The sequence below is a fragment of the Mus caroli genome, unplaced genomic scaffold, assembly GCF_978045245.1.
Source record: "Mus caroli unplaced genomic scaffold, Mus_caroli_1 scaffold_19, whole genome shotgun sequence".
Lineage (NCBI taxonomy): Eukaryota > Metazoa > Chordata > Mammalia > Rodentia > Muridae > Mus > Mus caroli.
Window position 1 is genome coordinate 44,505,475 of NW_028227274.1, and position 71,788 is coordinate 44,577,262.

Genomic DNA, 71,788 nt, shown 5'->3' on the forward strand with positions numbered 1-71,788 from the left:
GGTGTGTGCTCCGTTTCAGGCAATGAACTGTTTCTGCGACACACTTCGTGTCTCTTTCCATATACTTTGTTGCCTCTCAAATACAGACTCCCGGAAAATTCTCTCCACTTGTGTGGAAAAGCCTTGACTTTCTTCCTCTAAGGCATTGATGGTTTGCAGCGCCAAGGGAGTCCGTTCCCGGGGAAGAGGGCTGTTCAGGGGCCGCATGGGTATGACGGAGTTGTACTTGTGCTGCCTGCTCACAGAATTCATCAGGGAAGTGTAGAACTGGAAGTTACACCAGGTGTCTCTTAGGAAGTTCTCAGTCAGTAACAAGATGGTCCAGGCCGACCCATTGACCGCATCGTCTAGATTCTGCAAATGCAGTCTTCCACAGGGCATCTCAGCGAAAACGATCCCCGGCCTGATACCAAAGTCGTTTTGCAGTAGATCCTGGACTCTGAGCGCCTCGTCGGTGTCATCTTCTGCATGAAGTATCACAAATTTGAGGAACTCTTCTTCAGCTTGCTCCTCGGGCCCCACCCCCTTGGCCTCAGGTCGGTCCTGCTCTCCTGTTGGTGGCTCTGCTCCACTTCTCTGCTCCACAGAACCACACAAGGAGGCATCCTCAGAATTCTTGGAGTCTGACTCATGGCCGTCTTGATCGGCATCCACACTGTCTTTTTTATGCCAAGAAAGGGGGCACTTATCTAGTTTAGACTTCCCAACACCCATGACAGACTGGTAGGGCAGACGAGGGAGCTTTATTTGAGTATCTGCGTTTCTTTTCAATCTGAAAAGGGAAATTTCAAAGCAGAATTTTATTTGTTCAATCAAAGCGTTTAAAAGAAAAAAACTTTTGTTCAAACTGAAACAAAAAAACAAAAAACAACCAACCCCCCCCCCCCAAGAAAAACCCACAAATCCTCAAAAAGACCATAATATAAAGAAATGGCAGCCAACCAAGAAACCAAACTATCAGACTTTTTTTTTTTTTGAGCTTCACAAAGGCTGCCAGAGACAAAAGAAATCTTTTGGTAGCGAACACAAATAGGGTACAAATATCCCAAAGATGAGCGATGGCTGCTCCACTGAGTCAGCACTAAGAGGTCAGAAATGTCAGAAATGGAGAAGAAATTAGGATACGTAAGAGCCTCTTTTTCCAGGCAGTCCCAGGGATGTTAGAGAGCATGCATCCACCCAAGGAAAGGGAACATCTCAGTTTAGATCAGAATCTAAAACCTAAGATCTGCAGCTTTCCCCAGTGACGCCAACCAAGAATGACGTGATTTCCATTCATTCTTTTGTGACCTGGAAATTCTGGAATTAGAAGAATTAGACCAGCTGAAAAAGAAAGTAATGCACATGAATGGACTTTACATAACTTCAGAAGATGCTGGCAACATTGAGTTCAAGGGAGATTCTTCCTTTCAAAAGACAGGAAACAGGATAGATAAATATTGCTTTCCTAAAGTCAGGTATAAACTACAGACTCTACTATTTATGCTCAAAGGTTCTAAATAAACTAGATTCAAAAACTGGATTAAAAAATAAACTAGGCTTTTGAGCCTCTGCTTCCACACATTCTTGGGGCTGACTTTCCCTTTCTTAATTAAATCTTCTCTGTTTATATCACTGTCCAAATGTACACAGTCCCATCCACAATGACCTAAATAATACAGCTACACACATAACTCAGATTCAGAAGTGGTGACACTGTTGATAAAAGCCCTCACTACTGCCCCTGGTTAGCGACAGAATCGATGGCCACGGCTGGTCATTTGTGGTCTTTGTACTTTAAGGTTGGACTTCAAGGTGCTAGTTGTCCAAGAGGTATTCTGAAGTGTCACCCTAAACTGTAGCCCACACACATTGCAAATAATAAAACTAAATGGATTTGCCCATTCGTCACTGTGTAGGGTTCACTGCTGTCTTTTGTGACTGGTGAGGGTCTCATGAGGTCACTGCTCATCATGTGTGTCTGTATGTGTTTAGTTTTGATAACTGTGGAGAAATATGGCAGAAAGGGTGAATAAGAACTGGTGGACATTGTTTTTAAGTAAATCTGCTGAGGAACAAAGGGCAGAATTTAGAAAGACTACTGAGGACAAGAAGTATTTGTGCAGATCTGGAGGGAGAGCGTTCGGGGTAGAGAGCCGCAAGCATACAGGTCCTGAGGCTGTTGGATGCCTGGCATCTGGAGAGCAAGGGGAAGTGGAGTATGGGTGGAGCATGAACTGAACTGTGAGCTGAGCAGGAGAGAGCCAGGCGAATGCAGAGGGGAAGCCTAGTCTGTCCAGTTTCACAGGATCAGCATTTGCACTAGGACAGAAGAAGAGAGTTAAGTGCAGATGCAAGAACGGCAGTTAGTTAGTCTGTCCTAGAAACCCAGCAGAACAAGTGGCTTGACTTGGGATGTGTTTTGAAAACAGAGCTGAAAGGAACTTGTGCTGAGTAGGCTCCAGCAACTCTGTGGTTGGGAGGGAGGTCCACAGCTGGGACACATATTTTGCATTTCCTTCCTACATACTGTATTTAAAATCTAAAGACCATGGGAGGTCATTAAAGGTAAAAATAAAGACTGGAAGAGGAAAAGTGCCCCAAGGGCTGAGCCCCTGAGGCACCCAATCATTATGGAGGTCAGGAACAGAAAGAGCTGCAAAGGAGCCGGGGTCAGAGTGGTGGGGACTTGTGCTGCCCCAGAGCCATGGGAAGAAATAGTTCAAGAGACTGCTTAACAAATGCTTAGGATTGGCCAAGGGGGGTGGGGGGGATAAGCAGTGAGAAATATGGAGAACATAGAGACGTACCATTGAGACGAGTAGACTTGCTGCAGTGGAGGTACACAGAACGCTACCATTTAGTAGAGTTCAAAAATAAGACAGAAGGAAGCAATATAAACACAAACACACACACCCTGTGTGGTGGGGTGGGGTGGGGTGGGTAGTGGTAGATATCTGCAGAAGGTCTCTCTTCTTCACTATTCCCAGTAAGATAGGAATGGAGACCTTTCTGCAAATTGTCTCATCTTATTTTGAAATGTAACAGAAGGGGCTGGAGAGATGGCTCAGCAGTTAAGAGCACTGTCTGCTCTTCTATAGTTCCTGAGTTCAATTCCCAGTCACCACATGGTGGCTCACAAACCATCTGTACTGGGGATCCGATGCCCTCTTCTGGTGTGTCTGAAGACAGTGACAGTGTACCCATATACATGAAATAAATAAATCTTTAAAAAGAAAGAAAGAGAGAGAGAGAGAGAGAAATGTCACAGGAGGTGCAATTGGGGAGAAAGGCCAAGTCTGCATGTCATTATTCCTCTCCAGACCCAAACCTGATGAGCCGCAGGCTCACTCTTTTGCCCAGAGTCTGAGTTCGGAAGGCGAGCAGGCCAGAGCAGCAGAGCCTCTCTCTACAGAAATTTCCCTGGTGGTCCCTCTGGGATGTTCCAGCTGCAAGCCATCGAATCCCACACATGACTAAAGATGGAAACGTCAATAATATGACCATCCCCTTCTTGCTAAACTTAGTCTCTCCATTCAGCTCTTTGTGACAGTTAATTTCATGTGTTGCATCAACAGGCCTTGGTAGCCCAGTGGCTGGGTAAATACCAATCTACAAAGGTGATGAACGTTTACGTCAGTAAACTCTGAGTGAATGGGATTAGCCTTCATAATGTAGATGGGCCACATCCAATCAGCTGGATGTCCTGAGGAAGGATTCTGCCAGCAGAAGGCAACACAGCCTTTAGACTCAAGAATGTCTCAACTCTTTGTTGCTATTATTACTGTCTGTTGTTGTTGTTATCCTGGGCTGGAGATCGAACCTAGTACTTGCCAGCGGGGCGCTTTCCCACTGAGAAATATCCCAAGGCCCAGGGATGCACTCTGAATTCATTTCAGACTGGTTTGGCCCTACTTAAACCTCTCAGTCCTGCAAACCAATTCTTTAAAATGTATCTTCTCCCGAGCCTCCATTCATATCATATTGGTCCTGATGTTCCGGAAGGAACTCTAACACCATCTCCCTTGGAAGGCTGGAGAGGCAGCTTAGCTGATAGAACGCTTACCTTAGAGTTTCCCAACACTAGGTTAAAAGTTAATGCTTATCTTTCAAAAACATTGTGTGACTATCTGAGAAGACATGCCCTCCAATGGTAGGAGTAAAATAATAATAATAATAATAATAATCTGATAAAAGACATAGACACATAAAACTTTCCGTCTGCCTGCATGTTTATCACAGGAGAAGGTTCAACGTTTAAATGAGTACTTTTGAAATGTAATGCATTTAAAATCCTAGTATGTCTGTGACACGTGAGCCAGAGAACCTTTTTTTTTCTTTCATATCTGAACTGCGCCATCTTGTGGTAGAAATACGCACTACAGTTTCTTGTCCAAGTAAGGTTTCACACTTGTTGTTATTTACAGATTTTGCTGGAAAGGTAGTCTGCATCTAGACTTGCTGGGTTTGAAGGACATGAAACCAGGAAGGAAAAGACAGACAATTAGGAACCACTGCCTTCCTGCTTTATGCAGAGCACCAGGGGCTAGGAGCTCACTCAGGAGGGCCGCCTGCAGCAGGGAGTAGCTCCGGGCTGCGAGCACCAGGAAAGCCTAATTCTCAGAGTCCTTACTGTGTCAAGATCGTTTTGCACTAGACATTTATAGGGTACAAATCTGCACATGTGGGGTACGGGTGAACAGTGGTAAGAGAGAAGGGTTGGGCAAATTAAGAGCAGAGAGACTTAAAAGTAATATTCTCTGAGAGTTTATGGCGCATACGGATCCCAGCACTCTACAGGAGGTAGAGGCAGGCTAATCTCTGAGTTTGATGCTAGCCTGGTCTACAGAGTGAGTTCCTGGATAGCCAAGACTACGAAAAGAAACTATCTTTAGAAAAATAAAAACACAAAACAAAAACAAGCAGCAACCAACTAACAAAACAAAAACAAAAACAACCCTATTATGTTCAGAGTCCTGGGGAGATGGCTCAGTAATTATTCTTATTCCTAATGACCAATTATAATATCCTGAACTCATATTGGGTTTGCTGAGGAGTCGGGTTCACTTGGGTGTTCACAATTGCCTATAACCTCAGCTCTAAAGGATCCCATGCCTTTTTCTGTCTTCTATGGCTCCTGCACTCCAGTGCAAACATCCATACACAAAAACTGCAGTCCGAGGTGGACAGGCTGCATCGCAGAGTGTCAGCACAGCATCCCTATGGTACTATTTTTTGAGACATGAAAGGTGCAAAATTGAGAGATTATGGACTCTTGTTCCATGATTCAGAGAGCAGTTGAGGATAGACAGTATGGGGCAGGGTGAGAGTTCCCGCAAGGGAGCCTTGAGAGACCATTGCGTGAAACTGTGAAGACTAACTCAAAGTTTCAGTGGAGACCCTGAGATGCTGGTGATGGCAGAACTGTGGGATGCCTGCCATGGAAATCTGTGGGCACAGAGTGGGGAGGGCCCAAGAGCAAGGCTGTGCTGCCAGTGTCAGGGCTGAAGGAGTGAGGGCTACCCAAGCCTTTTAGAGCCTGGGCAATCAAATCGTGTCAACACCAGCAGCAGCAACTCCCCTATGCCAGACAGCGAGCTGCAGGATTTGGTGTTTGCCCTGATGGCTTTTTGTTTGGATTTTGCCTGACTATGTCTTACTCTGCTTAGAGTCTTCTCTTTTAAAATAAGAATGCTAACTCCGGAAGTGGGGCTGAAAAGAGAGCTCAGAGTTACCACCGAATATTGTTCTTGCTAGTGGGCCTAGGTTCAGTTCCCAGCTCTCAAGATAGGTGGTTCATCATCTCCTGTAATTCCAGCTCCAGGGGCTCTGACATGTTTGTCTTCCAAGAACACCAGTACTCATGAGAGCACACCCATATATACATAATTAAAAATAAACCTCAAGGGACTGGAAAGATGGCTCAGTGGTTAAGAGCACTGACTGCTCTTCCGAAGGTTCTGAGTTCAAATCCCAGCAACCACATGATGGCTTACAACCATCCTTAATGACATCTGACTCCCTCTCCTGGTGTGTCTGAAGACAGCTACAGTCTACTTACATATAAAATAAATAACAAATAAATCTTTTAAAAAAGGCATAAAAAATAAAATAAAAATAAATCTCAAGGGGCTGGAAAGATGGCTCAGTGGTTAAGAGCACGGACTGCTCTTCCAAAGGTCCTGAGTTCAATTCCCAGCAACCACATGGTGGCTCACAACCATCTGTTATGAGATCTGATGCCTTCTTCTGGTGTGTCTGAAGACAGCTACAGTATACTCACTTATATATAGAACAAATAAATCTTTAAAAAAAAAGATAAATCTCAAAAACACATTTATTTTTGTCCTATTATATGTTAGAAATACGTAATTCATTTTTAAAATTTTTTTATCTGAACTTAAAATTAAGAGGATGTTGACTTTTAAAGTGTAGGAATTGTCAATGACTTTAAAGACCTGATGTCGGACTGAATTCATTTTCTAGTAATAGCTATGAACCTATGGAGACATGGAGAGGTTATGGCTTAAAAATGATGTGTTTGGTGTGAAGTTGACAAGAGAGAGGCGAACCTGCGATGGTGAGTGCTAGTTGGCAGCTTTCCTAGGATGAAGAATCACTCAGGAGCCAGGCACTCCAGCGTATCCACCAGGGATCACCTAGTAATCCCGCGCAGGGATTACTTTGATTGGTTAATTGTGATGGGAAGGCCTACTTATTGTGGTTAGCACCATTATGGGATCCTGGACTGTATAAAAAGGAGAAAATGAACTGAGAACCCATCCATCCCTCTCTGCTTCTGGATTGTGATGTAACCAGCTGGGTCAACTTCCAACCGCTTTGACTTTCCAGTGCTGGGGAAGAAGAGATCCAAGGTCTTCTACGGATTGGTAGCCAGCCAAGCTGAACTGGCTAGACTCAAGTCCCTGAGAGAAAGACCCCGCCTCAAAAATCAAGGTGGGTGGCCATCCTAAAGGACAACGCCATAGGTTGACGCCTGACTTCCATGATGCATGTGTATATGTGTGCGTGTTCAACCACACCCATGTGTTCCCACATGTACACTTACACCTGTATATACAGAAACAGTAGCAATGCTTTGGTATTAGGAAAACCATAAATATTCCTGCAGCCTGGGAGAGTTGATTAACAATTATGAGAGTGGAAGAAATATGGCTGAAGGCCTATTATGGAGGTTACTGGGTCTTGCTAGGTAGTCCAGCCTGGTCTCCCTCTGCTTCAGTCTCCTAAGCGCTGGAATTAAAGGCATCTGTTACTGCTCCTACCTTAGGAGACCTTTTCAAAGGTCAGTGAGTTCATCTCCTCTTGAGATGACGGTTAGGAAGAGAACTTACTGTTCTTATTTCCAAAAGTCACCCCCGCCTCCAGACCTGCAACACACACAGCTCTGAACACTGCTCCGTTTGATTTACAAGGAGGCAAGACCTCAAGAAGAAACACCAGTGAGAGAGACCATGGATAGCATTTTCCACAAGAGCTGACCTCTACTCTTCTTACTGACCAACATCCCTGGCCCATAATCACCATCAGTAAGTGCAAGATAGATGGGCAGATGGATTAATGGACATGTTTATCAATTTTCCCTCTTTAATCTGCTCTGCCTCCGATACTCTGCTTCTCTGTTGATGATAGTGATGCACTATCAATTTATCAAGATGAAAACTCTGGAAATCACCCTCACATTCCACCTGACCCTCCCCAGAGCGTCTCCCCATTAATCTTCAATTCTTGCAAATATGTCTCTTAAACTGTTTCAAAATTTTCCTATTTTTTCCATGGTCTTGTCTCTATGTGAGGTAAAGAATAGCATTCCTCGTTACATGATTATAAATCCCATGATCCAGCTGGTCTCATTGACCCCTCATCTCTTCTCTTTTTATGTTATTTTTAGACCAATTTTTCTGCCATGGAAAACTGATGCTATTTTTCAGTTGCTTAAAGATCCCCAGATAGTAACCGGGAACCTCCACTTTATTTGAATGCTATACCAGCCCTTCATGATCTCAGCTCTTTTTTTGTCCATACCGTCTCTCCTATTGCATTAGCGTTCAGAGATACAACACCCAACTATTGTCAACCTCTCATATCGTCTGTTCTAGCTTCATTTCTGTTGCTGTGATCAAGTATCCTGACAAAAGGTGAATTAAAAGGAAAAAGGGTTTATTTTGGCTTACAGTTCCAAGTTACAACCTGTCTGTAGTAGTTCGAGTGAGAATGGCTCAAACAACTTCATATATCTGAATGTTTGGTTCCCAGTTGTTGGAACTGTTTGGTAAGGATTAGACCTTGCTAGAGGATGCATGTCCAATGGGACCGGGCTTGGAGGTTTCAAAAGCCCGGACCAGGACCAGTCTTACTTTCTTAGCACGTGCATCAGGATGTAAGCTCTCCACCATTGCTCCAGTACTCTGCCTGCTGCTACACTTCTTGCTCTGATGGTTGTGGACTAACCTAATGGACTGTAAGTAAGCCCACAAGTTAATGTTTTCTTTTCTAAATTGCCTTGGTTATGGTGTCTCTTCACAGGAATAGAACAGTACCTAAGACACCATCATTCAGGGAAATCAAGGCAGGAAGTCAAGCAGCAAGTCATATCAGATCCACAGTCAAGAGCAAAGAGACATTAATGCAACCTTGCTTACTTGCTTAGCTCTCAGCTAACACTCTCTAGCTTTATAGAACCCAGGGCCAAAAGTCTAGAAATAGTGCCACTCAGGATGGCTGGGTCTCCCTAGATCAAGACAATCCCCTGTAGACATGCTGACATGCTAATGGGTCAACCCAATTTACACAATTTCTTTTTTTTTTTTTTTTTTTTTTGATTTTTTGAGACAGGGTTTCTCTGTGTAGCCCTGGCTGTCCTGGCACTCACTTTGTATACCAGGCTGGCCTCGAACTCAGAAATCCGCCTGCCTCTGCCTCCCGAGTGCTGGGACTAAAGGCGTGCGCCACCACGCCCGGCTTTACACAATTTCTTAAGGTGACAGTTAAATCTAACCAGCACACCATGATGTGTCTTACCTCTGTGTTTTGCCTGGTTAGAATATATATTCTCACTCTCTGCATAGATAGTGTTTTATAGTTCAAGATACTGTTTAGGGGTCATGTTGTCATAAAGTCTACCATTTCCGGGTTGAGTTGAGTAATACTCCCCTGTGTTCCTGTTCACACCTCAGCACTCTTGTTGTCCTTGCTGTCTTGGGAGGTAGCTGCTACTTCATTTTCCCAGACTTCTCCATCACTACAAACAACAGCACCATTTAGACTTGAAGTATCCTTGACACTGCCTCCTCTTTTCCTACGTGTCGCTTTTAAGTCATCACTGAGTCCTGTCAATTCCACCTCCAGATTCCTCTTAAGCTCTTCCACTTTGCCTCTCTACTGCCAAATGCTGACTCTTCAACCTCCACAGTCCCTCCCAAATCATCACGCTTTCTCTACCGTATTTTCATTTTGGATCAACATCTCTCCCTTAGTATGTATGTTTCAGTCTGTCCTAATATCTAGCTTGGTCTCCAACCAGCAGCCAGACTGAACTAAACACATATACTCAATCAGGTTAATCCGACCGGCAACCCTAAAGTGGCCCATTGTACTTAGAATCCAAACTTATTAATATGATGAATAATGTTCTATGTGGCTCCTTCTGCTCCACCATCATCTCACGTCCCTTTCCTGTATCTCTTCAGTACTTCAGCCTGTGGGTCTTCCTGGGCCCCTTTTACTTATATGGATGGCTTAGTTTCTTTCTTAGTTTCAGGGCCTATGAAGACATTTTTTATTGGATGTTTGCAGTATGAACAAAGTGAGTACATTTCCTTATTATAAGAGATCTTGCATACTGGCCATTCAATATTCTATTAGAGATTATGATGATTAATCTTCACTACCAACAAGGTTTGGATTCACGTAGGAAACACACCTCTGGGCGTATCTAGGGTGTTTCAAGAGAGGTGTAACTGAGGAGGGAACAGCCATCCTGAGTGGGTCGGCAGTCCACAGGCTTGGGACTCTGAATGAAAAGAGGAAAAGGAAAATGAAGAAAGTAAGCTGAGCATAGTTCATCTCTCATGGCTTCTTGGCTATCTGTAGGCAAAATGTGACCAGCTACCTTAGGATCTGGACACTGTGACTTCCCAGCCATGATGGACTGAAATCCTCCAAACTGTGAGCCAAAATAAACTCTCTTCCCTTAAGTTATTTTCTGTTGGGTATTTGGTAAAGTAATTAATATAGGAGCAAACAACTGAAATGCCACAGATGGGTCATAGTGGGGCACAGCTATAACCCAAGAATAAGCACGGGCTGCACTGTTCCGTGAAATGGTGATATCTTTGTGTATGTGTGTTGGGGTAGGGGAGAGCTGTGGGGTCTCTCTGTGTAGCCTGGGCTGTTTGTAGACTTGACTGGCCTCCAACTCATAGATCAACCTGCCTCTGCCTCCTGAGTCCTGGGATTAAAGGCATGTACCACCACTGCCTGGCTAAAACTGTGATACCTTTAAAACATCTGTTGCTAAACCAGGCGTGGTGGCACACGCCTTTAATCCCAGCACTTGGGAGGCAGAGGCAGGCGGATTTCTGAGTTTGAGGTCAGCCTGGTCTACAAAGTGAGTTCCAGGACAGCCAAGGCTATACAGAGAAACCCTGTCTCAAAAAAACAAAAACAAAAAAGCCAAAAAAACAAAACAAAAAAACCCCATCTGTTGCTGCTGCTAATGTTAAAATTGTATAGCTATCTTTACCTTGCTTTAAAATTCTTTTTTATTATTATTTTTAGATAAAAATCAAGCATCTTCCTTGTTTGGAGATTTGTTTTTTTTTTTTAAATACAAGTTCTCATTTTGTCTTCTAAATATAGAAAACGAAAGAAAAGAGCTACAAATGACACCACATGTCCATAACTTTATAACTTTGAATTTGGTATCATCATATTTACCAAGAATAGGCCATGATTTGGCAGGGAGTTCAATTCCCAGCAACCACGTGGTGGCTCACAACCATCTGTAATGGGATCTGATGCCCTCTTCTGGTGTGTGCCTGAAGAGAGTGACAGTGTACTCACATACATAAAATAAGTAAGTAAAATTTAAAAACAGGGAGCTGGTGAGATGGTTCAGTGGGTAAGAGCACCGACTGCTCTTCCAAAGGTACTGAGTTCAAATCCCAGCAACCACATGGTGGCTCACAACCACTCATAATGAGATCTGTCTGATACTCTCTTCTGGTGCGTTTGAAGACAGCTACAGTGAACTTATACTAATAAATAAATCTTTGAAAAAAAAATTAAAAACAATCACTGCTCTCTGGAGATCACTGCTCTCTGGAAGAGGGCTACAGAGAAGCCAGGATGGAGACAGAGACTATAATCTATGGTTTAGCTTGAGAGGAAGAAGGCAATCAGGTACAGACCTCAGGTTTTGCTTAAGGCTTAAGTGTGGGGACTTAAAAGAAGTTAAGCGTGGCATAGTGGTGCATATGTTTAACCCCAACACTCAGAAGACAGAGGAAGATGAGTCTCTGTGAGTCTGAGGCCAGCCTGGTCTATAGAGTGAATTCCAGGACAGTCCCAGTTTCAAGCAGCAGCAACAACAACAATAACAACAGCTGCAGCAGCAACAACCCAACTGAAAGAATAAAGGCAATAAGATTCCTAGGGTTGGGAACATGGCTCAGAGGTGGGTCACATACACAAGGCTCCATCCCCAGTGCTAGCAGAAAGTAACAACAGTTCCTGGATTGTGACTTTACATGAATGGCAGCAATTTTTACTGAGCTATGGACAGTTATTAAAAGAGAGAAGAAGAGAGAGGACTGACTGCGTTGTTTGTCATATTAATAGTTCTGTTTGCATAAATTAAAACATCCATCAGATTGCTACATGGACATGTCAAAAGATCTGGATGCATGCTTGCCAACCTAAAAGGAAGCAAAGATAGAGATAACAGTTGAGAAGCTGTTGCCATGGGAACTAATGGTTCTAGGTAGAAATCCTCTTGGGAGAATTTATCTCTAGAAAACGAAGATGATCAAGACCTGGGCTATGGGCTTAATGCTTTTGTGCACTTGGTAAAGATCATCCTTGTGTTATTCAAATGCTAATTTCTCTGCCCTCATATCTTGTTTCAATCTGGACATGGCATTATAAAGTTTATGTCTAGAATCTCCTGTTTCGAGTTTGTGTAATCAGTTCTTAGCATTAATTCTCTGCCTTATCAATAAATAATGATCACCCAATGATTGGGCAGAAGAGATACTAGGATGGAAATTTCCACAGGCAAAGGAAAGAGAGAGGGGAGAGAGACAGAGACAGAGACGGAGAGATTCAGATGGGCTATGAGGAGAGGGTCTGAGAAGTCACCATGGGAAAAAAAAATCTGAAGCCCAAAGATCAATAATAATATCCAAGTATCATGGCTGAGAGGTAGTCAGATTAGCTTCGGTGGTTAATATAAATCAATACTGCCCAAATAATGAGGTGCGGCTTGAAATAAACCCTGTTTTCTCTGTATGGTTACTGGGACTAGCAAAGTAAAGAAATACAGCCACCATAATACTTACATTAAAAATAACTCATTTGACACTGGGCTCTGTGGCACCTTACCATTCGGTGATTGAGACGCCTTAGCTGCCAGCGGGTGGGAGCCCAGGAGAATTCAGTCAGCTGTAAGTCAAATGAAGAAGAAAGATCATAAGCAGGAGCAGATCTAAGTCAAGAGCTACTGACTGGTCAGGAAAGATGAGAACTGAGAACTGTGGACAGACACCAGATTTCATAAGACTGCCCCTGATGACACCCAGAGCAAGCAAGGGGAAAGGGAGGGGGAGAAAAAAAATAGGAGAAGTAGGAACGGAGGCCCAGGGCAAGTCTTTCAAAGAGGTTATTTAATACAAAGGAGCCAAGAAATGGCGACATTTGTCCTGAGGGTATCACTTAAAGGTGGCATTTAACATTATGAAGTTGTTAAATTAATAAAAAAAATCCACCAAATGAGGAGCCAGTGAGACATAATTGAGCTGTATAAACGTGGTTTGTACATCAAGTCTTTGTACATTAAGTCCTCACACAGTAACGCTGACTTTGCCTCAACTCGAACTCATTATTCTACTTGATATTTATATATTGCATATTCTAATTTACAAATTATATAAATTATATGGAAAATATATAAATGTATGTATATGATGTATAAATGGCATAAAATGGAGTTAATTTTAGTTATGTCCATCACATTATAAGGTGTTGGTGTTAGGTGGAGAGTTTTTGTTGTTTGTTTTCTTTTGAAACGGGGTTGGGGTTTTTCTGTGTAGCTCTGGCTGTTCTGGAATTCTGTAGACCAGGCTGGCCTCAAACTCAAAGATCCACCTGCTTCGACCTCCTGAGTGCTGGGATTAAAGGTGCGCACCACCATCGCCCCACAAAAATGTTAGGTGGAAAAGGATTATATTTTTAAAATACTTTTTAAAAGTTTACTACTGCTCTAGAAAACTTGAGTGGTCCTAAGTAATGCAACCAGCTCACAGCTGCCAGCCCAAAGGATTTTCATTCAAATTAAACCCGGGAAAACCAGAAAGAACAGATCAAATTCACAAAACTTCCTGTACTGGCCCCGTGAGTCTGGCTGAAGCTGGCAGAGAGCACTTAAAAGACCCTGGCTATCTGCTCATGGTTGTGGGGTGTCTTTCAAAAATGATGCTCCCAGCACTTTGGAAGCTAAGGGAGGAGGATTGGAGTTTGAGGCCAGACTGAGCTATATAGAGGTGAAAGCTAACCTCGACTCTCCCTCTCCCTCTCCCGCCTTTCCTCCCCACCGCCCCCAACTCTCTCTCTATATCGAGTTTGCTACTCAAAATGAAACCCAGGACTGGCAAACAGGTGCGCGGGTTTCCCCTTTAGAAGGAGGCACTGTTCTGATGGAGAGGCTCCCAGCGTGCCTGGCCCGCACCACGGACAGACCTGGGCTGCGCGCTCGCTACTCCCCAGCCCGCCTGCAACTTGCCTGGGAAGTGGTACTGCTTGACCACGAGGCTCTTCAGTCTTCCTCTCGCACTGAGCAAACCCTTGTTGACAAGTAGCTTGCCACAGAAGTCTGAAAGTTAGGATGTGACTGTCGTAGATCTTGTCCCAAGGCCAGTGTGGCTCTGCACGCCACACCCACTGAACCCGCGGAGTGGAAGTCCAGGACTGGCCATGGAGCCCAGGGGCAGTGGACTTTGCCTTTGGAAGTCGTGCTCTGCGTGCTCTGCGGAGCCCTGGGTCTCTGGCAGACTGGGCCACCAACTACAGGGTGGGGATGCACTGTCCCCAGGAGGAAGCAGATGGCCAAGGGCGGAGGAGGGGAAACGCCGTGGGGGAACTGCCACCCAGGCAAATGCTGGCTGGGCTGCCTGGTTTTTGCTTTCTTCCTCTGAAATTTCTGCTTTTTTCCCTTTACAATATCTCTCAAATTCCAGTCTAAGAGAAACCAGGAAAGGAATTCTGCTTCTGTCTGTTCCTTAAAGTCCAAAAGCCAACTAAACTAACCACCAACAAAAGTCAAGTAAAAGTACAAACCTTCCAGATCCCCAAACTTGATTTTTACTCCAGACTCCAATGCAAGTCATAGCTCAAAAGTCTAGTTGCATCTACTCTCCCTTTTAATTCTGAAATTTTGGTGATTTTGAGACAGGATCTCACTACGCCGTTCATAATGGAACTCACTTTGTAGGATGAATAAAAATAAATAAATGAATGAATAAATAAGAAAGGACATGACTGCTCATGGGTATGGTGAAGGAGAAGGTTTATTGTAGATAAAAGGGAGAGCAAAGCTAGAAGCAGAGACATCTAAGAGAGTGGGCATGACCCTGAGCCATGGGGGGTGGGGGTGGAGGAACCCGGTGTAACAGCCAAAGGCGGCAAACGGTAAAAGAAAGGGCTGGTAACCAAAATGGGTGGGTTATATAGGGAAAAGCCAATAGGGAAGGGCAGCCTAGTGCCTGGGCTGGAGCATTCCAGGTAGTGGGAGGGGTATGCCAGCCATACCCCCGTAACAGGTAGGTACTGAGGAATGCTGGAAGAACCCAGGAGCCAGGTCCGCTTTGATATGTTAACTATGCTCCTCAGTCATGTGCCCCAGGGTTTGCGACTTAGACCAAGCTGACCTCCTTGGCTCTAGATGTGCACCACCTTACCCAGACAATGCTGACAAGTTTCGCTTGCTGCCAAGGAAAGGAACTACAGATGTCAAATGGGGCTTGAAATCTGTGCGGGGTCTCAGGGGCCCACCGCAGAGCTCCAAGGTACTCTCTTGTGCACGCAGCCAACTGCGTGAACCACTGACAGTGGAAGCTTGTAGGTAGCCACTACTCAAACTGCTGCGATGTAATGGTTTATCTTATCTTGAGGCCCCTGGCTGCCTGGAGCTCTTCTAGCCTCTTTCCTCTGTCAGTTCTGCAAATCAGTGCGTGTGTGCGTGCACGGCTGCCTCCCTTTCTCCACTTCTGCCAGAGGAAAATATAAACTACATATGTGCGCTACTTGTATACAATGATTATCCCATCAATCTAACTGTATGAGCTGAGCTTAGTTTGGCTCGGCATTCTGGTTCTCCTGGCCATTTTGGAAACGTTCAAAGAAAGTTCCTGTTTGCCATGTACCAGGAAAAACCTCGTCTCTAAACCCCGAGGTGTGACCTGAAACTGTATTGTGGTGACTTGTACAAAGGCATTGCAAACCTTTGCTTTTGTTCCCAGTGGAAAGTTAGCCTTACTGTAGCCGCATGGCCCCAGCTTCCCCCTAATACAGGAACAAGCATTGCTTGGCTTTTGTCAATCTTTTTGTCATTTTATTATTTCAGAGTAACAGCCAATCTATTTGTGGGGCTGACCATTTATTGAGCTAGGCCATCAGAGTCATTAGGAAAGGGAATTGGCAGCCCCATCCTTTGTCACTGCACAGACAGACCTCCAGGTGTTCCTGTTATGAGGCAAAGGTGCTCAATGCAGGCAGATGCAAGGTTTACTATCAACTACAAAATTTTCCTCTCTACCAACAAATGTGGCTTCATCTGCCACTCCTCCAAAATATTCAAATCAGTGAAGACTAGGGATAACAGATTTAACAAACTTCGACTTCCCCATTCGACACATCAAGTGTCCCAATGTTCTGGAAGTCATTGCTGTCCCAGGTAAACTGACTCCAACTTTCTCACTCTCCCTTTTACATTGCTTCAAATGTTGCCTCCATTGGTCTTCATGACACATGAGTTGTTGTTGCTCAAAGAAATGATAGATTGGTCATACACCCATCCTTTTAAGAAGGAAGAATAAAAGAAAACAAAGTCTGAGAACTAACTTCCTAAACCCTCACACTCTCCATGAAAATAATTGAGGCATGGGTTCAAATAGGGAACAACAATGTAAATAAAACCAGAACTTAAAGGAGATCATAAAAAAAATAATAATAAAATAACCCCCCCCCCCAAAAAAAAAACCCAAAAATCCCAAATAGGCTCAATAAGAGCAAAATCTTGAAAAAAGATCAATAAAATTAATAAAGTACCAGTGGACATGTAAAGAGAGATGAGAAGACACCAACAATTTTGGATATAAGAAGGAGGTATCAATGCAGATGATAGGACATCTATAAAATGTGGAGGATATGAACTCCATTCCAGTAAGTTGTTCAAGAGAAACATGGTCCTCTGTCGGTCTTTACTACTCCTACGTCTCACCAGGGCTGTCAACATGCCAGACTCTTGGCTACTATTTTCTTGAGAAAGTGTTTATGTGAGTGCCCTTGAGATAAGATGTTAATGTTTCCCTCCAGGACAAACAAAAGCTAGCTAGCTTAGTGCCTGCTGTAAGGATGGCTGGTTCCTCTGGCTCACTGCAGGTACAGCATCCCCTGGCTCTTGCATCACTTATAAGGACTTTGTGGGCAAGAGAACCAATGAGAACTCAGGTACTGAGTGATGCTGCTTGCTTTCCCATGAGATAAAGCCCTTTGTCTAAGATCCAAGACGTCTGTATCTTTTGCCAGCATCTGTGAAATAGACTAATTTATTAGTGTATGATTAAAAACAAATGCCACAAGTAAATTTGACTTCTAGTGATAGCACAGTTAAGATCACACAGAAAACTGATCAAAATTGTTCAACAGTCTAGCATCACTACTGTGGGCTGCCAATAAAAATCAGGAAGTATGCTGTTGGAAGTCAAGCTAACCTGGTACGGATATCAATACCTAGTGATAACTGTCAGTTAAAAGGTTATAAACTTAAGAGAAAGAAATGACAACCCAAGGCTATGTGAATCGAGACTCCTTTGTCACAAGGTCAGCATCAGATCAATGTTCCAATTGGCCAAGGACTTAACAGGGAGATTTTGGAAATGGGAGCCACAGATCTCAGTAAATTCCCGTATTTCTACGTGGCAGGAAGGAAGCCTGCACACACACAAGACACTGGAGAACTCTAGGTCTCACAACACTCCTAGCCAAATGTAAGTTTATGTTTATGTAGAAGAGAACTGAGTCCTCCCTCCATCACTGGTTGAATGGAAAGCTACTGCATATGGGAAGATGAAATCTGGACTAATAGAGAGCAAAGGGAGGGGTTAAACAGCCTGAGGTCTGTGAGTTTCTCAGCCCATACACACATCCACCAGAGTAGTTTTCACAAGTCTAAAGTGTTTAAATATAGCCTTTGACCTATTGCCGGCTGACCACTAAGTTATGCTGGCAGAGTAGTGAGCCCTGGAAAGCCAGAAACATTTATAACACACACACACACACACACACACACACGCTCATGAGAGGGTGGGGTGGACCAAATCCAGGGTCAAATTCAAAGCATAAAACTGGTGTGGGGGTGTGGGGGGTGGTAAACAAGACAAACATGCTGTACATGAGGAGCCTAGTATTGTATTTAAGGGAGTGATTCAGACAAAAAAAAAAAAAAAAAAAAAAAGGAAGAGAGAGAGAGAGAAACAGCAGGCAGAAGCCTAGACCTTTTTAAAGAAATTACTACTGAAATCTTAACAACAGCTAAACAGAAGAGAAACTGTTTAAATAGTGTCAAAATAAATTTGACTTTGGAAACAAGATATGTATACCATAAATTCAAATTTTATTATTAGGTAAAATAAAGTTAAAGAAATGTAAAACGTACTTGGAATATACCAACTCAACCGGTTAAAATTCAATAAAGCAGCCAGGCAGCGGTGGCTCACGCTTTTAATTCCAGCACTCGGGAGGCAGAGGCAGGCGGATTTCTGAGTTCGAGGCCAGCCTGGTCTACAAAGTGAGTTCCAGGACAGCCAGGGCTACACAGAGAAACCCTGTCTCAAAACAAAACAAAACAAAAACCAAAAAAAAAAAAAAAAAAAACACCAAAAAAAATTCAATAAAGTTTTTTTTATATATGCCATGCTAAGACTAGCCAGACAACACTGTGTTGACTGTACCAAGGATAAAGGGTATGCCATAATACAGGAGTCAGTCAGTCAGCAGCTCTAAACGTGTTCACATCGAGTAACAGAGCTTCAAAAGAAATGGAGCAAACCTTGATAGAGTGCAAAGAGGACTATACAAGCCACAATTACTACAGAAGGCAGGCACTCTGAGTACTCTTCCTTCAATAATCAAAAAATTAAAAAATAAAAAACAAAGGTAAACTCTCAGCAGGAATGGTGAACGTGACCACTCCGAGCCAGCTTGATCTGGTTATTTATAAAGCATTCTGCCCAACAACCACTACAGGTAATACCAAAATGGACTCTTTTCTGGCCAGAACATGATCCTTCAGAAGGCTAAATAATTCAGTTATTTTATTACCATGGAGTTAAGTTAGGACTTACTAGTATCTCTGAAAAAAAAAGTACAAATAATTAGAAACTGAATTCTATTTCCTTTATATTAACTTCCTGTCACTAGATAGTTTACATTATTACTAATTCCTCGATAGCTTTACCGTTGGCAAGTGTAGAAGGCAGATATGACTCCCCTTTCTGGTCCAGGTAACTTATATCCACTTTATGTTTCTTCCTGACTTACCTGCCTGAAAACTTGTCAACTTTAATTTTTTTTCCACACACACACAAAAAAATCTTTTAATTTTAGTGATGGATTATACAGATTTTTGTTTTCTTGTTAAATAATTTCTGCTTTATATTTAACTTTCCCTCCCTTGGTTTATTTAGTTGGAAACTAAGGTTGGCGAACCTTTTCTTTTTTCCTAAGAGGCATTGAGTGTACACAAGTACAGGCAGGCAAAATTAAAATAAGTAAAGGGAATCAGGCTTAAAATGTCTCTTCACAGCAAAGGACACACTCAAGAGTAGGAAAAGTCAGCCTGTAATTAGGAAGAAAATATCTGCAAGGTATTCACCTGAAAATGGCACCCGCAGTAATTCAATTAATTAATCTTTCCTTCCCTCCAGTCAAACCACCTCCCCAGCACCCTCCAAAAAAAAAAAAAATAGAAATAAATAAATAAGGCTAACAGCAAAAGAGGAGCTTGGTATCATTACTCATCAGAAAAATGCAAATTAGACCATGAGCTCTTATTTGCATACTTACTGGGGGGGGGGGGGGCGGAAATACATATCTATGTTTTCTTCCCAAATTTGTATACTCTAAAATGAAGTCACCTAGATCAAATATTGCTTATATTTTCAACAAAAAAATATGTCTGAGTTTTGTAGTAACAACGGCGGGTATACCCCATACATCCCTGAACAAGCAATGAAACCACTCAGTTATTGGCAGTCAGATACTATGGGTGTCCACTGTGGGAGAAACGGAGTCCAACTCCTTTAGGAGTGAACCTTTGCCCAGTGTGCACACTGTTTCCTCTGTCGCACCTCTGTGAGTCCACTGCTTCAACAGTTCTGGTTTTGGAGGTCAGATCATCTTAATTTTTCAAGTTTTTAGCAGGTAATATGTTGATGACAGACATTCATGCGCTTTCATATCTGTCTCATACTTTAAGAGAGTCAGATTCTATTCATGCCACAATAAAAAACTTTAGAAGCAGAAAACCAAGAGATTAGAACTGGGATGGATAAAAAGATATACAGTAATTATGTATGAGGCACTTTACATAATATGTGTGTTGAGACAAGTGTCTTTCTTAGGTAGCCCCGGCTATCTTGAAACTCACAACAAAGACCAGGCTGGCCTTAAACTAAAGGTCTGCCTGCCTCTAGGTGAGATTAAAGGCGTGTGGCATCACACGTGGCTATAAACAGCAACATTAAATATTATTGCTGTAGTAGGGAATAAAGAGAATGAAATAGAGATCTGCCTGCTTCTGCCTCCCAGTGCTAGAATTAAAGGCATGCACTACCACACCTGGCTACTTTCTATACACCTTGCAATCTCAAAACACTGTCTCCCCATCACACCTGAAACTATTTAAGCTGACATGGCAACACTGACCACCCTAAAACAGTAGGGTGAGCTATATGGTCTTTTAAGGAGTTTAAGAAAGAATTAAATCCTGATAGAAACAAGTGAAGGCAATTTGCTGAATTTTTTTCTTTTTATTTTACATGGAACTGATTGCTGTAATCCTGTGGAACCATCTTTAATTCAGAGAAAATTCTTTTTCAAAGTAAACAAAAATCCTTTGAATTATTTATATATTAATTTGTCTAATTTTTGAAAACAAAAGTCAACAGTCAGCTTTATCCTATTTAAACATAAATTTTACATTTAGAAATTCAAACAAAAAAAATGGATAGTTCAGAGATATAAATGAAACCCTTCAATAAACTGCTTTTCAGTCCACTGTATTTTCAAGGTGATTACTTAGCCCAGAGGAAAAGTTGTGAGCCACAAACTATGTTTTTTAATAGATAAAAGAATGTTTAGATTATTAGCTAAGCAATATTGTAAAACATATCTTTATCCAGTTGAATTTCAGTATAAACTCATGTATCAAGTTGCTTTCCATTATTTATTCTACTTTAAAAATATATACAATTATGATATTCAAATATGTATTGAGTCATGACCAAACAAAAATATTTGGGAAATTCAAACTCCTCAACAACTTATGTAAGAATTACAGAAAAAAGACCAGCTATGAATCGTGTCATAGGAGGAAGAAAAACATCTTACAGCATTTATGTGTGGGTATCTATTTTCTTATATAATCATAGCAGAACAGAACAGATAGCTGTCAAAATTTAGCCAGCTACTGAGAGATGAAGCTGAATTCATACCATTCCTGACACTGGGTAACTGGTGATTTCAAGTTTGACTCAATAGTCTCATTAAAAATGATTTATAGTAATAGTTTACTATCAGGACATTTTGAGAGGCACAGATTAAATGCAGGCATTGTGTATGCCAAACCTAGCAAAATCTATACCTGACTCCATTTAATTACAGTGTAAGTATCCAGAGTCTACTGGCAAGCAGACATCGAACTTTACATACGCCCGTGCTTAGCAATCACATTAACATTGGTGCTTAAAACATTCACGACTAAGTAGACGGAACATTTAAAAAGCCAGAGGACTTCAATACGACAACTCAAACGGTGAGTCTGCAAAGTTTTAAACTTCTCTTCTTAATCTGTTTATCAGCGTCTAAGGAGTAGTGATCTGATCTTCGAGAATCCTCAAAGGTTGAAACATGGTTACTCCTTCACTGTGACATCTGAAATAGTAAGCAAGACAACTTGAATTCATCTTGCTCTTGCATGCAGAAGCATGTGTGCCTGCGCCTGCCCCTGGGCGCATTTTAAGATGGCTTAGTTAACTTCTCGTCAGTAATGGTTAAGTGACTAGAATTGCTAGTCAGTCATTATCCTATGGTGTCATATGTTAAAGTCTCTACAACCGGAGAGGAGACTCATTTATAGCTCGTTACCTGTGGTGAAGAGAGGCATGGCTGAAAAGCAACTGCTGGGTTTTTTAATTTTTAAAAAGGCAGAAAAGCTTTCTTACCTATACAATTTCCCACATTATGTATTCTATTCTGAATACTTGGATCAAAATCTCACTTCAATCAGCTTAATCCACACAAGGTACAAGACACAAACAATACAAACCAATTCTAAACATCTTTACACAGGATTGTAAACATGCACAGCATTGTAAATGTTTAATTGTAGAGCTGTTAATTAGACTGCAGAAACAAGACAAAATGGAGAGAGATGAAAATGAACGCAGTGCATTACACCGTGAGGATAAGACATATGGCACTTTATGTGACACGAGCTCAGAACTGCTGGCCTATGCTGGCAATGGCTCAACCAAGAACAAGTTCACCAGAATGCTCACACGACTCGGGTCCTCTCTTCTTTATCAAAGCCCAGGAATGCAGTGACAGAGAACTCACTAAAAATGTCCCTATTTCAAATTTACCACACCATAGTGTCTCATAGTATTCTTTATCCTAACAGTTACAACAGTCTGATTTTTAAGTCTATTATGCCATTTTCTATGTGGTTGTAACATTTTTAAACAAATAACATAGCTAGTTATAAATCATAGAATGGAGGAAAAAAAAACCCAAAAAACTGTACATTTTCAAACTAGCATGAAATAAATTATATCATGATATAGCAATGAAAATTGTGTCACTATTAACTAAAAGTTCTATGGTAGATTCTTTCCCCTGTAAAATTAAGCAGTGCAGAATAGGGCTTGGCTACAGTTAATCACATTTGGTTTTCTTAAAAACACAACTTTATTCACTATAAACAATTAAAAGGCAGTTTTCTTCCTCTGTAATACACACAGACAATAAATCTAAGTTTCTTTTTAAAGTGTCAGCTACCTATTAAGAAAAGGACTTTTGAATGGCTAAAAGGAATCTGAATACAAAGGTTAGTGTAGGAAGAGTACATATAAACCAAGAAAAAGTAGATCATTGGTGTTAGAGATTTCATATGAATAGCTGCATTAAGGTCCAAAACTTTCCACCTTTACAAATAAAAAAGGTGTCCTCTCCCCATGGGGATATGCACTGTACCTCTTTCCCAACAAGTATGAGTAGGGTTTTAGAATGCTGCCAATGTTAAGTTCTTCAGTACCTAAAACTGAGGAGAGTAACGTTATGGTGGCAATGGCGCATCTCGAAGCGTAGTTAGGATCCGACGCGGGTTGTGGTGGTTCTTTTATCTGAGAAAAAGCTCTTCAGAAGAAACACCTGCCCTACGCTAACCACCAGAAGGATGAGGGCTTCCCCCACCGACCAATAGGCCACTCTTGTATTCAGATCCTCTGCTCGGCTTCGGCCTTGAGCTTCCCGGAGCCGGAAATGTGTCTGATAGTCAATGACGGACTTGAGAGCTTCATGAATGGAAACGCAGGCGGATTCCATCTAAAGAGAAGAGTGTCCAGTTAGTTTAACACTGCTCTGTCTGTAGCTGGCACACTCTCCTGTTTTTACCTGTTTCTCACTGCTTTACCGCTGCTGGGGAGAACTGGCATTCAGTTTACCCATAGCAGTCGCCCTGGTAACGAAGCTCTTCTACTCAGAACCCTGGGACGACTTCTGACATAGGTGTGTGTTTTCCCCAAACCAGGATGCCACAGCTATGGCACAATGAAGGCGGTAGATGGGACACAAAACTAACAAAAGTGAACATTCGTATTAGTGTAACTACTAAAATTCAAAATTCTTATAACTAAAAGAATACAATAGAGGGTAAGTTCACCAATAATGGGAGCACGGGTCAAAGCCAACATACCAGCTAATCAAAGCTTTCTGAAACTTTAAAAAAAAGGGGGGGGGGAATATTATCAAAATCTTCAGCTAATTTTTGAATCTGAAAGCAGTATGAGAAGGTCCTTTATCCTTCAACTTTTTATCTGTAGGTACGCATGAGTGTCTGGCATGCACACATGTGCACCATGTACCCGCCTGGTGCCACGAGTCCAGAAGAGGGTACTGGACCCCCTGGAACTGAAGTTACAGAGAGTTGTGAGCCAGTCGGTGGGTGCTGGGAACCACACTGGGTCTTCTGAAGAGCAGCAAGTGCTCATGAGCACTAAACCATCTCTCTAGCATCAGAGTAACCTGAAGTGCAGCCAACCCCTATTCTGCACTGCTTAATTTTATGGGGGAAAAGAATCTACCATAGAACTTTTAGTTAATAATGATACAATTTTCATTGATTTCAATAACTTTCTAAAGTTATCTCTTCACTAAGTCTCTGTTGTGCCAGTAACTAAACCAATACCCCTGTTCCCAGTGCATTCAAGTTTCAGTATCATTGTTAACAGGCTTGAGGCTCCACATTGTTGACATTTTACTTTTTGGTATGACTGTTATAATCTGATTTAAAATGATTATACTTTTCTTTATATACAGCAGGGTTTGATGTTCTGCTGTTGAAAACCAAACCCTGGTGATAAAATACAGGATCCATTACTATTTTATTTCACAAATCATGCAGGGAAAACGTAGAAGACAAATCTACTGTGTCTTACTTTTAATTAAGGCATCCAGACATTAGGAAATAACCTGTTTATTGAAACTTTACAGCCAGGTATGCACACGCGTAATTTGAGTGCCGGGAAGTTTTGCTAAGGATCCAGGCTCAAGTACATCAGTCTGGACGACTCGGTGAGTTACAGGCTAGCCTGGACTACACAAGACCTTCTGACAGGCAAGATAAGCAGTCAGTGCGTAAGAACCACTCGGATTATGTCAAGGACCATGAGTTAACAATTGGTGCCCTAGAGAAAATTACTGAAATTAAGTTAAATTTATCCCTATTTCTATCATTTTTGAAATGTAGGTTTATTTTTAAACCCTTAAAGTGAAATGTTCTTATACACTCAAAGAACAAAACAGCGAGTCCCATATCAAAACTTATTAATGCATGGCTGATTGTACTGGTGGTTTTGTGTCAGCTTGACACAAGCTGAAGTCACCACAGAGAAAGGAACCTCCCTTGAGGAAATGCCTCCATGAGATCCAGCTGTAAGGCATTTTCTCAATTAGTGATCAAGAGGGGGGAGGGCCCATTGCCCTCCTGGTGCCATTCCTGGGCTCGTAGTCCTGGGTTCTATAAGAAAGCAAGCTGAGCAAGCCAGGGGAAGTAAGCCAGTAAGTAACATCCCTCCATGGCCTCTGCATCAGCTCCTGCTTGAGTTCCAGTCCTGACTTCCTTTGGTGAAAGGTGGAAGTGTAAGCTGAATAAACCCTCTTCCTCCCCAACTTGCTTCTTGGTCATGATGCTTTGTGCAGGAATAGAAACCCTGACTAAGACGCTGATCTTGTGTCATCTTTAGTTCTACTTTCCTAATGATTTAGAACAAATTTTTTTTTAAGATTTTTTTTTTTAATTTCCTTATGTGTATGAGTTTTTTCTGCATGTATTAATACCCACCACAGTGCTTTTTGACCCAAGGCCAACGTTTTTCTATTCAGATGTACTTTAAGTAGATACATGGCCCTCAAACACTTCAGAGATCTGCAGAATATGGCATTTAAGGTGTTTTAGTAATAAAGGCTTTTCTGACAGAACCCACTTCAAAGAAGATAATAGGCACTGAAGAACCTCTACCTGGAGCTTGCTTCATCTGAGGCAATGATGGCTACTGGGTAAGCAACTGCCCTTACCTTGACTGCTGACAACACGCTGTCCAAACTGTGGACAAGCAGGACACTGGGAGTCACTTGTCCAACTTTGCAGAGACAAGGGAGGACAGTCTTTCAAAATTCCTGCATCACAGATAGGTCTGTCAGATATTCTGGGCCTGTTGGCTGAAGATCAGCTATCCCACCAATAGAGAGGAACCTTGGATGACTGAGCAGGGAGCCAGCAGTCTGTCATTTCTATAGTTTTGGAAGCTGCTTGCTCTGTACTTCCTGTTTATTCAGGTGATTATTCTTTTCAGGTCTCGGATGGGGCTGAAGACTGGTTAACTACTGTCTTAACAGTTTTCCTTATTAGAGACTAAAGGCATAAAAGCTTAAGTTGTTTAGGATCTAAGAAAATGTTTTAAGATCTGAAAAGATGTTTTTAGGTTGATAAATGCAAGTTATAAGAACGAAGTCATTTAGGTGCAGAACTTTAGACTCACCAAGATAGGATAGATAGGAGAGTACTTCTCCACAGTTGTCGAATACAAAACGACTGGACATTGTAAATATAACTGTTACCTGATGGTTCTCATAATTGTTCTTATTGCATATAGTTGATTGATGTTAGAGAAAAAGCCATTTTTCGCACTAAAAGGGGGAAGTGTAGTGAGAATTTTGGTTTCTTTACAAATCCAGTTCTATTATGTAAGTAGTTTTTGTTTTCATCCGCGGTGTGGGATATGGGGCTGCATTAGTTTGTCCACGGTCACTGATCGTCTGGTGCTCTAGGAGGAGTGTGATTTTTGCCACCTGCAGATGTTTTACATCTGGAATTCTGGAGACTCTTAGGAGGTATAATCATGAGAGCCCTAAGAGGGCCTAGAGTGTCTGCTGCTTTGTAATTGCTGTTTGCTGACTATTTACATTAGACTTGCTCCAGGGAACTCGACACCCTAATCATCAGGAAGTAGTCTAATGAGATCTGTGTCCCCTCTCCCCTCCAACCTTCTTTTTCTCCTACCTTGTGTCAGGGGGTTAGAAGAAATTAGGGCGGAATAAGGGTTGGAAAGGTGGTAGAAATAAGAACCTAATAAAATAGCCAAAAAAGTACAGCTCCAGACCACGCCTACAGAAGGGGTGATGTCGTTGGGGAAAGGCTTTGAAAGGCTTCTCTCTTTGCTGTGTGAAGATGAGCAGCTGGCTTTAATGAGCAGTCTTGGCCATGGCTGTTCTGCTTCTCCATAGGCTAATTGACCAGAGCCTGAACCTCCGAAACCACTAACCAAAATAAACCTTTCCTCCTGCTAAGCTGATCATCTTTAGGTCTCTGTCACAGCAATGAAAAGCTAGCTGTGACTTCCAACCTATGACAATGTTTCTTCCTTTCTTTTACATAGAGGACGTTCATAACCTATCTTAACACCAGGTTCCATCACAAGTCTCAAGTTCTCTTCAAATGCCTCACCTGCTGAATTTAGATTTTAGCATAAAAATTCAACATCATCTAGGAGTGACTATCCAGCATTAGATTATGTGCCCCTCCTTCCTTTAACCAGTGCTCTTCTGCTCTTTCTTATTTACCTGGGTAAGGGCACTGACTCGGTTCTCACTGGGAAACAAAGGTGGGTCTTCTCCAACTTGGAAATCGAAATACACTGTTTTGTGTGTGAAAGTAGAAAACTCATTGCTGAAGCAAAACTTGTACGTCCCATTTCTGGAGGCTGTGAAGGTGAAACTGTCATACTGTTTCTTCATCTCCTTGTACAACACTTTGCCATCAGGATCCTCCAATCGACAATCCACATCGTAGTGACCACCAGTAATCACCTGTGAGACATTTACAGAGACATCACTATAGCTAACACACATAAAAATTCAACCCGATTCCTGCTAAAACAACAATAAAGCTATAAGCAGAAGAATAAAGCTATATGCAGAAGTCTTCCCATCACAATTTCACGGATCCCGATTTTCACCATTGGATGAAACACACATAAAGATTTCTGTTCAACTAAAGCTTTACAAGAAGTGAAGAGGTTCTCTCCTAACAGGAGAGAAAACGTAACTCTACTGACCGTTCAGATCACTGTGCTTCTTGATATAGCTCTTAGCCTTAACCTAGAACTTAGGTTAAAAAGAAGATGGGGAGAGACAATAGTTTTGGTAATCCCTAACTCCGTCAGTGGACGGTACAGGCTTTAAGTAACTTCGTTGACATAGTATTGACATTGTACATCAATAAAACAAAGACGTCAAAGTTCAGACTTCAAAGAAATTTCTATGATTTCATTGAGATGATGACTAATGGAATTACGTTACAAGATCATTTCAATAATTATATGAGGTATAATTTTGCACTTAGAGAGCTATATTATGCACATATGAGTATATACCTGTACTAAGTACAAGCATGAATGAATGAATGAATGAATGAATGCTTACTTTGGATTAAGACTAGGGCCTTACACATGTGATGTAAACATTATGCCTCTGTTTTTAGTTACTTTTGTTTTTTGGACAAGATCTTGTTAAACTGACCAGAAGGACTATAAACTTGTTTTGGTTGTTAGCCTTTAGCTGGCCAGCCCAGTTTTTTTGTTTCTTTGGAGACAGGGTTTCTCTGTGTTACCTTGGCCATCCTATCACTTTATCTGTAGACCAGGCTAGCCTTGAAATCATGAGATCTGCCTGCCTCTGCCTCCTTAGTGCTAGAACTATATATGGGCCAGCTATAAACTTGTAATCCATCACCTCAGCTCCAAAGGAGCTGGACAACACGTGTGCCAGCACACATAGCCAGATAACAAGGGTTGAGGCTACAACTTAAAAAGCATTTTATAAACTGGGCACTGATCCCACTCTCTAAAAGTAAATACCCTTTCTTCCAAGAGCAAAATGACTATATTCAAATTATTTCTATTTATACATGACCACAGTTCTTTGAATAAAACAACCCAAAAAAACCCAGAATCAATTACCAGCCACATTGGTTCCACCAAACTTTAAAACCAATCTTATTTTGGTCAATAATATCTCTTCTAAATTTGTCTGGTTACCTAGGACTGGGTACCATCAAACTCAGCTTTCATCACCGGCCCACATGATCACAGCCCTTTCTTGATCTCCTAGGTCTTCCACTACGAATCCATTATATACCACTGTCCCAAATGCCTACAGGCTCTCAAGCCTAATCTCTCCTAATCTGGAGACTCCCAACCTGGTAGCAGGGCTGTGTTGTCCTGAGCACATTAGCACATTTAGCAGTAAAATTTCCCGAAATCTTAGTGTATTAGATGGCAACCTGCGATTTCTCCTGGGGGGTGGGGCGGTGAGGGGTCCTATCTTTTTTTTTCATCCTTCAGCTTAAAAAAAAAAAAAAAAAAACACTTAAAATCTCTTGAAAACTCACTATAACTTATCAAAAGTCCAGACAGCATTCCCTCATATCACCCCAAGCCTCAGCGAGGTCCTGCTCATTATTGTCGCAGCTCTGTATCAGTAAGCTTCAGACTTCAGATGCTCACTACCTTACATCTGTTTTTCAATGGGTTTCAACAGAACTTGCTTGCCAAAGAATCACAGGATCTAAAATTGCGATGCTTGTAAATCTAGATTATTACAAGAAAATGTAAATACAAAACAACATTGCCAAAGGCTCTCTCACAGCCAGAGATCTGAGGAGCTCAGGGCTGGGCCTTTGCTCTCCCCTTTTGAGGTCTGGGCCAGATGTACTTCCTCTCAGATCTGGACCATGGCAACCAGAGCTGAGGGTTTTTAGGTTGTCTTCTGGTCATACAGGCATAAGTAACTAAACTAAGCAGAGGTCTGGGGCAGGAATTGGGCTGTGGGAGCTCAAAGAGACCAAGCACAAATCTTGCTTTTACAGGAAACAAACAAAAAGACCAACTAGTCCAAAACCACCTTCTACAACTGGCACGTTCCACAGTCACAAAGCAAAACTATTCTTACTTCAGTGTCACCTGCTTAAACTTTAGCATGAGAGCTCAAGCTAATGTCAGGCCTGTTGGGACTCTCACAAACTTACCTGTCTAGTGTGCCCTTTCCTCCTCTGCCATACTGCAGAACAAACCTTAGCTATCCTTCCGTGTGCAGCTCAAGGATCAGCTACACCACTAAATTTCCCGATGATCCTCCTGTCCCGGCCAGCATTCTGCCTGTGTGAACTTCTAGCCCTGCACCATGTCTGCTCTAGGCCTTAAGGAGGCAGTACAATATGGAGCTCATCTTGAGACTATCAGTCTATGACTTCTTTTTTTTTTTTTTTTTTTTTTTTTTTCGAGACAGGGTTTCTCTGTATAGCCCTGGCTGTCCTGTATGACTTCTAAGTTTGGGTCTAAGTCCGGCTTGGATTCTGCTTCACTAATCAAAAGGAATAAAAACACTTCTCTATCTCATCAGTTTTCTTGATAATTAACTAACATATCTGAAACATTTGGCATACTGTATATATAACAAAGTTTTTAAACTTCTTATATAGCACCAAGTATTGCAGATACAGACATAAAAACTCAACGAGTGTATATTAAGTTTAAATAAAGGATACTCTGGTTACAGTTTATAATTCCTTTGTAATTATATATATTGGGAATTGATACACATATATCCTTAATTCTCTTTTGATCTTTAGACTTCTCTCCCTCCCTCATCATACACAAATTATTATCAAGCCTTTTTGTTTTTACCTTTCGCTTTTCTCCTTCCCCACTAATACTAACCTAGTCTAAGCTATTGTCACTTCTAGTAAAAAATGATTTTTATTATTTTCAATTATGTTTATGGGTTTGTCGGGGGGGGCGACGACGACGACGACGACATGTGCATATGAGTGCAGGCCTTTGAAGAGGCCAGAGGTGTTAGAGCTCCCTGTAGCTCCTTACAGGTGACCTAGTACTCGAGTTGCTGGAAATGTTAAATGAGCCAATTAACAAAAACAGAACAAATCAAATCAAAACAAAACTGAACAAAAACCTGGTAGATTGCTTCAGGCTCCTGATGAATACATTGTATTTTTACATTGTCCCAAAACTACAAAGGGGCCTCTGGTTTATCAGTTTTTTTTTTTTTTTTACAACACTTGACAGACCGACCGTCTTTTTTTTTTTTTTTTTTTAAATCCTCTTAACAGAGCGCTTCCAATCATCTCTGCAGTAAGGAAATTGTCCTGGTGTTATATACAAAACCAAAAGTCCTAAACCCAATCCAACCCAACCCTCCCAAAGACCGGAAAACGAAAAGATCATGTGTGCTGTCAAATCCGATTAAACTGGAGCTGTGGGTTACAGGAGTAGGGAGCGGATACTGGGCATCTGTGCCCTGGAACAGCTTTTTAAAAAGAATTTAATTTATTTAATACCGCTTCAATTCTATGAGTGGCACTGGGGAATGCTACAGCCACAAGGAAGCATTTCTGGAATTCACAAACAGTTCTTTCTCTGAGCTCGGAAAAGAAAAGCCAAAACGTCCCGCATAGGCTACCGAGGTGACTCTTGGCCAGGGACCGTAGTACCTGGAACTCCAGGGTGCACTTAGTGCCCTGAGTGATGTCCTCGTAGAAGCACTGCTTGGCATTATCAGGCAGCTCGAAGGTGATCTCGGAGCCGCCGCTCGGAGCCGGCAGGAGCAGCAGTAGAGCAAGCAGCCTGCAACCCCAACGGCCCGCGGCGGCCGCCCAGCGCGGCGCCGACCCCGGCCGCGGCATCCTGGCAGCGCGGCGGCCTCAACGGAGCTGCGGGGGCCTCAACGCGCGCGGCAGGGCCCAGCCCCTCCCGGCTCGCGAGCCTCGGTGAAGCGGTGCGGCGAGGCGAACAGCGACCGCGGGCTTCCGGAGAGATACGCACGGAGCTGCGGGCGCCGCTCCGGGAAGACCCGAGGGGCAGTGGGCAGGGAGACCCGGCAAAGCGGCGGAGGAAGAGGCCTCGCTGACCGGAAGTACAGCGAGCACCTACGCGGAAGGGGCGGGACCGGGACGGGCTCTAGTGACCCGGATGTGGTATCCGGGGGGCGGGCGGGGGGTGGGAAGGCGAGGCGTTGCAGTGAGGACGTGGAAGCTCGTGAGGCCTCCGCGGTGCGTGGGCGGCGCTCCTGGGACGAGGGGCGGGGCCAGTGCCGGGAAGTCGACGGAAAGGGGCGTGGCTGGCCGTTGCCTAGGAAGGGCGCGTCGTCTGTCTGCTCGTCCGGCTGTGACGGGAAGGGGGTCCCGCTGCATTTTGGTCACTGTGAGTACCAAGTTTGGGGGATCCCCGAGGGACTCTCGAGAGCTCACTTTAGGGGTGCAGGGGCTACTCCCCGGCGGTAGAGAGCTTTCTAGTTGGCAGGAGGTTTCGTATTTGGAGGAGGCCAGCTTAGGCAGAAAGCACATGTTCTCAGAGATGAGGACAAGACTAAGACCGTCTAATCCCTGATCTTTACCTTCCGGCCCGCTGACCTGGGCCTGGATGCTAAAGCCCTCTGCTTTCGTCTAAGCAGCGCTGAATAGTAAACAGTACTGCCTAAGATAAATGCGGATTATTACTCGATTCAGTGTTGGGAAAAGGCAGGTAGGAGAGAGCGGCTGGCACGTGGTAAGCACACGGTAAGTTTCGGTTAAATTAAAACAACCATCCGTTGAGCATCTCTTAGCAAGCTCCTTCCACCCTTCAAACAATCAGTGATAGTGCGTCTGTTTTATTGATTAGGGAGCTAAGGAACCAACAGCAGCAAAGGAACTAATTTGCCTCTGATCAACATGGCGTTTCTTACAGGGCTTTCCTTATACGCTTCCCACGTGCGGAACAGGAATCAGGTGTTCCCGGGTTTTGGTTTGTTGTTTTGTTGTGGTTGTTGGGTTTTGGGTTTTTTTTTTTAATGAAAGAGTCAGGATGGGCTCCAGGCTGCTGAGGATTAATAAAGAGATTCTATAAGGAGGAAATAACAGGCAGGTAGGAGCGAGGCTAGGCCCTGAGGAAGGCTTGGGTGGGGTGAGTAGAACCAGAGCCGGAAGTCCACTCAGCAGCCTGGGGCACTTAAAGCTTCTGCTGGGGCAAATGGTAAGGCGGCTTAAGGTCACATTCCTTTCATTTCTTCCAGACTCCGGAGGAGACCACACCTTCCGGAGAACCAGGCCAGAAACCGAAGTACTATTTTGTAGGTGAGTGAAAAGAAAATTGAATTTGTCAGTGAAAATAGAGGTTCTGTTTTCTGCCTGTGATCTTGGACAGGTAATGAATGGTACTCTTACCTTGTTGCTGGTAACGTAGCTCACCAGTAGAGAGTGTTCAAGGCCCCAGCGCTACGTGGGTGGGGTGGGGGGGTGGGAACCGCCCTTTCTTCTTAAGATGACCATACAAATAAACAGAAAAGAAATAAGATTAAAATCTCAGTGTAATATGGAGGGTCTGAGAGGGAGGGTAATGTAACTAAAGTCCCCGAAACTAAAAGTAATAATAAAAGAATCACAGTGCAGTATCACTTTCAATATTACAATTAATATTACAATTAAGTATCACCAAACAGGCAAGATTTCAAAGTTCAGCTGTTCTACAACGTTCACTGTTCTTGGAAATGTAACCCTAATGTAATAAAGCGGAAGGTAATATGTATATTATGTAATGCCTGTGGCCTGGAAGTTTCACTTGGACAATTTTATACCATACTCTATGTACACTTTAGGTTTTTTACTTTGAAGCTGTGATTCTCAGAGTGGTTTCTGAAGACCCCTAAAGGCTTCTGAAAGTCTTTCAGAGGGTCTGTAGTTGTTCAAGCCTGGAGTTTTCATGATGTGTTTGAACCAAAACAGCAGACTGAAGGAGGCTATGAATCTAGATTTATAAAAATATAAAGCATTGTCTTTACTGTTGTGGTTTTATTTGGAAAATGTAGTTACACTTTATACTTAGAATGTGTTGCCTATTTATAGTGGGGGAATTGGATCCCTTCAGACCCACTTCCAAGGTCTCATTCCCATCCTTGTTAATAGCACTTTATTTTACAGTTGCAGTTAAATTAATCTCCAGAAGAGATTATCCGGAATTTAGGGGGAATGCTGAATACAATGAGTAGATAAAGATTTAGGGTAGAGACACATAGGGAATGTAAAGGCACACACATAGATTGGAGTGATGTGTGGACAAGCCAGGGAAAACCAAAACTGTCCATAATCTGAGGAGCTAGGACAGGCTCTGCAGAGCCTCCAGACAGAGTGAGCCAGTACCTTCATTTCAGCTGTTGGAGGATACGTTTCTATTCTTTTTAAGCCACTGAGTTTGTGGTTGTTTGTTACAGGATATAAAACACATGGGGCTGTAGAGATGGCTTAGTGGTTAAGAGCACTGACTGCTCTTCCAGAGAGGTCCTGAGTTCAGTTCCCAGCAACCACATACATGGTGGCTCACAACCATCTGTAATGGGATCAGATGCCCTCTGCTGGTGTGTCTGAAGACAGCAACAGTGTGCTCACATATACGTTACATGAGTTTAATGGATTGTTCTTTAGTAACAGTTGTCAAACATCTTATTCTTAAAGTGAATGTCAGATAGACCTAATATTCACCACTCATGTAGAAATGTGGAAGACGGCAGTTGATATCAGATGTGTTGGATTGCTCTCCACTTTGGTTTTTTGGGACACGTTTTTCCAGGACCTCACAGATGGCACTGGGTAGGCTAGCTAGCAAGCCCGCGGTCCTGCCTCTGACTCCCTAGTTGTGGGATTCCAGGGACAAGGCACTTACCCTGCCTTTTCGTGGGTTCTGGGGGCTGAATTCAGTTCTCATGCTTGTGTGGCATGCCCTTCAGCTGAGCCATCAACCCAGCCCCTTTTCATAATCTCTGGTTCAAGAACTAAACAGACAGACACCCCACCAAAGGACAGACACTTAGAGTCTGACTTCCTAAATCTCTGAGTACTTTTACAGGTTATAATTTTTCTACAATAAATTTGAAGTTCAAAATTTGATGTGTGAGTGTGACAACCTACTTGATAGTGAACATAAGAACAACACCACAAGGAGCCCTGTCATGGCTTAGTTACACAGATCACCTTTGTCTCAAGAAAAAAGAGGGCCAGAAGCCACTGCCAACAATGGTTGAGATGAAAACTATGGAAGAAATCTCTTAGAAGCCGGGCATTCAGCCACTTAACCTAGGTAGTTAAGTCATCAGAAGGTGTGGTGGTCAAACCACATTGCTCGTCTCTGTAGAAGTTCCTCAGGATGGCAGAGTTAAGATTTGGGGTTATGAGCCTGGTATTATAATCCACATTTGGAAGGTTTTGTGTAACAAAATGGAAATAGAAGATAGTAAGAAATAATGCCTTTGTATTTCAGAAAACCTCATTGCCCCAACAGCATTGTGACCACTAGGTGGTGCTGTTCACTTAACTAGATTTCTACCCAGGCTGCATTGTTCTGCTTCTGAGCTTTACAGACTTAACAGAGCTGAAACACTGGAGCAGAACTTGCTAAAGATAGCAGAACAACAAAGAGGAGAATGAGGAGGGATTAGGTAATGGGTAACGAATACTAACAGCTGCTTCTAGAGTCGTGTTGGAGCATTTAGCATTTTTCCTAAGGCAGTTGAGAACCAGCAAAGAAATTAAACTACGAAAGGACTCAATTATAGTTCTGTTGTTAAAAAGAACGTTCTGGCTGCAATAAGATTAGATAGAGCTATACAACTATGGAAGTAAGATTAATCTGGGGGAAGAAAAGTCATCAGCAAATATAGTATGTCAGTAGTGGCTGATGGCAGTGTGTCTGCTGGTGCATGGTGACTGGTGATGGGCGGGAGGTGTGAGTCATTGCGGAGTCAGCTGTGACAGATTATCGATAGGGATGCTTAGGAGAACAGTGTGCAGTGGTAGCTGAGGCAGAAAGATGCTGTGGACACAGTGGAGACTGGCATCTTTTTAGGGGAGAGCAGAAAGCAGTTTCCTGGAGAAGTGTAAGGTGCCATTCTATAATTACCTATTTTCTAGACACCATGCTAAGTGTTATTACTGTGGTTATTAAAGAGATGTCATAGAATGGTAGAGAAACTGAATGATGGCTGTATAAATTACACTAACCTTGCTTTTGTTTGATGTACGTGGCGATGCTATTTTAGCCATTGTAAGTACTAGGCTTTTGTAGTGTGCGTTTGCAGACAGTGTATTTACTGGGCTATCTTGTGTCATGTGATTGATTGCCTTTTATTTAAAGTGCCCTCTGTCTTAGAAAGCAAACTATACACTGACAGCTGCAGATAGTTAGAAATGCATATTTTAGGTAGGAAGCAGCTGAAAAGTATCTTAGTTCTTGAGCTTAACTGGTGGTTTGCATGAAATGTCTTATCCATCCAATAACATTGGTGTGGAAAGAATGAATAATAGGCAATGTCTTTTAGCCTCATACAGGGCTGGGTTAGGGACAGCTAAGATCAATGAACTAGGCAATGCATTACCATTCAGAAGAGCCCAGTTACGAGTGGCCTAGAAAAGGCTGCTGTGACACCCACATACAGGGAAATAGAGACATGTGCTACGTAATGATTTAATTTCAGTAGACCCGGGTTAATTGTTTGTAGAAAATTGAAATTTTATTTTTTGCAAAGGCTTTATTGTTCATTCCCTAGTAGGGTCATTTGCCTCATATATTTTTTCCTTTTTTTAAAACATTTTTAAAAGATTTATTTGTTTTATGTAAGTACAGTGTACTTATATTGTATGTGAGTACACTGTCCTTGTCTTAAGAAATCAGAAGAGGGCATTGGATCCCATTACAGATGGTTGTGAGCCACCATGTGGTTGCTGGGAATTGAACTCAGGACTTCTGGAAGAGCAGTCAGTGCTCTTGACCACTGAGCCATCTCTCCAGCCCAGCTTCATATGTTTTTGTTGAATTTTCTTGTCATCAAGTCCCACAAGAGTGGTCAGAGTGGCTAAGCGGGTTGCCCACTGACTTTCCAAAACCCACTGCTTTCACTATAAGCTTGAAGTAAGCTTGAACTCAGTCTGAAGCAAGATGACACCATAGTTTTCAAATTTAACAGCTCAAAAAATAACGGAGACAACCCCAGGAAAGGGCAGTCAGGGTCTTAAAGACTTGGCACATCTATAAGAAGAAGATAAGAAGCTCATGGAAACAGTATCTCACATTACTTGACACATACGAAATGCAGAATTGTAATATCAAGTATTCTCATGTTTTGCTTCTTCATTTTGAAGCCCACCAGGTTTCATTTGTAGCAGAAATGATCAAAACCAGTTTTCTCAACTCACACTGGATCTTACTGACTTTACTTAGGCTAATTGTATAGGTTGAAAGAAATGTATTAATACACGTGTGTCTCCTTTTTTATTTATTTATTTATTTATTTATTATATGTAAGTACACTGTAGCTGTCTTCAGACACTCCAGAAGAGGGAGTCAGATCTCGTTACGGATGGTTGTGAGCCACCATGTGGTTGCTGGGATTTGAACTCCTGACCTTCGGAAGAGCAGTCGGGTGCTCTTACCCACTGAGCCATCTCACCAGCCCACGTGTGTCTCCTTGACCAAGAGTTGGGTTGGGCTTTTTTCTTATTTCCTGGCCCTCCATATTGCTGAGCAGTATAATGCCCGTGTTTTCTCAAGATTTGTTTGCTCGGCTCTTCTTGGGTCCAGGAAGCATAGGGCTAGGACTGTGTTTCACAAATTGAGTAAGACTCTGGTCTTTGTCCCTTAGGTTCCTCCACAGTAGTTGGGGGAACTAACTGCACAAGCAGTTGCTCGGAATGCTAAGGATCAAAGTTAAAACACAGTTCTCAGATATTTAGCTCTCAGAGAATCCTTCCCACTGCCTAATGGAGACAAGAAACAAACATTTCCTCCCTAACATACACACACACACACACACAGTTTGACAGAGAAGAAAATGGAAAGAACAACCTAAGTTGTTTTCCCACTGTCGTTCCTCCCCAGTGAGATACGAAGAGAGTAACTATTCTATAGAGTCACCATGAACTACAAATATATGGTGTTAGCCTCATATTTGTAGGGCCTGGAGACCTACATATTGTATATATAAATATGAAAAAGTTTAAATCATTAGCTATGGATCAAATGCATTTTTCTACCAAATTTAGTTACCTTTGTTGAAGTTGATAAATGGATCATAATGATATGCAAAATCATATGGGTATGCAAAGACCTCAAATAGCCATAAGTGTGTGTGTAGGGCGTAGGGGGTGCCCAGACTGAGAGACTGGAAATGAGGCCTCATAGCTACAGGCAGTTGTGCCAAAAAAACCCAGAAGTGTCAACAAGGGTGTCAGAATTTTTTGTCTGAGCATCTTTATCTTGGACCAGTTATTGATCCCTCCCTTTTTCACTAACTGTGAAGCTCTACTGCATATAGTCCTAGAGAATTGCACTGTTCTCGGTGGTGGGCTTTGTTATTGCATGTCCGTAAACAATCTCTGTCTTCATATTACCCAACTTGACTGCACCATCTTTTGCCCCAGAAATCAAAGCAGAATCTTTGAAATAGCATCAGACCCTAGATTGTGTTGTGTAATATTTGAGGAATATAGGGGGGGGAAATGGGCACTGTTGCTCAACTGTCATTGCTGATGACCTGGAATGACAAGGTATTGGGAAATCAAGTAGCTTTGGAACATGACTGCTACAATAATGCGTTTTAAAATATTGTCTCCTGTGGGTTATTCTGATGGCCCACTGGGGATCATAAGTAGGGGAAAGGAGACATGAAATAGGCAGACTTGATGTGAACACTCATGGTTGTGAGTGTATTTTGTTGGCCTGAAGAGCAGAACAGTATTGCTGGGTTCTGTGCTTAGGTCTAACTGTTGAGTTGCAAGGAGAGTAGCGCTAGTTAACCCTCGTCCTTGGGCTTGCTCACGTTAATGGAAGGACACTTAGAGGAAGTGAGTGGGCTACTGACTGCAGTCCCCGACTGGAGGAGCCATGCCTTATATGCAGCAAAGAGAGGTGCCAGTGGCATCACACCCAGATGTCACTAGTCGGACGTGTGGCCCATGTCAGTCAAGCAGCTGGATTGCTAAAAAGTGGAATAGCTGCTAACCACATAATTCTAAGAACGGGTGCTTGTAGGAGGCTGTTTATACACTGTGGTGTGTACCTTAAATGAGCGGCTGGCTTAATCTAGTAATAAATAAATGTGATATTTGTAAAAATGTACTAGGCCATAAAGTAAGACTCAGTAAATTCCAGGGAATTGATAATATACAGTTTGTTCTTCGAAAATTGTAAACCAGGAAAAGAAAGCAGGAAAATGTGTTTGGAGTTTTTTTTTTTTAAAGATTGTTATTTTATATATATTATGAGTACACAGTCACTGTCTTCAGACACACACCAGAAGAAGGCATCAAATTACAGATGGTTGTGAGTCACCATGTGGTTGCTGGAAATTGAACTCAGGACCACTGGAAGAACAACTGAACCATCTCTCTAGCCTCCTTGTTTGGAAAATTTTAAAAGCAAATGACAGAAAATTCACCAAGATAGCATGGCAAGAAGAAATAAAGCACAGTGTTTGAAAAGCCAGTGAGAAAATTATTATTTGCAAATGTATATTTGTAAAATCCAAACTGCCTTCCACCCCACTCCACACAGTACTGATTGTAATTTTGAGTTTAGTAAAAAATCACTGGACAAGCTCAATATGCAAAAATAGCAGCTGTATCTCTATATAAATATCAGAATATTAAAATACTTAAAAATAACTTTTTTGGTTTTCTGTTTGCGGAAATGGCAAGCTGATTTTCAAATGCAAATAGTGAAGCAGAGGTGGAAGAGAGAGTCTGAGGGCATGGATTATACATTTCAAGATACACCATAAAGCTGTAGTCAAATTCTATGTCAGGAAACAGACAAAAAAAAAAAAAAAAAAATACCACTGCAGTGTATTAGAAGATTATGTTTCAAATGTTCTTTTTCGATAAGTTGTGCTAGATCAGTTTGAAATCAGTATGAAGAGTAAAATAAAAACTCTTTATTATTCTTATAAGCTAGTATTAAAGTGGATGAGGCAGGAGGACCACAAGTTCCAGGCAAGCCTCAGCTGCATAGAAAGACCCAGTAAAGGCCCCTAAAGAACTGAAAGAGGAGGAGGAGGCTGGGAGATGGGTCGTTGGTAGAGTGCTTTGCAAGCATGTGCCTGATCCCCAGCATTCGGGCTCACTCCACCCAGTGTGTCTAGTGCTGAGGAGGCAGAGACAAGAAGAGGATCCCTGGGGCTTACTCACCAGCTGTTCTGGCTGGACCCATGAGCTTCAGGTTCAGTGGGAGATGCTGTCTCATAAAACAAGATGGAGAGTGATTGAGGAAGATCCCTAGTGCTGACCTCTGGCCTCCACAGGAACATGTTCATACACACACACACACACACAAATATATGTATACAAACACAAAAGTAATTTGAAGCAAAAATATAAATTTATCAAAAGTTCTATGGGAGTGTGTGTGTGTGTGTGTATATATACACATTTTTGTTTTGGGCTTTTCTAGACAAGATTTCTCTGTGTAGTCTTGTCTGTCCTGGAACTAGCTATGTAGACCAGGCTAGTCTTGAACTCACAGAAATCCACCTGCCTCTGCCTCCTGAGTGCTAGGATTAAAGGTGTATGCTACCACTACCTAGGTTATATTTCAGTTTTTGTTTTTTTTTTTTTTTTTTTTTTTTTTTGGTTTTTCGAGACAGGGTTTCTCTGTATAGCCCTGGCTGTCCTGGAACTTACTTTGTAGACCAGGCTGGCCTCGAACTCAGAAATCCGCCTGCCTCTGCCTCCCGAGTGCTGGGATTAAAGGCGTGCGCCACCACGCCCGGCTTCTCAGTTTTTTAATAATTAAAAAAAAAATCTATCATGAGTATCTATGGTGAGTGTGTTTTGTCAGAGCCATAAATGGATATTGTGTTAGAATTTATTGTCTACAATAAATCCATAAGCTCACATTAGTTATATTTGATATAAGCAATCCAGATTTGCTTGATAGCTGATCTCTGACAATTACAGGTTCTTTTATTTCTACCTTAATTACTAATATTAACTCCTAGATCACACAGTGTACCTCACTGTCTATGTTGTAATATCTTTGTTAAGAAAGGGTTAAAGAGGCTGCCATGTTGAGCGTAGAAGGGCAGTCCTGAAGACAGAGAGCTGCTACAGAGCATGGGCAGGCCTGCAGGGCACCAGACAACAGCTGCTCAAGTGCAAAGACATCAAGTAGAGCTCTGGTGGCAGGCCATCAGGGGCAGTTTGAAGTGGCACAGTGTCAGCCATTGGAAACTGCTGGAGCTGGAGATCTGGCGCTGGCACAGAAGAAGCAGGAGTCCTTTGCAATGTGATGTGCCAGTATTCCTGGATGAGTTTGTGACAGGTGACCAAGATACTGGTCAGTACATAGTCAGTATGCTGTTATATTTGGCTTCTGGGTCCACCTTCTGTTAACAGTCTCAGGTAAGGGGGTTCTGTCGTGTGCTTACTAAGCTCATGTGTCTTTTATTCTGATAAGATTCAGTATGTTTTCAGGCTTTGTTATTTATTGGCACAAAATATCAGTTTGTGTCTCCTGATATGCTGGCAGATAATGGTATTTACTTTTGTAAACAAGATATGGAGCCATTCTTCCTTGGCATTTAAAATGAAAATGGACTAACTCAGGTCAAGGCTGTTGCTTCATTAGAGCAATCTGTGGCTAGGCAGAGGGTTGAAGCCAATATTCCAAACAACACAGTGTAACCCAGAGCTGGCCCAGCTTGTGCACCACGGTCACTTAATATTTACTAGAAATTTTTTTTTTTTTCAGCTCTCAGAAGCCAGGACTCTGCAACACTGTTTGCTGCCTGTGGATCTTCTATATTCACAGTGTCCCAGTTGCTTCTGATCTACCACTGTTAGATACTTCTGCCACCCATCCTAATAGTATAGTTGTTCTTGGAAAGGAGTCTCAGCTGCTGTCAGCAGGAGTCCCTCATTCGACTCCTGTGGTTGCCCTTTCCATCATGCCAAAGAATAAAGGCAAAGGAGGCAAAAACAGGCGCAGAGGTAAAAATGAAAATGAATCTGAGAAAAGAGAGTTGGTGTTTAAAGAGGATGGGCAGGAGTATGCTCAGGTGATCAAAATGCTGGGAAATGGACGGTTGGAAGCAATGTGCTTTGATGGTGTGAGGAGGCTGTGCCACATAAGAGGGAAGCTGAGAAAAAAGGTTTGGATAAATACCTCGGACATTATATTGATTGGTCTACGAGACTATCAAGATAACAAAGCTGATGTAATCTTAAAGTATAACGCAGATGAAGCAAGAAGTTTGAAGGCCTATGGAGAACTTCCGGAACATGCCAAAATCAATGAAACGGACACATTTGGTCCTGGAGATGATGATGAAATCCAGTTTGACGATATTGGAGATGATGATGAAGACATTGATGACATCTAGCCTGACCTAACCATGCTACCTTCCAAGTTCTCTGAAGATAGCTCCACACACTGGCATCTTGACCTTCAGCTGTTAAGTAAAACTTCATGGCATGTGTATGACTTGTTAATGCAAGCTGATGAATTTTATTTTTTGAAGTACTATATTTCTTTGAAAACCAAAGATGTTGAGTTATCTTAAGTGACATGTTAACACTTTGTGCTTTTGAATATAATTGAGCCTAGGGCACAGCAGTGAGCACTGTTAAGAGACTGCCTTTCCATTTGTAACTTCATTCTGGCACGGGAGTGTTTTGTGTCAGCAGTTCTGCCAGGTGGCCATCGTGGGCTGAAGTAAGTCCTAGTCCAGCACATCTGCTTCAGGCCTTTGTACTCGAGTCATCTGGCTGCGTTCCAGACTTCCCGGCGGACTTACAGATGTGTATGGCTGCACTTGGAGTCAGACAAGATATGGCTACTTTTGTACTTATGGAGCCATGCCATTTTATACTTTCATGTTGTATACATTCATTTGATCCTTTAAGTTGTTGCCACCCATAAAAAGGCATCTTACAGTGCAGTTTTTAAATTACATGGGTAGCAATTTAGAGTTTTAAAAATTAGTCATTGCAGAAATTAAATACTTAGAGGAGATAATCCATTATTTGACTTTAGGAATATAATAGTTGACAATGTTTATATATAATTTTACTTTTCTAAGGCATACCCAAAAATAGAAAATGAAAAGGAGAAGTATGTTGTGATGCTTGCACTGCACAGAGAAAATTTCCTAGAAACAGCTGTTAATAACACATAACATATTTTTTACTTTGCAAAGTAGCTTGTGTTAAGTCGTTTTCAAAAAGTTACCTACTGTTTTGAGGCTCTGGATAATTAATTACTCTGTGTTGATTAAAGTCAGTTACATAATTGTACAACCTAAGTTTTCCTTAAACTAAGCTTAGGTTAAAGTTGGAAGAGGAGCCACAGCTCAATGAAAACATGGCTCCTGTTTTCTAAATGGAGGCGTCCAGAAACACAATAAAACATGTTGGTACAAAAAATATGTTCATTGTATCTCTAGTATATAACAAAAATAAATGACTGGGTGATTTCTGGTATATCATGAGAGGCTTTTTCTCTCTCTCTCTTTTTTTTTTTTTTAATTAGATTCTGGGATTTAAATGGGACTTAACTATTTTCCCATTTAAATGACACCAGTATTGGGGTTCTGCAGCCTAACCCTTGCTGCTTAGGGAGTGAGTATAAACCGTGGCTTCAGTCCTCAGATGCCTTCCTTTTTTTTTTTTTTTTTTTTTTTTTTTTGCCTTCCTTTTTTTAAAGACTAGTTCTTTCTCAGGTCTTGTTCTTAACACCTACAAATGGTGCCTGACCACAAGACAACAGTATTCACCTTCACTTTTATTTTTTGATTGTTTGTTTTCTAGTTAACCCAGAATAATATAGCTTATGAAAATCTCCCAGTCAGAAAGAAAGAAAGAAGAGAAAAGAAAAGCAAATATGATTTTCCTGATCATTGATTGGTGGATCTCTTCCAGATGGAGATATGTAGATCTTTGTGAAGGTTAATTTTATAAAATGAGAGTAGACATGGTACCCACAGTTAGAGGCAGATCCCACGTCCCCAGAAGGACAGTGTGTGTTTAGAAAGAACACATCCACTGGAGCTTTTTATTGCTCTACACAGTGTATCTAAATAAGCTGGCAACTACGATTTACCCTATTGCTGCTGTAAATTTTTACGTCGGAAAGAAAACTTGACCATGGACCAGCTAGCTTGATGGCCTTCAGCAGCAAAAAAGAAACTGTCCCAAGTTAGGAGGTGAGGACCAGTACCTGAAGATGTCCTCTCGGTACACAACATGTACAGGTGTCCATACACACATCAGCACTTGCACAAAGATGCTCTGGAGGCTATAGTAGTGTGTCTTGATCATTGCAAACCATCAGAGGCAAACCCTTGAGGTATTCCCATTTCCTGTTTCCTGCTTGCAGTGTCTACATTTCTCTCCCATTCTAGATGAAGGAATGATTCTTTTATAACATGAGTGATTTTATGCTGTTTATAAAAGTAAATGTTGACATAAGTGTTAGAATTAAAATGACTTAGAGAAATATCTAAATGTTTCTTTTTCTTTCACACCACATTGTCACACCACATTTCAGCCTCCTGAGGTCACTCTCAGGAGTCCCCTGGCTCTTAGCTCTGCTTTCCTCAGTTTCCCTAGCTGGCTACAATGGAAATACCGAACTTGTTGAAGATTGCCAATCAGATACTCTAGCTTCAGGGTTCTTCCAGTGTCTATTTTTCTTACCAGTCCACAAAAACAGTTTGTGTGGTTCATATCCTAGGATGTCTTATAATTTATATCCTCTGTTTATCCTAGGCTATCCCTGAAGTAGCAGTGTTCCTACCCCGCTCACATGATTTAAAGTTTATTTCGGAATGATAGGTTCAATATGAACAATGTGTCCTTAGAATTTCTCACTCTTTAGTATTTTACTCCCAATACCTCAAATTTCATCCATTTCCACTTGGAAGTACCGAGTTTTCTCTTGATTGCCACTTTGTTTTAGGTGGTATATTGCTTATTACTGTTTAACAAAAATACTAGGGTTTGTGTCGTCAACTACAAACACCAATAGAAAACACTGAAAATTGACTATTGAAAGTTGTATTTTACTCAGACCTGGCAGTCTGGAGAAGGAAGTGGGTTGAGACCTTAAAAAGAACAGCATCTCTTCTCCAAGGCTGATGTTAAGGGAGGGCTGACATACAGGCAACTGATTGCCAGAGCTGACTGCTCTGATGAAGTGATCAGCCAGGTGTGAGGTGATAGGATGTTGCCTCCTTCCTCAACACCTTTCCTGTTCTTTCCTCTTGGTCTCTGGACTTCCAGGCTGAGACACTTGATGAAACGCTGTTTGGTCTTGGCTAGTATCACCCTTGTCCTCCTGAGACCATTGAGTTGGGGACTGGAAGCAGTGTAGAAAGAACAGCCCATTGCAGTGTGCACATGCTAAGCTATGAACACCATATATGTGCAAATCCCTTCCTGCAGCCTGAAGTATAAATATGTCCTTATAGTGTGGAATACTGTGGTACCCTTATTGCCCACTCTTAACCCATCAGTTGGATTTTTTAAAAATGCACTTTTAATCAATGATTATATTACTTATTCACTTTATCTTCCTGGTCACCCCCTTCCACGGTGGATTTGCTTTTCATTGTCATGTCTTTCTGTTCTGCTCTGTTCTGAAAAACCACAGCCTAGGATCTGCTACCCTGTGTCTCCTCTGATCTTACACAAAGGTGGTGTGGCAGACGAAATCACATACTGTTTGGAAACATGGTAACAAAGGCCTCCAACCACAGCACTAACTCTGCTCCTGATTTTACTGAGCAAATGGGAATCACTGCATAAGCAAACCCCCTCCCCTTCACTCCCACCCCTGTCACCACAATGCAGCTCAGCTGTCCCTTTGTCACTTTGCATTCTATCCCAGGAAGAGACATCTTTCCTCCTAAGAGGGGCTCTCTTCACTTGCAAGGTTTTATCTTTTCCCCACTACCCTACCTAGAGATGTTTATTCATATACTCTTTCCCTTACTAGCTTCTTGTTGGTTTGTCCTTCGTGAATATTTAATGAGCTTTTTAAACTAAAATACAAACCACATGGTCTGTACCTTCAGGGAATGGCTGTCCCTGGAAGGATGGCAGATGACTCAGCATCATCTCTTACTAAATCCTACATGACAGTCGCAGGTGTTTCACATGGCATGAGTTGAAGGCTGGACCCCACAGGTCTCCTGTACCCTGAGAGTGTCAGGTACCATGTCTTAGCAGAGCCAAGGCTCTTTCCCTGAAACGAGTGTGTGAATACCTGACATTCACAATAAGAATAAAACAAGAAGCCTGGCATGGTGGCACATGCCTTTAATTCCAGCACTTGGGAGGCAGATGCAGGCAAATTTCTGAATTCGAGGCCAGCCTGGTCTTACAGAGTGAGTTCAAGAAAAGAATAAAACAAGAGAGCAACGAGATGGATGGAGTACAGTTGGAACTAGGACAGAAAGTGAAAGTGCCCACGACTGGGGGGCAGGGAAGAATTATGCAAGCAGGAAGTGTTGGTACCACCTCTTCATCTTATAAGTCTTCACATGACTTCCTCTGGAGATGGTCACATCTGCATTGTCTGATGATCTCATCACGTGAAGAAAGCAGACTGCATATGACGCCTGCATACAGCTCCCGAAGTAGACAAAATTTATAGGAAGCTTTCGGATTTCCAGAAGGCACTGAATGGGGCGATCCTAGTCAGGGTTTCAGTTGCTTCGAGGAAGCACCATGACCAGAAGCAGGCTGGGGAGAAAAGGGTCTGTTTGGCTTACACTTCCACATTGTAGTCCACCATTGAAGGAAGTCAGCACAAAAACTCAAGCAGGGCTGGGACCTGGAGGCAGCAGCTCATGCACAGGCCATGGAGAGCTGCTGCTTGCTGGCTTGCTGCTCATGGCTCCCTCTGCTAGCTTTGTTATAGAACCCAGGACCACCAGCCCAGGGATGGCGTCACCTGCAGTGGGCTGGACCTTCCCCCATCAGTCACTAATTAAAATGCCCTACAGCCAGACTTTATAGAGGCATTTTCTTGATGGTCTCTCCTTTCAGATAAGTAGCTTGTGTCAAGTTAACATAAAATTAACACAGGAGCTTAGGTTCATTTTATTATTCCTCAAAGAAGGACAGAAAGCAGAGCCTCCTGACAGAGCTACACACCCAAGCAAACAAATGAACACAGGAAGCTCTTAACAGTTAAAATAAAACTTGCCAAGTGCTAATGGCATCTGAGGATCCTTTCCAAGCAGGTGGTCCTTTTATGCTTATAGGTCCCTAATGTACTATTATATAGTCATATTTTCCTAAGTAAGTATGTCAGGGTCCTAAATTGAGTGTTATAATCTAAAATTAGCCACTTGCCGGAGTTTACTGGAGTCTGACACAAGGGCATCTATCTGCTGCTGAATGCTACACAATTCCCAAAGTGCCATGTGCAGATGACCAGAATTTCCATAATTCTCAGACAGGCGGACTGTTTGCATCGCCACCGGCCTGAGTGGGTCATGGTTTTAATTGCTGCTGTTTCTGAAATGATCAGTAGCATGATGGCACTTTTATAGCTGTTTGTGCCTGGGTTGGGTAGAATTGCTACATTGTTCCTGGTTTTATGCTGACTCTAGTCTGTTAGCGTCAATGTGAAGATGGGAACAGCTTGGGTAGGTAGGCTATCAAGCTGAGGGTTCAGCAGCTGACTAGTAAGCGCAGGCACTTCAGTAATGGCTCTGTTAACTTTCTCAGTCTGTCCTTCAAATTGAGGCTGGAGTGGAGTCGAGGCTGTGTTTGGTTTCACGCTGGAAAGAGCCGACGACCTCATTCCAGTGTACCTTTCTTGTGCTCTCTAGGGTTAGCGGGTGATGGCCACTGGTTCACTCTTGGTGTTAGCCATTTGAACCTCCTCCTCATCTTTTCTTTCTCTCCTCTTCTCTTTTCTTCTCCTTCCCTCCTTCCTCATTTCCTCCCTTCCTCTCTTTCTACTAGAGTGCCTTTTTTTTTTCTTTTTCTTTTTAAATAGGAAGCCTGCAAATGGGCACCTTTCGTGGTTCCCTTTCTTTTTTTTTTTTAATTATTTATTTATTTTATGTATATGAGTACACACTGTAGCTGTGCAGATAGTTGTGAGCCTTCATCTGGTTGTTGAGAATTGAATTTAGGGCCTCTGCTCACTCCAGTCAACCCCATTCACTAAGTCCCTGCTTGTTCCAGCCCAAAGATTTATTTATTATTATACATAAGTACACTGTAGCTGCCTTCAGACACATCAGAAGAGGGCGTCAGATCTCATTATGGATGGTTGTGAGTCACCATGTGGTTGCTGGGATTTGAACTCAGGACCTTCCGAAGAGCAGTCAGTGCTCTTACCCACTGATCCATCTTACCAGCCCCCTACTAAAGATTTTTTGGGTATCTTTTCAAAGAGTCAGATCTGTTCATTTTTCACTCTTGCTTCCATTAGCTTCCACTCTGCCTTTCCTGTTTTCTTCTTTTGTAGGTTTAGTTTCCTCTTGTATCTCTTGAAGTGTAGAGTAGTCTATTGATGTGAGGTGGGTTTTGGTTGTGTAGGTTGTGGGGTGGAGGGTGTCCTGGACTTGCTTTGCAAACCAGTCTGGCCTCAAACACAGATCCGCCTGCCTCTCTGCCTCTTAAGTGCTGGGATTAAAGGTGTGTGTCACCATTACTGTTGAGATTTCATTGTTTGTTTGTTTGTTTGTTTGTTTCGAGACAGGGTTTCTCTGTATAGCCCTGGCTGTCCTGGAACTCACTTTGTAGACCAGGCTGGCCTCGAACTCAGAAATCCGCCTGTCTCTGCCTCCCAAGTACTGGGATTAAAGGCATGCGCCACCACTGCCCAGCGAGATTTCATTTTTAATACAGGCATTTACAGCTCTAAATTCTCCTTAAAGGGCTAGTGTGGATGTATTCTATCTTCAACTTCAATCATATGGAAAGGTTCACTTATGGTTTCCTTTTTAACCCACTGGCCTCGAACCCTGCCTCCCAAGTGCATCACCGCCACTGGCTCTCCTGCTGTTAATTTCTAAGTTCATTATACCATAATGAAGAAATTTACATTAGGGCTGGAGAGATGACTGCAGTTAAGAGCACTGACTGTTCTTCCGGAGGTCCTGAGTTCAAATCCCAGCAACCACATGGTGGCTCACAACCATCCGTAATGAGATCAGATGCCCTTTTCTGGTGTATCTGAAGACAAGCTACATATAATAAATAAATCTTTAAAAAAAAAAAAGAAATGTACATTATACCATGATTAAGAAACCATATTGGAGTTTGTTCTGTGATGACAAACATGGCTTCTAGTAGAGGAATCTTCATGGGTGCTTAAGAATGTGTGTTGCCCTATTAGGTAGGGCATTCAATGTAGTAGGACCAGCTTGTGTCCAGTGTTGTTCAGTTCTGTTGATTGGCTAAGCTGCTTGACAATAGACTAAGCTCTTAGAGACAATGAACTTTATCGTGTACTGCACACACGGGCATCCGCATATTCATATCAATTCTCTGAGCCTCCTTTCCTGTAAGACAATACAGAGAGAGCCAGCCATGCCTGCCTGCAGAGGGGGCAGTAGAATGCTGCAGGAAAAGAACCCCAAGTTTAGGGAAACTGCATCTTTGAAAAGGCAAGGTAGGTCTACCTGGCCTTTGTTCCAGATGGAGACATTATCCTGTGTGCTGGAGAGTAAATTGTCTTCTGACTTATGGGAAAGTATGATCTTTGTCATCCAAGACCATTTATCACAGATGTTCTGGAAGGGAGTTCAGAACAGAGTCATTAGCTCTGCAAGACAGGTCGTGAGGCAAGAGGCCCATGTGGAATTGTCTCACAGTAAGCACCTAAATCAGGGAGGAGAGCTCCTCACCGGCCCCCTTCCCTCCCCTCCCACTCCCCTTTTTACTACCTTTCCTCAATCAGTTTGGACTGTCCTTAAGAGTAAGACACACGGTAGATTAAACATCAGAAGTTTATTTCTCACGGCCCTCAAGGCTGGCAATGGCAAGACCAATGTGTTGGCTATGCCCATTCTTCCAGCCATGTCTGCAAGCCTTTGGTTTGCAGACAGGCTGCTTAGCCATGCCTTGCGATGGCAAAAGAGGAACCCTCTCACCTGGCTCTTACAAGGGCACCGATTCTATTCATTGACAGGTCCAGCCTCATGACCTGCTTTCCCCATGCCCATGCCCATTTGGGGCTTACTTTAAAGTGGGAATTGGGCGGGGAGGGGCATAGGCCTGTGATGGACAGCATACCACTATCCTGTTTTCCACAACAAAGTAGCTCAGTATTTCCATTCAAGACCCAGGGGCTTATGAATCAGTGTTCTGAGTCATACTTCCATTCCTGACTTATAGAAAGTCTTCCCAAGGTAAACAAGTGAAGCAAAGATTCTCATTTTAAATGGGGTTATAAGCCGGGCGTGGTGGCGCACGCCTTTAATCCCAGTACTCGGGAGGCAGAGGCAGGCGGATTTCTGAGTTCAAGGCCAGCCTGGTCTACAAAGTGAATGCCAGGACAGCCAGGGCTACACAGAGAAACCCTGTCTCGAAAAACCAAAAAAAAAAAAAAAAAAAATGGGGTTATAAAATTGCTATGAGATGCCTTAGATTCAGGCTTTTCATATTAGTAAACACAGCAAGTGAGAACAATGGATATTATTTATACCTGCATAGAGGACACTGGAAGTGTTTTCTCTCCCTTGAGATGATAATTACGAATTCCAGAAAAATTTTAATGCTGTATTTGGGCCCTAATCCATGAGAACCACAAATGTTCCAGACAGCTCTGGCCAGGAAATAACTTTTTTTTTTTTTTTGGTTTTTTCGAGACAGGGTTTCTCTGTATAGCCCTGGCTGTCCTGGAACTCACTTTGTAGACCAGGCTGGCCTCGAACTCAGAAATCCACCTGCCTCTGCCTCCCAAGTGCTGGGATTAAAGGCGTGCGCCACCACCGCCCGGCAGGAAATAACATTCTTTTATAGATTCAAGATAATTTTGTGAAGAAAACAGGTCGTGATCTGTGCACAAAACATGGTGGTGGCAGTCTGGGAAGAGGAGATTGGAGACACGTGCAAGGGAGGGGGACCAAGCATATTCACTGTGCTCTGCTCCTCCCCAGTGTCCCTGGCCCTGTCTTCCTTTTGTCACCGCTGTGCCAATAGGCACGGCTACACTAAGGTTTGTCATGAGGAATGGAAGATTCACAACTTAAGCACTTCACCTCATAATCCTCACGTTAGGTCAAGAGCTGAAATTCACCCATACATTGGACAGAAGGAAGCTAGAAAGAAGCCGGACGGACTCTTCGTTTAAAGGCATTGTATGTATACCGAGCTGGCGTTGAAACAGTCATGGAATGGGGAGAGATTGTTCTAGGCACTGGACATGAGCTGCTGATCAAGACTGATTAAAAAAAACAAAACAAACCCAGAGCTCCTGAGTTCAGAGTTGATAAAATTGTTACAAACAGATGAAGAGCTTCTAATTATGCAATTGTCAAGCATACAAACCACGGGAAACCCCCACAATATTTTTATCCCTCAGTCCAACAATTATTGACACGTGGCCAAACTTATTCAGTCTGTAACTCCCTTACTTGAGAACGGCGTGAAGGCACAGCAAGACGCTTTGATTTTCACTTACAGAACTCCCTCCTCTGATTGGTCGTTATTTTTTATTATTTTTTTTAAAAGCAGAGCCCTTAATCTTTCCAGTCTTGGCATGGTGAGAACAGTTTCTGTTCTCCGTAGGCTAGCCTCCTGTGAAAAGCCTGGGGTGTCACTCACCAGCCCTGTACTAAGAAACTCTAAAATAATCTGATCAGTCCATGTTCTGTTGCCAGCACCATTCCACCAGCCATACCGCGAGCCTGGCTCTCAGAAATGAATGTTCGAATTGTTTCTCAGATGCATACACATATGTGTGTGATATGTATCAACATAGAGATCCTTGCACTCCACCCACTGTGGTAAGTGTGACCTTCGTTTACACAGGAAGGATCTCAGTGTCACTGTGGGCTATGGCTGTTTTCTCCTCTGTGAGTCACCTGTTCCCAGTTATTTTGCCTGAGCACAGGATTCCCATCTCAACATTTTGCACCGGCCAACAGATCTACCCTTCGACCTCCAGGTCTGTTTATAACTTCTAAGCTCACACCCATTTCCTTTTCCCCAGTCATAGCCACTTTTTTCAAATGAAAGTACCTTGTTCAGTGTGAGAGGTGGAGAAGGAATGAGCCAGGCCAGGCAGGAGAATGGCTCCTTTGATCTTAAGTGTTTGAGGGGGGGTGGGGGAACAAAAGAGTAAGTAAGAAGAGGAACAACAGAAAATACTCCAAAATACTAGCGACCTTTGACCAACTGTTAGGGCTAGGCTAGGAATGGCATTTTTAATTTCTTTGTAAAATGTTCAATATTTCGTACTTTCTACTTTTAATTTTTTTTTCCATGAAGGTGGTACCCATGGAGATCAGAGGACAGCGGTGTCAGGAGCCAGTTCTCTTCTTCCATCAAGTGGGTTCCATTGATCCCACTCCATCTTGTCATTCTCCGCAGTAATCACCTTTACCCGCTGAGCAATCTTACCAGCTCTTATTCTCTATTTTCTAAAAGTAACATATATTATTTAAATCGAAAAAAAAAAAAAAGACAAACCCTAAAATCTCTCCAGGACCAGAACCAACAACACTAATCATTGTAAACCAGATTGAAATGGTACTAAATCATTTTATACGACTTAAGAGTTGGGCTTGGAGAGATGGCTCAGTGGCTAAGACCACTGACTGTGCTTCCAGAGGACCTGGGTTCAATTCCCAGCACCCACATTTTGGTTCACAGACAACTTTTAACTCTAGTTCCTGGGGGATCCAGCATCCTCTTCTGGCCTCTCTGAGCTCTGCACACATATGTGGAGCACAGATATGCTCGCCGGTAAGATACCCACATACATAAAAACTAGAAAAAAAAATAAGTAGCTACTTAATATGGCACCACAGTAGCAATGAAAAGAAATGATGAAATGTTGATTTTTATGGAAAAATATTCCAGTGTACCCAACTCTCTCTTCACACGTACACAGCTGACTGATATAGTAAAAATCAATGACAGTGAGAGCTAATCAATAATAACATGAGTCAAATGGAGTCATTTCATTTTTGCATCAACCGTGTGATCTAAATATTATTTAACAGGCAAAGTTCACGAAACAGATTGAAGTCTGCCCCAGACCTTAGTAATTACTGGACATGGAAATCAAAGCTATGCCTGTAGTGTCCAAGACTGGATTGTTACCTTCTACACATAAGCTAAGAGGCAACCTCCCTGGGACGCCTAGAAACAGATAGGATGCAACCCACAATAACAAGTCTATTGATTCATGGCTCACAGACTGCTGACAAACACATTGTTGCAGTTGGATTATCCCATGTGCTGTTCCCTGTGGGAGGCCTAGATTATGCCCCCAGTTTTCCTATGAATTGATTGAAGACTAGAGAGTCGTATTTTCCAGAATTAGTTAAGAGACCTACAAAGAGACGTCCATATCACCATAAGGCAACTCTAAGATAGCTATGAAAAAGCACTCTCAAAATGAGCACTTCCCTGTGCTTCAGGGGACTCGTGAAACCCTGACATACATTCTCATGGTTAGGGTTCATTACAGTGAAAATCTACAAACAGCCACGCACTGTTTGTGATGTGAGTTGCCCTGGGAAGCTACAGGAGAGGCCGTGGACAGTGCTGGTGTGCCCTGAAACTGTATGGTAACATGCACTGAACACTGCCAACTAAGGAAGCCCCTAGCCTGCAAATCCAGAGCCGGGCCTGTCAACTGAGCATGGAGATATGGTTGACAGCCTACATGGCTGACTTTTAATTTTCAGTCCCTCCAGAAGTTGAGCTGAAACCACGTGGCTGTCCACTGCTACCAAAGATACCTAGGTAAACAAAGACCTACCATGGGGCATTCCAAAGGCTTAGCGACCATTTTAAGGGAGCCAAGGGCAAAGGTTAGCCCTTCCTAATTCTTTATCACTTAAGCTGTCCATCTCATGGTGGAGACAGCCTCCTTCTTTGGTTTCTAGTCTAGGTTCTTCTTATTGCAATTGTTTAGCCTATATATACACTGTAGTGTGTGTGTGTTTTAATTTAAAAATTTAAATCTATCTATTAGCTTCTATGTATGGTGTGCATGTATGCCTGTGTACCATATGTGTCCTGGTATCTATGGAAGTCAGCAGAAGGCATCAGATACCCTGGATCTTGAGTGACATTTGATTGTGAGCCTTCATGTAAGAGCCAGTCCAGGTCTTCTGGAAGAGCAGTCAGTGCTCTGACTTTTGGGCCATCTCTCCAGCCCCTATAGATTTTGTAATAGTTTACTGGGGTAAAGTATTTAACTGTTCGTGAACAAGGAGCCACTACTATGTATTTAAAGATCTTCCTGTGCTTTCCCCATTGGGTTTCTTGTTCCTCACAAAGGCCAAGCCATGTGTGTAGTGTTTCCTGCTGTAGACATAGAGACACAACATTCAATAAACTTGAAACAGTAATGAAGAGTGGTTAAAAGGGACACCTGGAGTCCAGGAGACCTGGGTTTTCAGAACACTTCTGCTGTCTGCCAGCACTGTAACACCATGTGTGAAGTTTAGCTTCTCGATGTCTGTTTCTCTACCTATCCCTGATGGAGCAATGCAGTTCCCAGCACTCACCTAGAGAGATACCTGAATATCTAGGAAAATATGGTCTTTCCTCCTCTCTCTCTCTCTTTCTTTCTCTCTCTCTCTTCAATCAATGGTGAGGATTTTTAACTATGGCTTTTAACTTTTTTTCACACTCTTGTACAAAAAAATAGCAACCCAACAAAACAAACAAAAACCAACCAAACAAACAAAACCAAGACCCAAAAAAAATACTGTTCTGAGGGAAACAGAATTTGAAGTTAAGACCAGTCTGTACCTTGTTTTGCCTGTGACTTTTGGTCAGAGACGTATCTGTTCTTGAAGCCTCTGTGGTCACTGTGGATCATCTCTGGCAGCCCAGGCTCCTTGAGGCTCAATGTGGGCTCTGACTGTTCTCCAGTTTCCCCAGCAATAGGCTGACTTCCCATTAACTCCTTAGCAGTGAGGTGGGAAAGAGATGCGTGAGAGTTGAGTTAAGATTAAGTTCCCCTCCCATGAATTATATTTATAGTTTGGTCTTTGCTTGTTTTCTGCTTAATTTTTCCTTCCCTTCCCTTTGGTTACCACTTATGAATATTTTCAGAATATTCGTTTCTATTAGTCTACAAGAGTATAAATATTTTCCCAATTACTTACCTTGTTTTTATTTTTCTTCTGCTTTTGCATTTCCCCGAGGACTTGTTGAATATTATTCCCAAATCGTAATAGTAATTCTAAACGCTTCTCTGCTCCAAGACATTGATTCTGGAGGATAATAATTCTGCTGTTTGGATTTTCCCTTGGATTTCAAGATTTTTTGATGTTTGAAAACCCTTGGTTATGTATCTTTAAGAGCATTTAATCCAGCCGGGCGTGGTGGTGCACACCTTTAGTCCCAGCACTCAGGAGGCAAAGGCAGGCAGATTTCTGAGTTTGAGGCCAGCCTGGTCTACAGAGTGAGTTCCAGGACAGCCAAGGCTACACAGAGAAACCCTGTCTCAAAAAAAAAAAAAAAAAAAAAAAAGCATCTAATCCCCCTTCCTTTGCTGCCTATGAAGTGAGGTACAGTACTTCAAACAGGATGTTCCTCCAACTTCAGGATATCACAGCTTTCCGGTCCTACCCAGATCATATAGCCCAAGACTCTCTACTTTTTTCTTTTTTCTTTTGGTTTTTCGAGATGGGGTTTCTCCTCTATAGCCCTGGCTGTCCTGGAACTCACTCTGTAGACCAGGCTGGCCTTGAACTTAGAAATCTGCCTGCCTCTGCCTCTGCCTCACAAGCCTCCCAAGTGCTGGGATTAAAGGCGTGCACCACCACTGCCCGGCGTTCTACTTTTTTTCTTATATCTGGGAACACTACTGTTGTTTACCTCTTATTTACTGCAGTGGGGAAAAATACTTAGAAGGCAGTGCTAGTTTGGCTCCTCTTCTTCCCATCCCTGGAAAAATCACTTTGCTAGCTGCCTCTGGGTCCTCCTACGGCAGCTATGGGTATACAGCACGTCTGGGCCCTGTGCCTTTCGTCAGCAACCCCATTACATACACATGAGTGGGCAGCATGTCTGGGGCCCGTGCCTGTCCTCGGGGATCCCATTGCATGCATTTAGAATATGGCTCTTTCTGGCTTCTAACTTTCTGAAAAGACTCAGTCTGTGCTTCACTGAAGTTACTCTTTCACTTCTACAGTGGGATACCTGGCTTTAAAATCTTCTTCTGTTATGTCTGGACATTTGGAGCCGGAGGCAGAAACGCCTTCGTTTTCCGTATCTAGTTGACTGTTTGTTCTCTTGACCACTTGGTACTTTAATTCTTTTTTTTTTTTTTTTTAAGATTGATTTATTTTATGTGTATGAGTGCACAATAGCTGTCTTCAGACACACCTTAAGAGGGTGTCAGATCCCATTATAGATGGTTGTGAGCCACCGTGTGGTTGCTGGGAATTGAACTCAGGACCTCTGGAAGAGCAGCCAGTGCTCTTAACTGCTGAGCCATCTCTCCAGTCCCTGATACTTTAATTCTAAGCAGCAGCTACCGTGCCCAGGTTGGCTGAGGCAGTTTAGCTGGTCTGAGACTCTCTAAAACCATGAAGCAAAACGGTATGTATGTGTAAACACTTGTATTATCCCAGGACATAAGCCAGTAATACTTGTTTTCAAAGAAAGCCAGGAGCCAAGTGTTTAATCATTGCATAAAACAGGCCAGCCAGAGTTTCATAGTAAGACTAAAAATATAAAAAGGTAGATGAATAAATGAATAGAACTAAATAGAACAGCAGTATGATATTGATTTTAGAATTTTAAATCAGGCTTTAAATTTTAGATTTTTTTAACTTAATTTTTATTTTTTTATTTTTTGGTTTTTTCGAGACAGGGTTTCTCTGTATAGATTTTTTTTTTTTTTTTTTTTTTTAAATCTTAAGTCCTGGGTATCTTTTATCCAAGGAGTGGGAGGGGCATAAGGGACTGCTAACTCCTCTGGTTTTCACATGTTTTCTGTTGCCTGGCAACCACTCAAAAGTTCTAATCAAATACAGATTAGAGAGGAAAGAGGATTCTTGTACATTCAGCCCAGACAGTGGGAGGGTGGGACCCAGACAGTAGGAAGGTAGGAGGGTGGGAGGGTGGGAGCGACAGGGCCTGAGTTACTTTGCCTTTACCCGCTGTGATCGCTCACTGGGAACAATTGAAATGTTAAGGCAGTGAGGTGGAGGAGAGAAAATATTCTTTCTTTTCTGCAAAGGGAACAGAGGTTAAATCTATGTGGGCAGAAATGAAACAGCATCAATGTATAAATGGGCAGCAGTGTGCTTTATTAGCTACTCTTGGGATTGTGTAAACACACGAGTCCAGGGTCAAGTAGCCGGTGGCCTTTCAGGAAGAGCATTTCCTGTATCCTCAGCAGCGGCCTCCAGAGAGTCTCAGAGTGGTGACAACTGTGGAAAACGGAACACAGTTGTGTCGAGGGCGAAACCAAGATTGCAAATCTCTAGACTCATGAAGATCATGTGTGGACTTCATCAGTAACACTGAAGGGTGGATGGCCAGAAAGCTGTTACTCCCCTGTTTGGCTTTTAGTGGCGTCTGAGGCATTTGCTTGGGTACTTAGATATAATCAGGTAGAGGGCGTTTGATTGCTCTGCTTACCTGCCAGTGCTGATGATTACTGGACGCTAACTGCATACAAGAGCAAGGCTGTTAACTGCAGCCTCTTTTACATTTTCTCTGGCAATATTTGGGAATTCAAAAAACCTTCAAAGATAGATGCTGCAGAGAACAACAGTCCCAACTTCCTTTCTGGTCTGGAGGTCCTAAAATGAATCACAAGGCATCATTGGCCTCCCTGGGGTTACCCAGCACCTCATAAAGGTTCCAGAGTCTTCAGGGGTCCCAGTGCCGAGCAAAGCTTGAGCCAGGCACAGAAAAGTTTTGTACCCCCCATCCCACCATTTTTCCTCCCCCGAGTCCGTCCCTATCCTCTGGCTTTGGCAATGACTAATCTGTCTTTCATTCCTAAAATCCAGTCATTTAAAACATGTTATGTAATTGGAAGTACGTGATGAACAGTATTTGGGGCTGGCCCTTCTTCACGCTGTAATTTTATGGAGTCGTCCAAGTGGTTTTGTGGATGCATAGAACTCCCTGGCATAAATACACCACGGTTCATTTAACTTTCCACACATCCAGTTTCCTGGCTCTTAAGAAGAATGTTAATGCATGCTTATTTTTTACTTTTTGTATGTGTAAGCATAAGTTGCCATTCTTTCTGATTAAAACGCCCAAGAGTACCACCACTGGTTCATAAATTTTAATTTTATAAAAATTATCAAAATATTTTTCAGTGTGGTTGGATGATTTTTTTTTCTATTCCTGGAAATAGCAGTGGGTCCAATTTCCACATCCATTCAGTCTTTTTACCGTTCTTTATTCTGGCCATTCTGGTAGGCATGTGATGACATGTGACCGTGATTTTAATTTCTATTTTTTTTTTTTATTAAGGCTAGTGATCCTGAATGCCTGTTCCTGTGCTAGCTTTCATTTGGAGATCCCTCCTCCCCAGTGAAATGTCTACTCATGTCTGTTTTCCATGTTCTAATTGTGTTGCCGTCTGACTGTTTACATTAAAGATCCTAGATGCTACCAGTCCGTCATGGGTTTCAGGTGAACTATCTCAGCTCTTGTCCATAAATAGAACCATACAGATTTATCCATTTGTGATTGGCTTGTAATGTCCCAAGATTCAGGCACGTTGTAGAACATATCAGAATACCTTTCCCTTTTAACACTAACTGATATTACATTGCAGGTGTTTCATGCTTTGTTTCCTTGTTTGTAGATGGGTGACTGGGATCGTCAGCTCGTTATCTACTGTGAATAGCGATGCTATGCTCCCGAGTGAGACCCTTTGTGAGCCTCTTTGAGTCTTTCAAATGCATCCAGAAGTGGACTACCCAGATCAAATGGTCCTACGGTTTCCATGGCATCCCTCCCCAGGCCCATGTGTTAAAGGCTTGTTTCTGAGGGTAGTTCTATTGAGAGGTTCTTCATCAGTCAGGGTTCTTTAGAGTCACAGAATTTATGGAATGAATATACAGGCTGTAGTCCAACTAACCCAACAATGCCCAGCTGTAAATGGTAAGTCCACGAATCTAGTAGTTGCTCAGTTCCACAAGCCTGGGTAGTTCAGCTGGTCTTCTGTATAAGCTGAAATGATGAAGAAGTAGGTTCCGGCAGATGGGCTTGTAAGTAAGTGCAAGGAGGTGAAGGAGAACCCTTCATTCTTCCATTGTCCTTATGTAGGACTCCAGCAGAAGGTATGGCTCAGACGAAAGGTGTGCTTCAAGACCTGGATTAAGGGTGTGTCTTCCAGCCTCAAGATCCGGGTCATGGGTATGCCCTCCATTTCTGGATTGTAATTCATTCCAGATACAGTCAATTTAACAACTGGGAATAGACATCACAGAGAGTATATTAGTTTTCTGTTGCTGTGATACAACACTATGATCAAGGCAACTTATAGAAGGAACTTTATTTTGGCTTTTGATTCCAGAGGATTGGAGTCTCCAATGGTAAGGAAGCATGTCAGCAGGCAGCATGTCAGCAGGCAGCGGGCAGCAGGCAAGGTGGCAGGAAGCTGCAAACTCACATCTTGAACCACAGGTACAAAGCAAAAGGAGTCACCTGGAAATGGTGAGAGACTATTAGTCTCAAAGCCTGACCCCACTGACATACTTCTCCCAATAAGACTATACCCTTTAAGCTTCTACAAACAGCACCACTGGGAACCAAGTTATCAATGCCAAAGACTGGTGGAGGGGGAGCAGTTCTCATTCAAACCACCCGATAGGTGATGGATCCTTTTGGAGACGAGGCCTGGTACGAGTCTTTAGGTCACTGGGACTCTTGCCTCTTGCTCTTTTCTTTTGTTCCCTGGTTATGAGGTGAACAGTTTGCTCCCCACCATGAATCACACCCACCAGAGGCCCAAAGCCATGTGAACACCTGATCTTGGATTAGATCTTCCAGAATAATGAGTTGAATGAAGCATTTCTCTTGTAAGTTCATTTCTCCCATTCTTTTACTAGCAATAAGCAGCATGCTAATACATCCAGTAATTCTGTGTTGTCCTTAGGAACTGCCATACCCTTACATATTACAGTAGTGGCCCTATCGCTTTGTGGTATGTACCACTTAAGTGTAAATATTCTCCTCCTTACCAGTGTGTGCCACTTTCTGAGTTTGTTGTTGTTTGTTTTGATCGTGGCCACCTTACATGGGATAGTATGGTGTAGAGTAGCGTTTTCAGTAACATTTCCCAAGTGACTTTTTGAGCCTCTGAGCATATCTTCATGTTTTTTTTTAAGATTTATTTATTTATTATATGTAAGTACACTGTAGCTGTCCTCAGATACTCTGTAGATGCCTCCAGAAGAGGGCATCAGATTTCGTTACAAATGGTTGTGAGCCACCATGTGGTTGCTGGGATTTGAACCTTCGGAAGAGCAGTTGGCGCTCTTAACCACTGAGCCATCTTGCGAGCCCTATCTTCATGTTTTTATTGCCCATTTGTACATCTTTTGATAGCTCTCCATTCAAGTCCTTTGTCCAGTTTTATTGGATCCTTTGTTCTCCTGTTGTTGAGTTTTAAGCATTCTCTACATATTTTGAATATCGATTCCTATCAGATATATGATTTGCAAGTATCTGCTATTGTGACTTTCTCTCTCTTATTTAAACCTGGTCAGTATTATTTTTGATGTACAAAATGTTAAAATTTATAAAAAGCATTATTTTACCTTTTTTTCTTTTATTTTCTGTGTGCTTTCTATTACATCTAAGAAACCATCGCCAAATCCAATCCAGAGTTTTCAAATTAGGTCTTTCTTTGGTCCATTTTAAGTTAATTACTTTTGCATGTTGTGTTTGGTAAGGGCCCAGTTTTATTGTTTTGAATGAGGATATCGAGTTTTCTCTGCCCCATTTGCTCTAAGGATCATTTTCTAGTTTTGAGTGACTTGGTGTGGTTACCAAAATCACTTAACCATTTACACACATATTTTTCTCCTGAGTTGTCAACTGACCTCTGTGATAGCACATTTGTGTACGTGTGCATGTGCGTGTGCGTGTGTGTGTGTGTGTGTTGAGAGACAGGATCTCATTATGCAGCCTACACTGGCCTCAAGCTTGGACTCTTCCTTCTTCAGCCTCCCAAGCGCTGGGAGATACAGATGTATCTCAACATCAGGCTTCATTCCTTCTGATCCTGTCATGGATGAAATTGTTTTGTAAATTCCACCACGGATTGCTCACTGTCAGCAGGCAGAATGTGACTGAGTTTTGTGGGTTTTATTTGTGTCCTACGATTTTAAGGAATTCATCATTACTTTTGGATTATGGGAAATCTTTAATGTTTATATCTATAGGGTCACATCATTTGTGCAAAGAGCTGTCTGCTTCTCTCTTCCTAATTTAGAGCCTTTTATTTGTTTTTCATGCCTAATTAGTCTGCCTAGAGTTTTAAGTACTCTACTGAACAGAAGTGTCAATAGAAGAAAAGATGCCAGTCTGACACCACTCAATGTGGTTTTGTAGATTTTCTTTTCTTTTTTTAAATTGGATGTTTTATTTATTTGCATTTCAAATGTTATCCCCTTCCCCGACTTCCTCCCCCCATCCCATCCCCCCTCCTGCTGCTTTTGTAGTTTTTCATATGAGCCTTTTGTTATGTTAAAGTAATCTCCTAGTCCTTATATATCGAGTGGTTTTTAATCATCAGAGAGTACTATGGTTTAAGCAGAGAGACAATTCAGGCCCTTGACAGACTGGATGATACCCATCTGTACCTAGGAGAGAACGTCTTTATTCTGTTTATCAATTCTAATGCTAAAGTTTTGCAGGAGCGCTCTCAGGCACACTGTGGGTGTTTCACCACCTCTAAGGGCTTTCTCCTCAGTAATCCTGACACATAAAAGCAACCTTGACAACATTTATATTCTGTGCTCGGTTCTAATCCTCACCTCTTTGGCAGCCCAAGTGACAGCATGTTAAAGGTGGTAGCGAGGATGAAATAAGAGTTCTGAAAGATAAAGAGTTACACTGCTTGCCACAGCAGCACCAGAATAAACCAGTCTCTTGACCCTATTATACACATAGTGTAGTATTGTTGATTGTGTAGCTTAAGGCCTCCTGGCAACTTCCACCAAGGAAGTACGACCTGGTGAAATAAGGGAAACTTATAATTAAAAGGAAGGCCCCAGTGGTGGTTTGAATGGGAATGGCCCCACAGGCTCATATGTTTGAATGCTTGGTCCTCAGTTGGTGGAACTGTTTGGGAAGGATTAGGAGGTGTGGCCTTACTGGAGGAGGCGTGTCTCTGGAGGTGGGTTTTGAGGTTTGAAAAGTCAACACTATTCCAGTTGGCTTTCTCCCTCTGCCTCTTGGTTGTTGTCTCGATGATTATGCTCTCAGCTACAGCTCTACTCCCATGCTTGCTTACCTGCTGCAACTCTCCCACCATGCTGGTCATGGTCCCACCCTCTGAAAATATAAGCCAGCTCCCAATAAATAATTCTTTCTATATATTCTTAGTCATGGCATTTCATCATAGCTATAGGAAATTAGCTAAGACTTTCACCACCTACGGGAAAGGGTTCTAGTGATGGGAGCCAAAGCTCTAGCTCCTGCCATCCTAGACTCACTAAGTTTTTGGGTGCAGATGAGCTTGTAGAAAAGGGGATAAACACATCTCGTCCCAACTCAGCCTTTTCCATATTTGACAAATGGAACTTCCTCTGTAGCTTTATATGACTGTGACCAATATTTGTTTAAGAAACATACTCAGAACAATACACATATGTCATTTTCATAAATGTTTTTAAAAAGTCAGGATGATGCAAGAGTTGTTAGTGTCCTCTGAAAAGAAAACGGAGCCTTATATTTTATATTGTTTGGCTCCTAACAGGTTCTGCAGTACTAGGCTCCATGCTTAAGTGTGCTGATAAAATAAAACAGGTGTTGTGTCAAGACTTCTTGCTGTTGCCTCCATCCGAGTGACTCTAGCCACATTAATCTCTCTGGGAGAGTTTGGGTAGTGCTACATCTATTTTTAACTAAAAGCCAAGTGCTGCAGGACTCAAACCAGATGCTGAGCTACACATGGACTTTTTGTGTCACCTACACTTAGTGTTCAGGACTCCCAATGCCGAGACCCACTGTTTATTTGCACAATAGGCTTGGCTGTGTCAGACCTGCTTTGTCTTGGATAATTCCTGCTTGAAACCTTAAAAAGTCAAGTTAATTATAAGCTAATAGAGAATAAATGTTCTCAAGGCAAAAGTGGGATTCTTCCAAGGGAAGCTATTGATTAGAGAATGTGTTTGTTCCGAGTGGCTGGGGCTATGAGTGGGTAGAAGTGAGTGTGTCTTCCGAGTGTAAGAGAGGGAAAACGGATCATTAAGGTACCTGTCACCCCGTGTGTGCAGTGTCCCAGTTTGGTATGACATAATGCTTATGAATCGTATCGTGATGTATACTTTAAAACAAACCTCATAGTGTCAAAAAAAAAAAAAAAGTACCTGTTACCAGTTGTTTTGATTAGGTTTCCAGTCAATTTGGAGATTCTACACACAGAATCAATATCACTGTTTTTTTTTTTTTTTTTAATGCATGAAATAATTTTGTGCTTTCAACTCAAGGCCAGAAAATGTTGTAATGGCTTATTATCATTTTCTAGGGTTTTTCAAGTTTATATTTTTCTGTTAGATACATTAAAATTTGGGGCATATAACTGTGCATTTTATACAAGAATTCTTGTTGGTATCATTTAAGAAAAAATTAAATACTTGGGCTGGAGAGTTGGCAAAGCAGTTAAGAATGTCTGCTGCTCTTTTGGAGGACCCAGGTTTTCTTCCCAGCACCCATGGGCCCCCTTGCAACTGTCTTTAACTCCAGTTTCAGGGAATCTAATGTCCTCTTCTGGCTTCCTTTGACACTAGGAATACACACACACACACCTGAAGCAAAAAAGAGAAATATAAGAAAATCAAGATAACACAGGACCATCTCAGAATAAAAGAGAAAATCATAACAATTATCCTAAGAATTGATTCTAAATTTTTTTTTTATTATTTCTTAGGAAGTAGAAATCTATTAAGTTAGAATTTGTCAATAATGTGTGTGCTCTCAAAGGCCTGGCTTAAAGGCTCCCTTCTTTCCTTTTTGGTTTTTTTCCTCTTCTGTGGCACATAGCTGATTTTGTTCTGTTGGCTTTTAAACACTCTCCTACTGGAACATAAGCCTTGAGAGGTCTCATCTGTCTAGTAAATTGTTACGGTCTTGGGAAAAGTACCAGTGCTCAGAGAAGAATTATGTTCCCATTCGTGGGTGTGGTAATTTCAATATGCTTGGTCCAGGGAGTGGTCCCATTAGGAGGTGTGGCCTTTGTTGGAGTAGGTGTGGCCTTGTTGAATGAAGTGTGTCACTTTGTGAGTGGGCTTTGAGAGAGCTTCCTCCTAGATGCCAGTCTTCTTCTGGAGGTCTTCAGATCAAGATGTAGAAATCTCAGCTTCTGCAGCATCATGCATGCCTTGATGCTGCTGCGATTCCTGTTATGATACTAATGGACTGAACCTCAGAACCTGTAAGTCAACCCCATTCAAATGTTGTCCTGTTTAAAAGGTGCCCTGGTCATGGTGTCTCTTCACAGCAATGGAAGCCCTAACTAAGACAATAGGTCTGTGCAATCAAACTACCCACACAAACATTCCTGGGTTTACCTCACAGGCAGTACTTGGACAGCCCAGGCAACATTTAAAACTGCAGAGGGCTCACTGGAAATGAGACAGTGTAATGGCTAATTACCCCCATAATTTAGGTTTGCCTCATTTAACAAACTCAGAGCTTTAAGAGAAAGAAAAAGGAACCAGGGTCCTCTCTAGCAATAGAGGGATTTAATCTCTGGACTGTCCTTAAACTCAACACAGTAATCTGAACTCTTCCTTGAAGATATATCCTGCTTGGCCCTGCAGAATCAGGACTTGCAGAACCCACAGTCTCATGAGATGATTCTTTAACACCTCTCTCACACACAGACCTATTGGCTTTGTTTCCTTGGAAAACCTTGACTACACAGGAAGAACACAGGACAGCTTGGCATCAGGGCTCACTATGTCCCATTGCGTTGCCACCAAGAGCAGAACTCAATTACGTGGATCATGTTGAAAGGACAAGGCGTGACCTCAAAAAGCTCTTCTGCTCAATTTTATCGTGCTCCAAAGCAAGTTGGTTGGAAAGAGTTATGACAAATAAACATGGGACCAAACAGCAAAGGTCACAAGTGTCCTGACCTAGTTGGTGAGCACACATTAGCTGGCTGTGCTACACCACCCAGCAAATGTTTCCAAAGAGACAAACGCACACAGTCTCTCGCTCCAAGTTAGATAATGGCTTAACCACTGTGATGGCTATTCTTTGTTCTCAACTTGACTACATCTGAAATTACCTAAAACTCAAGATGCCACCTACACCTTTGAGGTCTTTTTCTTCATTGGATCATTTGAGGTGTGAAGACGCACCTTAATTTGGGCTGTACCTTCTGGTGAGAGCCCTATATGAAGGGTGTGGAAGAAGGAACTCTTGCTCTCCCTGGCAAGTTCATTCCTTCACTGGCATTAGAACCTACTTCTCTGGGATTTCAGCTTATACTGAAGACCGCCGAGACATCCAGCTTTGGGCTTAGAAGCTACTGGATTCTTCCTTATGTTGAGAGACAGCCATTGTGGGAATAGTCAGATCACAGCCTGTCAGATCACTCTCATAAACCCTGTGTGTGTGTGTGTTTCTACCAGTTGACTAATACAACCACAAAGGAAGAAAAACACCATCACCCCCCGCCCCAAATCATCTGAAAGCAAATGTTTATACGAGAGAGTTTGGGGTTAGGTGATGGATCAGAGGCTGCCTCTCTGTGATCTGATGAAGAAGTGGCAAGGATAAGAAGAAGCAGACTCTGTTGTACACAGAGAAAGATAAAGGAAACTTTGGACAACCACAAGAGGAATGCTAGGACACCTGAAAAGTTCAGGGAAACAGAAGGGCAAAGCACAGAAACAGAAGAAAGTCAGGCAGAGGGATTCCAGCTACATAGACATTGGCTCTCTTCTCATAGAGGTTTGCAATTCTAAATTGTTGTGAGGTAAGCCGACCAGATGTAGAAGACCCTTCTCTACAAAACTGGAAGAGATGTCCCGGTGATCACAAATCCTCAGTTACAGAATTCAAAGGCACTGAAATGGGTAAAACACCAACTGAAGATCTGAGAAATTTACTAGCAAAAATGATCAGTGAACTTGAATGAACACAACCAAATGAATCAAGTGAAGAAATCAATCCATGACCCAAACAAAGAAGGCAGAGAAAAGTCAACAAAATGGATGGGAAAATCAGTAATATTGATGAAAAAAGCCAACAAAAAGAAAGAGAAGTCAGCAAAGAACTTGAGATTAACAACAAAGCGAAGCTAAATGCTGGAAATGACCACATCGGTCAATCAGTTAGAAACACAGAGGAAAGCATCACCAATAGATTTAGGCAGGTACAAGAAAGAAGAACAGAGATTGAGACAAAGGCTGAGAAAACACTACATTCAAACATCAACACTTTAACCCCAAGATAGTTAACTATGAAACAGCAACCCCACCCACCTGAAAGTTATAAACAGAATGTTTAGAATAGTAAACACCAGAGTGGAGGTTTGAATGGCTTCCATAAGGCTCATGTATTTGAGTGTCGGCCTTTGCAGCTGTAATACCACCTTTGGTATTACTACCAAGGTGGGTCACTGTGATGGTTTGAATATTCTTGGACAGGAAGTGGCAGTATTAGGAGGTTTTGTTGGTGTAGTAGTGGCCTTGTTGGAGGAAGTGTGTCACTGTGGGAGTGGGCAATGAGACCCTGCTCCTAGCTGCCTGGACACAGTCTGCTCCTGGCTTCCTTTGGATGAAGATGCAGAACTTCTCCAGCACCATGCCAGCCTGGACACCTCCAGGCTTCCCATCATGATGATAATAGACTGAACCTCAGAACCTGTAAACCAGCCCCAACTAACTGTTGTGTTTTGTAAGAGTTGCCTTGGTTATGGAGTCTCTTCAAAGCAATGGAAACCCTAACTAAGACTGTACTACTGGATGTGACAAGCAAGCAAGGTGGGTCTGATCTGTCACTGTCTTACTGTGTGTAACTTGCTTGGTTTCACTTAGTCACAGATTGTTAGAGAGGAATTTTGTTTCACATGGAGTCTTTTTGGTTGTTTGGTTTTTCAAAACAGGGTTTCTCTATGTAATAGCATTGGGTGTCCTGGAACTCCCTAAGTAGACTAAGTGGGTCTCAAAATCAGAGTTCCTCCCTCTCTGCCTCCTCCTCCTCCTCTGCATCCGCCTCCTGAGTGCTAGGATTAAAGGTGTACACTGAGTGCAGCCACACACCCACAGGGTTCCCATGGAACCCAAGCTCCCATACGGCCCCACCCAATTTTACTTAGGTGATAGTTACATGCAGCTTGGGACTTTAGTTCTTAGAGTTAACTCAGGTGTGTTTTGAGATAGGATTATTGTGTTTTGCATGACGGGAGGGGATGGACTTCTAGGGACAAATACTTAATTGAGAGAATGTGATTGCTTCCTGTTGGTTTATGTGAAGATATTCAGTTTGTAGTAGAGAAACCCATAGCTACCAACTATTCTTATTGTGATTCTATTGGAAGACAGGTGAAGGAGATTGGAAGAGAACTTGCTGTTTAGAAGTGTGTGAACGCAGGAGGGGCAGCTTTTACAATAGGGGAGAGCAGAGGGATGCAGACTGGTTTCTTTGAACTCATCATCTCTCAAAGAGTTAATATTGGCTGTTGACCAGTCATGCTAATGACCGTTACAGAAACAGTGTATCTGTCCCTCCATTCAGTGTTTCTAAGACAGTACTTGGAAAACACCGGCAGGGGGATCACTGTGAGTCTGAGGCCAGTTTGATGTACATAGTGAGTTCCGGGCCAGCCAGATATATCCAGTGATACCCTGTCTCAATTAAAACAAAACAAAACAAACAATACACAATAGACTAAGAAAAGCATCTTAAAGGAGAAAGGGCTTAGTTTAGTTTATAGTTCTAGATTACAGTCCAACATTGTGGGGGAAGTCATGGTGTCAGGAGCTTGGGAGAACTGCTGTCAACCCACAGGCAGCCAGGACAGGACAATGAATCAGTTCATACATTCAGAGTCCAGCTATCTTTCTGCTTTTTATTCAGTCCTGGGCCAGCACATGAAATGATGCTGCCCAAATTCAGGGAAGATCTCCTTACCTTAAGTAACCCAAGTAAGAAAATCCTTCACAGGCATTGGCCACAGGTCAACCTAGACAGTCTCTCACTGAGACTCTTCCCAGAAGATTCCACATTGTGTCAAGTTCACAAAGTCAACCATTCTCAGAAGTTAACATTTACAGTCATCTGACCAGACAGAGATTATCCTTGATGGTGTGGGCAGGCCTATTAATAGGTTGCAGGTATTAAAAGCAAAGAAATTCTGCCTTAAGACTACAAAATTCAGGTCTTGATTCCAACCTAGCTCCCCACTTATAGAATTTCCATACATACTTGACTCATAGTCATTAAGTCAACCCATTTGTGGTGGTTTCAATGAGAATGGCCCCATTGGCTCACATGTTTGAACTCTTGGTCCATAGTTAAACAGTCTAGGAAGAGTAGGAGGTGTGTCCTTGTTGGAGGAGGTGTATCACTGGGGGTGGGGGTGGGCTTTGAGATTTCACAAGTTCACACCAGACCCCAGTCTTGCTTGATCACTTTCATCTTACCTGTGAATCAGGATGTACGCTCTCAGCAACTGCTCCAGTGCCATGCTGGCACTCCTGTCACCATGCTCCTTACAATGATGATCATGGACTAGCTCTCTAAAACTGTAAGCAAGCCCCCAGTTAAATGCTTCCCTTTGTAAGTTACCTTGGCCAGGATGTTTCATTACAGCAATAGAACAGTAATGAAGAGACCATTTGTGCTGGCTAGTCTTATGTCATATTGACACAGCTAGAGTTATCTTGAGAGGAGAGAACCTCAATTGAGAAAATGCCTCCATAAGATCCAGCTATAAGGCATTTTCTTAATTAGTGATTGATGGGGGAAGTCCCAGACCATTGTGGGTGGTATCATCTGTGGGCTGGTGGTGAGACACCATGGTAAGCAAGCCAATAAGTAGTTCCCCTCCATGGCCTTTGCATCAGCTCCTGTCTCTAGGTTCCTGCCTTGTTTGAGTTCCTGTCCTGACCTTCAGTGATGAACAGCCACATACAAGTTTAATAAATCCGTTCCTCCCCATTTGCATTTTGGTCGTGGTGCTTCATTGCAGCAATAGAAACCCTAACTAAGACACCATTTAAGCACCAAATCCATTCATTTGACCTTATGGGACCCTTATTAGATCTCAAGGACCCAAAGTGTTGGACATAAATCAAGACAATTAGCAGTGGTTTGTTAAGCCCAGAGCTTATATTTATCACCATGCCTGCCGGCTTGCCTTGTATGTATCACAGCCCCAGGTGGGTTGTTCGCTTTGCCTTCCTTTGCACTTTTGTTACAATGTATTTTTTAAAAAATATTTATTTATTATATGTAAGTACACTGTAGCTGTCTTCAGACACTCCAGAAGAGGGCACCAGATCTTGTTACGGATGGTTGTGAGCCACCATGTGGTTGCTCGGATTTGAACTCTGGACCTTCAGAAGAGCAGTCGGGTGCTCTTACCCACTGAGCCATCTCACCAGCCCAATGTATTTATTTTTATTTAATGTGTATATGCTCAGGTTCGTGTGTGTGCACACGTGTGAGTGCATGTGTGAGCATGTGTGTGTGTGTGCGTGTGTGTGTGTGTGTGTGTGTGTGTGTGTGTGTGTAGGCCAGAGATCAGGCTCAGATTTCATTCATCACAAACTGTCCCATCTCGTTCTTTGATACAGGCTCTCCAATTTGGCCTGGAGCTTGACAATTAGAGTAGGCTAGCTGGCCAGGAATCCATTGATCTCTTCCTCCCCAGTGCTGGGATCAGAAGTACACATCACCACACCTGGCCTTCCTTTTTGATCTGCTTTTGGTGTGTGCATGCATGCTCATGTGTATGAGTACAGATTCATGTATGCCCAGGCACATGTAGGCAAGTCATAAGACAATCTCAGGTATCAACCTTGCTTTCCATTTTGAGGCAAGGTGTCTCTTTTGTCTAGGGAGAACACCTAAGCAAGCGCTGACCTCTACAAGCAGTGGATGGTTTTCCTCTTAACCCAGCATGCTGTGCTTCCCTTAGCTCTTTCTGACACTTGAGAAAACACACACACACACACACACACACACACACACACTGGAACTTCAGCTGGAGTTTCCCAAACAGTAGACGACATTCTGTTTTACCTCTCTGAGTCTTAAGAGCAGTAACTTAAGCCAATACAGTCAATTACACAGATGAAACGTTCACAAGGACTCATCGTGGGAGTTCAAGGTTACTTGTCTGGGATCCTGGCTTTTGCTACTCAACTCAGAGGTCTTTGGAAGGACAATGCCTGGAGGCTGGGCACCGAGTCCTTAGGAGTTGACTGTGAATAAACCCCAGGATGCTTTGTGGCCTTAAACCCTCAACAGGTTGGCAGCTGGGAAACAAAGGACAACAGAGTTTGTTGAAGGGAGATTAACTGAGGCCGACGTGGGGAGAGGCTGCAGTATCATGTGAGGTTCTCAGTGTCTCTAGAGCACATTGTGTAATCCCCTTGCTTGTCCCTCAGCTGGACACATGCTCTGTGCTCCTGCCAAGTTGCATAAGGAGAGATTTCAGTGCTTTGAAATGTGCTCTGGCTATGAAGACGCTGTGGGAAAGACATCAGGCCACTCACGCTGTCTGGACTTAAGGGCTGAGGAAGCACCACATATGCCCTGACATCCTGTCTGTCTGTTTGTCTGTCTGTCTCCCCTTCTTTCTTAAACTTATTTTAATGTGTATAGGTATCTTGCCTGTGTACCACCTGTCTGCCTAGTGCTCAGGAGGCCAAAAGAGAGCGTTGATTCTCCTAGAACTTGAGTTCCAGGCAGACTGTGAGCCACCAAATGGGTGCTAGGAATCCAACTCAGGTCCTCTGGAAGAGAAACCAATGCACTTAGTCATGGATCCATCTCTTCATGCCTGCATTTGTAGGGCATTCAAGGTTGTCATTAGGAAAGTAAGGAAGATATTGTGGGAGGGCATAGGTGGCCGCCATGGCTGGAGAGATGGTTCAGCAGTTAAGAGTTCCCACATGACAGTTTGTAACTACTTATAACTCTAATTCCGAGGGATCTGATGACCTCTTCAGACCTCCATGGGCTCCTGAATGTACTTGGTGCACATACTTCTTGAAGGCACACACACAAACACATACATTAAAAAGAAGTAAACAAATAAAATATTTAAAAAAATATATAGAAGAGATCTGAAGAGAGGATACTCAGGGCTCAGGCATCCAAGAGTACAATGCCAATGATTTAAGTCTGTGACATATTTTCTGATATCTGTCTCCTTCTAACCATTATGGCTCCATCAGCCTTATTTACTTGTGACTCGGGAACAATATGCCAAATATATTCAGAGTGCATGCTGTGGGCTGCAGGCTTTATCTGGGTTCTCGTAAGACATGCCTTCTCAGACCCCAACCCACATCGACTAAATCAGACCTTCTGAAATTGGTCTAGGGCTCTGTGTTTAAATAAGCCTTCCAGAAGATTCAGAGGCACACCTCTGAGGGAAAATGATGTCACTGTGTCACTGGGGAGCAGCAGTCTGATGAGGGCAGGGTGTGTTTATGAAATGGCTAGAGCCCCACAGGAAGGGAGTCAGAGCCACGAGCTCTCTCTACACAGAGACCAAGACTGGGAAAACAGTGTCTTTCTCTAGCTTACTTGCACTAGATCCATGCCAATGAGTTGGCAAAACATTACACACCTCCACCGTGACTAACT

At 42.6% G+C, this 71,788-nt stretch overlaps 3 protein-coding genes across 3 annotated transcripts in view; 1 reads left to right on the plus strand and 2 right to left on the minus strand.

Annotated features, from left to right (window-relative positions):
* The window catches only part of Ticam2 (TIR domain containing adaptor molecule 2), a 16,547-nt gene extending 2,341 nt beyond the window's left edge, over positions 1-14,206 (minus strand). The window contains exons 1-3 of the mRNA XM_021150628.2: positions 14,000-14,206; positions 12,561-12,663; positions 1-772 (exon numbers count right to left, since the gene is read on the minus strand). The exon at positions 1-772 is cut by the window's left edge and continues 2,341 nt beyond it. Of these exons, the coding sequence (XP_021006287.1) occupies positions 16-714 (699 nt within the window). The 5' untranslated portion in view covers positions 715-772; positions 12,561-12,663; positions 14,000-14,206 and the 3' untranslated portion in view covers positions 1-15. The remainder of the gene's footprint in view (positions 773-12,560; positions 12,664-13,999) is intronic.
* Positions 14,207-20,505: 6,299 nt separating this feature from the next.
* On the minus strand, positions 20,506-31,512 carry Tmed7 (transmembrane p24 trafficking protein 7). Its single transcript, XM_021150629.2, has 3 exons — positions 31,061-31,512; positions 27,115-27,360; positions 20,506-23,319 (listed from the first exon to the last, which is right to left on the minus strand). The coding sequence occupies exons 1-3, from the start codon at positions 31,250-31,252 to the stop codon at positions 23,083-23,085; spliced, it is 675 nt and encodes a 224-aa protein (XP_021006288.1). The 5' UTR covers positions 31,253-31,512; the 3' UTR covers positions 20,506-23,082.
* A 129-nt stretch (positions 31,513-31,641) lies between these two features.
* On the plus strand, positions 31,642-43,444 carry LOC110284675 (eukaryotic translation initiation factor 1A). The gene is made up of 3 exons (XM_021150518.3): positions 31,642-31,769; positions 32,620-32,680; positions 41,337-43,444. The coding sequence occupies exon 3, from the start codon at positions 41,533-41,535 to the stop codon at positions 41,965-41,967; it is 435 nt and encodes a 144-aa protein (XP_021006177.1). The 5' UTR covers positions 31,642-31,769; positions 32,620-32,680; positions 41,337-41,532; the 3' UTR covers positions 41,968-43,444.
* The last annotated feature ends 28,344 nt before the right edge of the window (positions 43,445-71,788 follow it).

Bases quoted from the DNA above. Each gene is read 5' to 3' on its own strand.
- Tmed7 (XM_021150629.2), bottom strand. From the start codon at position 31,252: ATGCCGCGGCCGGGGTCGGCGCCGCGCTGGGCGGCCGCCGCGGGCCGT. The intron at 27,361-31,060 runs GTACTACGGTCC...AATGTCTCACAG, and splicing joins AGTGCACCCTGGAGTTCCAG to GTGATTACTGGTGGTCACTA. The intron at 23,320-27,114 runs GTAAATAAGAAA...TCTTCTCTTTAG, and splicing joins GAGTCAGTGCCCTTACCCAG to ATGGAATCCGCCTGCGTTTC.
- LOC110284675 (XM_021150518.3), top strand. From the start codon at position 41,533: ATGCCAAAGAATAAAGGCAAAGGAGGCAAAAACAGGCGCAGAGGTAAA.